Source organism: Fukomys damarensis, unplaced genomic scaffold (genome assembly GCF_012274545.1).
Source record: "Fukomys damarensis isolate Sample0158 unplaced genomic scaffold, DMR_v1.0_HiC HiC_scaffold_12, whole genome shotgun sequence".
Taxonomy (NCBI): domain Eukaryota; kingdom Metazoa; phylum Chordata; class Mammalia; order Rodentia; family Bathyergidae; genus Fukomys; species Fukomys damarensis.
In genome coordinates, this window is record NW_022900924.1 from 51,210,415 (window position 1) to 51,268,460 (window position 58,046).

Here is a 58,046-nt window from a genome sequence, read left to right on the forward strand (position 1 = left end):
TTTTTTTTTTTTTTTTTTCAGTACCAGGGATCAAACTCAGATCCTTGTGCTTCAACCCAACTCCGGAACCACTGAGCTAAATCCCCAGCTTTCTACAGAGATTTTTAAAAAATCAAAATAAAGCTTTTAATTACTCTTTTCTGTCTTAGACTGTTTTTCTTTTCATGCAACATCTTATAAGATCCATAACTCTAGGGATAAAACTCTGAGGCCTCCACACAGAGCCAAGACCTGACACCAGCCCTATGCAGATGTGTGACAAGTGACATTGACACATTAACCCTCACACAATAAAGCTGTGCTGTAGCAGGCTGGGTCCCAGAGGGTTTTTGTGACTGCTGGCTCCTGGATTTGCCCCTTCCTCTGTACTTGGCAGAGCTAATAGTAGCTGTATCTTTTGATAAGTTGCTTCACGTTTATATTTTTAAGGAATTTCATTCGTTGAGGTTCTACTCTACCAAATCTCCTACGTGAGATCTTGGGCAGGTCATGTAACTGCTCTTGGGATTGGTTTCCTTAGCAGAAAAACAGGGACAGCAAACCTGGGTGTGGTGGAGCACACCTGTGATCCCAAAACTCTGGCGGGTGGAGGCTGGAGGAGCAAAAGTTTGGGCCCAGCCTTAGGAAGACCTCCTCTCCAAGTAAAACTAAACAGGGGCCGGAGGTATAGCTCAGTGAGAAGCCCCTGGGTTCAATCCCTAGCACCACAAAAAAGGAGAGGGAGATATTAACATCTCATTGTTGTAAGGATTAAGTAAACAGGTGGGAAATGTATAGATCCTTGGCTGGGGCATAGGTGCTTACTAAATGCTGACTGTTATGTTAATGCAGGCTTTCACCACTATATTATTATGATTGCTAGGCATTATGCCTTAGGAGAATATCTCTCCAGTTTCACAGCAGTGCTATGAAGTGGGGAGTACTGTTCTCTCTCTAAAGAAGGAACCGTTGAGAAAGTGGAAGGATCTCTGAATGATTCCAGGCCAGGCTGACCCCCTGCCCCGAGGACATTGGTAGGGCCCATGTTCACACCTGATACCTCTAGGCAAGCGAGGAATAGACAGCTCTGAGGGGATGACTGGCACATGCCTGGCCCTACCTCAGGCTTCCACAGACCCACTTGTGCACCCCAACTTGCACTGCACCCTCTGCCAGGGGGCACACCCTGCTGTAAGCTGTGTTTCCGGTACATGGAAAAACTTAGCTCCTCCCACTGCCCCGGGCAGTGCCACCAGTGCCATGAGCTACCTGGAATAATGTGGCAGCTCTGGGAAGCCACAGTGAATCTGTCATTTTGTCTCTTCCCCACAATTGCTGTGCATTCTCCGGTGGCCTAAAAGAAAAGAAAGAGAAGGTCTAGCTGTACCTTTCCGTTGGAGGGATCTACCTAGTACCATTACTAAATATGACTTTCTTTAAAACAAGCTTTAGAGTGAAGATTTTTTGCAATCTAGTGATTTTTTTTTTTTTTTAACCAGCCACTGATATTCATGAGAGAGTAGAGGAGAGGCAGTGTAAACGGTGAGGCTTTAACCTTCAGTGTTTGTCTAGAGCTCCGGGAATATTTCTCTTCATCCTGATGTACACAGTATCTTAGACCCCGCCTGCTACACTCTCCACTTGATGTACTCCTCGATTCCAGCGGGTGAATTATTATTTGGATGACTTGAGTTTAACCCATCAGAAAGAGCAAACTGGCAGTGTTGTCCAGCTCCAGCTCTGCCATTTGCTGGCTGCCCCTTCTGACAAGTCCCTTTGCCTCTCAAAGACTCAGCTCTCACATTTTGTAGGAGCCACACCCCATCTAATTCACGGGGTCTTTGTGAAGAGCAAATGTGCAAATAGGCGTGAATCACCCACTGGAGGCCACCACGCCACAGACACACCCACCCCACCTCCCGTTATTGCTGAGCAGTGGTTTTTATCCCCCCCGGACTGGGAATTGCAGCCAAGGGCCTCATGCACAGTGAGCAAGCCGTCTACCACGTGTACCCCCCAGTCTGCCATGCCAGGTTCCCCAGGTTGGGCTCGAACTTGTAATTCTTCCTCAGCCTCCTGATTAGCTGCATCACTATACCTGACCGGAACAGTGGTTTGGTTTTGCATTTTCCTGACATTCTTCTGTCATCCTCATTGGATTTCTAAGGGACAGTATTTTATTGGGATAAAGCATGCTGTTCCTCACCGGCACGGCCCTGAGAGACAGGCAGTGTGGGACACAGCAGTTAATCACCCCCACCAACCCGGCAAGATCACTAAAGGGCAGAACCAGCCCCACAACCCTGCTCTCCTGACTCACAGACCCATGCTGTGTCACGACAGCAAGTGACGGTCATTTTCAAAGCCCCATCCGGTTCCGGCACAAGTTGAAAGAGGCCGGCTTCTCAGGCTGTGCCAGTCGTACGTTAGGCATCTGGCTAAGGTAGCCCTTTGTGTAACTTAACTCATTTCATCCTCCAACAACCTGCAAGGTCAGCACTATCTTCCGGTTTTGGGGGAGAGCATCCTTTCAGAGAGGTCAAGCAGATTTCTGGCCCCCACTCAGCAAGCCAGAGCCAAACACAAGATCTGTCCTCAGGCCTGTGTAGCTGGAGCACCCCTGTCCTCCCTTTGTCAGGCCTTGTGTTTAGCCCAAATTTTGTTCTGTTGTCTCTCTGGGATGTGACTCGCACATTCCGTTTGAACACTAGGACCCCTTCTCATGGAAGGGCTTTGGCCACATTTAACTGTTAGCCTTGCTATGATTTTCCTTTTTTTTTTTGGTACCCGGGATCGAACTCAGCTCCCTGAGCTTGCAAGGCAGATGGCAGAACCACTGAGCTAAATCCCCAGCCCTGATTTTTCTGTTTACACAAAAACACAGATATCAAAGCATCTGGCTTAGCTGCACACTTTAAGGTTTATATGCAGCCTTAGTAAAAAGGCTGTGATATTCATTATCCCTGCATGAGTGAAAAGAAATCCATAGCTGCTGACTGAATAAAGAAAATGTGATACACACACACAATGAAACACTATTCAGCCATAAAAAGGATAAAGTCTTGTCACTTCAGCAAACAGGAGGGAGCCTGAAAACGTGTTTAGTGAAATAAGCCAGGCACGGAAAGAGAAACACTGTAGTGCTTCACTCACACGCAGAAACTAAAAAAATTTGATCTGAGAAGCTGAAGGACAAATGGTATCTCGGAGGCCTCAGAGACTAGGGAAGGGAGGATTGGGGGAGGTCCTACAATGGGGACTGAGTCATGGATGGATAGGAACAAGAGGCTCTGGTGCGCCACCGCACGGGGCAGGGGGTGACTATCGAGAACAACTGTGTACTGCATTTTGCAAACAGCTAGAGGAACAAAGTTTGAATGTTGTCAGCCAGAAGAAGGAAGAAATGTTTGAACAGATGGGATTCTTTGACCTGATTTAGAACAACACACAGTGCACACATATATCAAAGTGTCACGTGGTGTCACGCTGACATGCACGATTCTTACAGATAAACCTGGAAAAGCTGGAGGCTCGAGAATCACCAACATACTTACGGCTTCCTCAGCGTCCTTGTACTCACAATCCTGCCAGGTTTTGTCACTTTGAACAGGGCAGTCACCCTCCTTGACTTCATACTTGATGGAATAAAATACATCACCGTGAACCTGAAAAGAGCCATCAAAGGTATTTGGGGTTTATCCGGCTGACCCGACAGCACATAAAAAATTTCAGTGGATGGTGGTATTTATTAAGTGTCAATATTTAAATTTTAATGAATATTTGGCTCTCACTGAATAAAATCTAACCAAGATCTATATTTATAACTGTATTTTCTTGGAAGAATATTCATAAAATGTTTTTTAATTTATGTTTAATTTTGAGACAATCCAAGATAGCCTTGAATTTACAATCCTCCTGCTTCAGTCTCCCATGTAGATGGAATTACAGGGGTGCACCACCCTCCTCTACAAATATGTATTTTTTAAAGGTTACAAAGTGATATCCATAGTATTAACCCATGTTTTGTAGAAACTGATTTGTAGGCACATGTATGCCTTTAAAAAGTCTGGAAAAATACACAGCAGTCTGTTAAAATGTTTATCTCTCAGTGGTGAGATTTTAAACATCTTTTATTTTCTTCTTTAAACATTTCTAAGTTGTTTGACTCTTCTTCCTAAAGAACATTCCTTTAAAAGTCCACAAAAATATATATAATGAATGTATATTTCTTTTGTAATTATAAAAGAAAAACAAGTCTCTTGTTTAAAAATGTTACCAGTTATCTCTGTGGTAAGAACCACAAAAAATACATAATGAATGTATATTTCTTTTGTAATTATAAAAGAAAAACAAGTCTCTTGTTTAAAAATGTTACCAGTTATCTCTGTGGTAAGATTAGTTATGGGTGGGTTTAGTTTATTTCCTTTATTTTCTAGGTTTTCTTTTTCCCCTTTCTTAAAACAGTTGAGGTAAAATTCACATTCCATACAATTTATCCAAAGTGCAGAATTAAATGTTTCTTAGTATTTGTAACAATGACCATCATTCCCAATAGTCCATTTTATCTCCCCCAAAGGATTCCTGAACCTGTTATCAGTTACTGGCAGTTATTTCCCACAGTGCCTTGCTTCAGCCCCTGGCAGCCAACAATGTGCTTTCTGTCTCTGTGTGTTCACCTGCGCCACATGTCTCATCAGTGGAACCACATGTGGTCCTTGTAGCTCACTTTTCACTCTATGTTTGCAAAGCTTAGCCTTGAAGGATATTGTAGAACTTGTCAGTTCTTCATTCCTTGTTTTGGTTTTCTAAAATGTCATGTATAATTCTTAAAGGTGCTGAACTTTCAGAGGCAGAATTTTGGGATGTTAGAGCAAGAAGGGACCTGGGAGGGGACATTGCCCAGCCTCTCGTTGGTAGCTAAGAGCAGGCAGCTCCTGAGCAATCTTATCCCCTTGGGAAGGCAGGACCAACCCCATGTCCTCCATCTCCAAGCTCCTTCAGAACCTGCCTGGTCACATTTTGCTAACCCAGGCCTATCAAGCAGCTGTACCCATAAGGAAAAATGAACATAAAAGAGGACCACATAGACATTTTAAAGCAGAACCAGCTTTTATCACAGATGTCAGCCAATGAAGACACCACCCGTAAAAGGCTGCTTGAAGGCACCAGGAGGCAGGAGTCCTTACAAACCACACTAAATTGTGACACAAAATGGCTCGATTTTGCTTTCTGGGAAAAACAAACAAACATGTCCACTGGGTTTTTTTTTTTTTTTCCTTTATCTTCAAAAAATTGTATTTCCCTGATAGAGAGGAAAAAAATATTAAAAACCAACTAAAACGTTGCTATTAACTTTGATGACTTCAGACTTCATGGTAAGGATTTAAAACCGGGATGAATCTCATTCCTGACTCCCCTTGAATATACTTTGTAAACAACTTCCTCCCATTTAAGGTTTGGAGCTCTTTATATTTTAGTCTAGGGCCAGACACTCAGTGACTCCTCTTGCTTCCCACTGAGTTCCTGGATTCTCCCACTCTGCTTAGCTCCTGGCAGAAGACACTGTTTTGCTGACCACCCAGGAAACCAAGCTTAGTTGCCTGAGGACTGGTCATACCCTGTCCTTTCCTCATAGCCTTCTCCAAGAGCTGTAAGCTCCTGCCTTTGGTTCTTGGGTAAGTGTTGATGGCGGTGTGTGTGTGTGTGTGTGTGTGTGTGTGTGTGTGAGAGAGAGAGAGAGAGAGAGAGAGAGAGAGAGAGAGAGAGAGAGAGAGAAGAGGGAACAAACACTGGGCTCCAACTAGCAGACATCTTAGATTATTTCAAGGTTACACAGAGCTCACTCACTGTCTGGTTGACCTCAGTTGTGCGGACCAATACGAACTGGTTGCCAGTTTGGTTCTTACTGTTGTACTTCTTCAGAGCGGCATCAACAGCCTGGAATACATCCTTGTCGTTGCAGTCAATTTCCTGGTAGTCTGGTTCCCGGGTTAAGCTTGGGAGCAGCCTGGAGCAGAGGAAAAGGATGGCAATTAGTTTCATGATTTAACCGTCTCCCTCTAGACACTGAGGGATTGTTGTGCCAAGGATCAGGCACCAACTTGAGTGCAGATTTTTAACAATCTCCAGCCTCTTATCTCCTCTATCTTCTCTCTCAGCTTCGACACTCAGGACACTGGTTAGATAGCTGCTGCCAGAGATTATTTGTCCTCTTTCAGAAGCGCAAATGACTCTGCCGGGTTACCTGGGTAGATTTCAGGCTGGAACATTACAACACTGGGATTGTTGACTTGATCTTTTGCCTTTGGAAAACATCAGGGAGCACAGAGCACATTCCAAGGGGTTGCACAACTTGGTATAGTAAATTAGAACAGAATATAACCAAGAAAGAGAAAAAACCCCCACTAACTAGCTCTGTTACCCCCTTGTGACTTTCCCAAAGCCATTAACGAAGGTCACTGCATGTGTGAACAGTGCCACAGTGAGTACAGTGTGCAGGTACAGCTCACATAATTCCTGTGCAGGACAACTGTCTGCATAGAAACCACTGCTATTAATTCTACTGCATGCCTGGGAAGTCCGAGCACCAAGTGAGTTCTGGGTGTTCCACCCATGACATGGGCACAGCTAAAAATAAACCATGGGCCTCCTACCTGGTCTCTGCCAAGCCAGCCTCTCTCTGCTCAATTGTGTTAGATCTGTAAAGGAAAATGCCCCAGTATGCAGGGGACAGAGAGGATGCACAAAAGGAGATCGCCTAAACCAGCAATGGCGAACTTTTAGAGATGAGTGCCCAAACTGCACCCCAAAACTCATTTGTTTATCAAAAAATGCCACACTGCAATAAAACTGGAAGCCTGAGGTTTTTGTTTAGGAAAAAAAAAAATATCATACACTAACATCTTTGGTCTTAAAAGAAAAACAAATAACACATGTGCCCTAGCTTCATCACCACTGGCCTAAACTATCTTTCTGATAAAGTTCAACTATTTCAGGGGACAGGCCCTAATTATAGTTACAGTTATCCGTAAATACATGCCATCAAGTCTTATAGAAGAACAGGGGAGAGGGAGTGAAAGAAAAGGTTGTTGTTGATAGGAGCTCTGGACTACCTGAGAGGCCCTGGGAAAGAGGGCTCAGGGTTGGCTAAAGGTGGTGGTGTGGCAGGAACATGTGCTTGGCAGCAAGTCTAGCCAAGATTCCAGTCCGCCTCTGCTATTCAACTTCTGTGTGACCCCAAGCAAGTCAGGCTCCCACACCTGACCCCCCACCCCGACTTTCCTCACTTGTAAAATGTGGACAGTCATGATACCTTCATGAGGCTGTTCTGAGGAGTGACAGAGAGATGCGTTACATATGTTCAGAGCCCGGTAACTGGTCATTATGAGTGGTATCTAACATTAGAAGGGAATGGCTAAGAATCCCTGACTTAATGGAGCAGTTTCAGGTGGATGGTAACAGTAGAAGGTAGATCCTAATGGGGGATAGAGGAGGGAAATTAAGGGTGGCAGAGACTTGAGTAAGATCCTGATCGAGAGGCAGGCAGAACTGGGGGAACTGAGAGGTGAGGGAGTGAAGAATGAATGATGCGCTGGGGATTTAGCACAGTGGTTCCACCACCTGCCTTGCACGTGCAAGGTCCTGAGTTTGATCCTCGGTACCAAAAAGAATGAATAGTGATGCTCCGTCCAAAAGAAGCTGTGAGGAGGTCAGAGCTGGGGTAAACCAGAAGAAATGTGCTAGAAAGGGGGTGGGGTCCATGAGGAACACAGGACCTGAGTGACCTCATGCTTAAGGCTTTTGGGTGCTGTTCACAGAAGCAATCAGGAAACTCTCCCTAGTCCTTCCTTTGAATTCAGGGCCATTCATGGGGCCAATCAGAAGGCTATTCCTAATCCTTCATTTAGATTGGGGCACAACCAATCAAAAAGCACCATTCCTCATCCTTCATTTACATCTGGCATGAGGCCAAAAATAGAGTTTTTCTAGGGCAGCCGTCCCACTACATAGTTACATGAGGTGGGGCCAGCCCAGGTATATTTTGTGTACTAAAGGCTCCTTTGCCTTTATCCTCGGGGCTACCTTGAGTTGTAATCACCAGCTGGCTCCTGTCCTGTAGGAACGTGTTTTCTTTTTTCTTTCAGTAAATCTATACCTTTGCTGTCTTTTTTTGTGGTCTTATCCAATTCTGCGTTCAGGACGCCAGGATCCTGGAAAGAAGCTCCTAGGATCCCCGTCCAGTAACAGCTGGATAGGAAAAGTCCAGGCTGATCATCAAGTGAAAATTCAGAGATGGCTTGACTGTGTATCTAGACGGTGTAACAAAGACGGAACAATGGGGCCTTGAAGGTGGCTCATCTGGGTTCTAATCACAGTCCTACAGTTTATTAACTGTGAAGTGCCAGGCAAGTAGTTGAACTTCTTTAAATCTCATCTTTCTGCTTTAAAACATGGTGGTGGCAGCCCACCTCCCTTTCCTCCCTGGAATATGTGTGGACTTCATGCCCAGTCTTCCTTGCATCAGGTGTGGCCCTATGACAGCCTGCTGGCCAATGGGACATCGACACAAAGGATGCAGGCCTGGCCTCTAGAAACCACTTTCATGGTTTCATAGTTTCATAGACTTCCTGACTATGGAGGCTAATTGAAAGAGGATCCAGGAGAAAATCCTGAGGTCCAAGAGCAGGGGAGAACCACCAGAATGAAAGAACCCAGGACACTAACTTACCCCAGGGATGGTCACCTTTTGGTGAATCACACTGAGCTATTTATTACATGAAAGATAACCAAATTCTGTACCATTTAAGATGCCGAGCTTGTTTGTTAGGGCAGCTGGACCACCTTACTACGATGATATTACTTGTACCAGAGAGTTGTTGGTAAAAATTAAATTATAAAACACAAAACTCCAGAAGTATTTATGGTGTCAATTCATTAATTGAACATTCTTGAACACTTACTACAGGGTAGGCCTTTTAATGAACAAAACAGTCAAAATATATGCTGAACTAGGTTTACTGGGGATAAAGAAATGGAAATAATAAATATTTCTGGTCGTTCAGTCTTGAAGAATGGTAGTGCCACTGACAGCAGAGGTTATGCTAGGAAGGAGAAGAAATTTTCAGAGGAAGAGTAAGGATTTGGGAACTTAGATATTTGATTAAATGTTAACATCACTTTTGAACGTTGATAAAATATTTGCAAATAAACATTCATGTACTTGTTAGCCATCATAATGTAAAAATCCTAGAAGAATAACATCAGTGGCATGTTGTATAAAATGTCTAATAGATTGAAAGCTTCCTAGGATAGGAGTGCTTTTTTTAAACTAATTTATTTACTGCAGCAATTGTATTTGCAGAAGATGAATGCATTTAAGTGAAATGAACTGCTTTCAATTATTATACTTTCCTGAATTGGATTTCTTTTTTAATTTTTTAAATTTCTTATTAGCTCATGTTTCCAGTACATAATGATTACATTCATGAAGGGGAGTTGGCACATTCACATAACACATCGTAATTCTTTTTACTTTTCCTTCCTTTTCTCACCCTCCCACCTCTTTTCATCTTTTGATCAATTCTTATGTTTGTGTTTGCCAGGTAATATTTTCATGAACTCAAGCAATATGAAAGCACTTTGTAAACTATAAAACAAACTCTTCTAAAAGAATAATACTTTGAGTTATTGATCGCTGGTGGATTTGTTTTGTTTGTTGGTCTTCCTGGGTTTCACTTTTCTCAAATCCTCATCAGCCAGCTGACCCGTGGCATGGAACCATGAAAGAACTTCATTCTGCCAGGCAGTGTTGAGCTGGTGCCCAGCAGTACGGCCACCGTTGTTGTTTATGCATGGCCACTGTTCTGATTGGTTGTTGTATCTGGTCTGACCCATCAGTGATTACATCACTGGACATCGAATATTTATAGAGTTTTCATCGCCATTGTGACTGAAAGGTAGAAAGAATCTGAAATCTTATTAACCTGTTTTTTAACACATGAACTATATTTTGGGAAGAAGGAAAAGAAAGAAGGCTAATGTCTTTGGCTCCAAGAAAATGAATAAAGCGAATCTGCATGAGACTAGAAAGAGACTTTCTAGCCTGAGGAAAAGATGGTAGGGTCTGGGATCCTCAGACAGGAGAACTCTGCCATGCTTTCGGCAAATGCAGCCTGGAAGGCAGCAAGATCCCAAGAGAAAATAACAATGGCGTGTAATCACTGTGGTCTTACAGAGACACCTTTGTTATCCCTAGTTTGATATAGGAGTAGCAGATAAACCAGCCTCAGAGTGATGAGAAGGTGGTAGTGAATATCTCTCAGCAGGGGGAACCTGGTCAGCCAATGATCAAGAATCATGTCAGGCATAGTGGTACATACTTGTAATCTCAGCACTCAGGAGGCTGAGGCAGGAGGATTGCTGCAAGTTTGAGGCCATCCTGAACTGTATAGTGAGACACTGTCTCACAAAAATAACTAGCTAAATAAAAGAATCAGATCTCCTTCTTGTGCCCACCCAAATATCTTGATACTATCCGCAAATCTGGAACTATGGCACAATTTTGTGTGGAGAGCAGTAGGGCAGAGAAGCTTCAGGAAGGACTGTGATTAAGTTTCTCATTAGCCCAGTAGGATGACAACCTGCAATAGAAACCAATTTGTCCAAAAACTAAAGGGATTTTTCTGTGCACTCGAATTTATGGTCATGATTCATATCTGCAACTTTCTTTGCAAATTGTAGCCAGATCTTTATTGTCTTGATAATTGAATTTAGAAATTATTTTTCCAAAAGGAAATTTAGATGAGTAAAAATAACCAGTAGGCAACAATTTGGGTCAAGTTTATAATGATCTCTTGAGTAATAATAATAATACATACTGTGTTGGGATGATGAGCTGGAGTATGAATAGTTAGATGCTACAATTAGAGGAATAAAGTCTAAGAAAGCAGGAAATTCTGAGGATCAGATATTTAGCTAAAATCATGCAATGACAAGTGATAGAATTGACTTCTGATTTGTAGGAGTGAGATCTTTCCTTTCCTTTTCATTTGTCTATCTCTTCTAGTACCATTTCCTTCCCAACCCACATTTTGCTGTATCCTGAGTATGGAAATAAGGTTAATATGACTACAATTTTCATTTATTATCCGTTACATTTTATTCATGGTTCTAATTCAGAACATGATTCATTTTTCTCTTTTAAGGAATCATTTCATTTTGGAGATGCGTATGCAAAAAACTTGAAAACTTGTGGGAACTCACTCTTGAACCTCCCTGGACACGATTCAGAGGGAAGGGCCGACGGAGGGAAGGGCTGAATCTCTGGCTGTAGGGGATTGTTGCAGTTTGGTAATGAGACACTGGGGAAATTGGCTTCAGGCAGAGGAAGAACTTCACCTACATTTAGTGCAGGGAGTCGGTAAACATATCCAATGTGTCTTGGATGGAAAGGGAAGTGTCTTTTACCTGGACCTCTTTCTCCTGAGTGCCTGTGTGATGAACCATGATCATGATGGTGATGTTTGGGACCTTGATCATGTGGTGGATCACAGGGTCCATAGTCATGGAAATCATGGCCATGGGGAGGGTGTCTATGGGGAGGGTGACCGTGGGGATGGTGACCATGGGGAGGGTGACCATGGGGATGGTGACCATAGGGAGGGTGACCGTGGGGAGGGGGCCCATGAGGAGGGTGACCATGGGGAGGGTGACCGTGGGGAGGGTGACCGTGGGGAGGGGGCCCATGAGGAGGGGGTCCATGGAGAGGGTGACCGTGGGGAGGGGGTCCATGGGGACAAGGTCCATGAGGACCACATCCATGTGGAGGATGCCCATGGGGATCCTGATTACTGGAACTGTGATTATGAGGAGGTCCATGGGTATGACTGCTGCCAAAAGGAGGGTGATGACATTTTGGCCCTTGAGGGGGCGGTGGTGGTCTGTCTGAATTTTTTTCTTCTGGGGCACATGGACACCCAACTTTATGTAGCTTGTGGGAATGATGATGATCTCTGGATCCATTTGAGCTAAATGGATGCTTGCCATGTATAGCATGCTTCCACCCACCGAAGTGGTGAGGATGGCCCCAACGGGGTGGCATACCACTGACATTTCTGTACTCCTGGTAAAAGACACAGAAAAGCGAAAAGTCATCACTCAGTACAAAAGGAGAAATTGGATATTTAGCTTGATTTAAGCAAATGACTCTCAGATTTCACACATCAACTATTCTACTTTTTAGAATTGGACCAAAACATTGTCTCAGACTTTTATCTGGCCAAGTTGACATAGAAAAAGCAAACAAAAAGTATCGTTTAACACCATCTCTATTTCAAAAAAGGGATAACATTTTGAAAGTGAGAAAGATAATCTCAGAGCAACGGATGGACCTTTAGATAAATACATGTTGTATCATGAAAATTTTTCTTATTTTAGCACAATGTGCTAAAATGATATTAAGGAATGGCACCCATTCATAGACCAATATTTGAAAAACTAACACCATAACTGATACTTCCAACCGAGTTCTGAGGTTTGGTGATAAACTATCCTTTACTCCTAGTGAAAGGACACTTGGCTTCTTTACTCTTCTCTTTGTTCAGGCTTTAACTTTTAAAAAAGATCTATGGAGCCATATTCATGGTGAAGAACCTACCCTTTTCTTTTTCTTTATGTTTTCTTTTTTTGTCTGATATAAAAATTACTATGAAGAATTTGTATTCACAAAGTAACATAAAAATTCCTGGGGCAGATATAAAATATTATTTTGCATCTTATTTATATACCTTTACATGATAAACATAAGACTCGTTTATTCCCCTTAGGACCTACGTCTAACAATAAGAGTTAAGAATTACTAAGTGTCATCATTGGAGTCCTGACTATAAGGACCGTTTTCAAATTGATTCAAGGTTGATGAAATTGTTCATCATTTTATATTTCTTCTAAACATTACCCATCCTCAATTCTTCATGCTTTTTTGCATCATGCAGCAGTTTTGCTCCTTTTGTCAGAGGCCATTCTGTCTGAATTTTCTCCACCTCTCTCTCTCTCTCTCTCTCTCTCTCACACACACACACACACACACACACACACACACACAGAGCTGTGCACTATATGTGTAAAAATATCCCTTATTCTGCCACTGCTTAAGACAAAACATACTCAGCTACTCACCTCAAGATTAAAGACCTCACAGTTTACAACAATATCTTTTGGGATTTCCAAGTCAGAAGGTTCTATATCATAGTACAGATCCGCTCTGCAGAATCCAAAGACCTACAAAGGAGAAAGAAGCACCTTAGTGAGTTTGTGTGCACATGTGGCATACATGCACACACACACACAGTGTAAAGGTTCTCAACCAGAGTTGTAGACTTCTAGGCCCTCAGGAAAGGAAGGAGAGCTTTAGAAAACTCAAATTAGTATTGTCAGATATCCCCACTCAGTATGCATCAATCTTTACTAGGCAACACTTGGAGAAGCACAGTTCCAAAGGCTTCTTTACAAGTTTCTGAGGTTCTTATCCATGAACAGCCACCAACACTGGGCTTCCTCAAGTGCGGTGGGGAAGAACACGTGTCACTCCTGCCTTACCTTTAGGCCAACACTTTTGCCCTGAAGACCTGATTGCCTGTGCCTAGAGAGAGTGAGAAATGGTGTAAAAGATGAATTTGTATAACTTTAACAGGCCAGAAAAGACGGCAAAACTTTGAGGCTCTGAATACAATTCTGGAATCACACAGCTCTATGTTAATCCTAGTTTTTACTATATGTGTGAGTTGAGAAAAGTTACACAAAATTTCCAAAACATGGTCTTTGTAAAATGAGTATAAAACCCTCTCCCTATAGATTGTGAGAGGTCTTTATTAAGCGAGATGTCCGTAAAGCACCCAGCACTGAGCTGGCTTTTCTCCAGCCCACAAGGTTCCTCACTGGGTTTGGGCTTCCCATACAAGGGTGTCTAAGACTTCACTGGGGAAGGCAATGTGGGGGGAAGGGAGGTGTCTTTTGTGGTGGTCACTAAACAGGAATCTAGAATTAGTTCCGGTTAGAGATGTGAACAATCTGAAAAGGAAATATTGAGTGCTTTCTTTCTTTTGGTCAAGAAGAAACCTCAGAATATGTTGTAAAACCTCAGAAAAATTCCAACTTGCAAACAGAATTCAAATCCCGTGTCCTACACTTTATAGCTAAATGCTTTTAAGTAATTGGTTAAAATTCGAGGGCCCCCTTTTCCAGGGAAACGGAGGCAGACTCTCCTTCTCAGCAGGGTTGTCAGGAGGCTCCTCCCACTTGGTAATACATGTGGAGGTATTTTGTAAGCTGTAAGTCTTCATGCAAATGTCAGGTAATACTAATAAGATTCTCCAGTAGGTATGTGAGTCAATTTGTATTTTTTGTTTTGTTTTGTTTTGTTTTTTTGAGACAGGGTCTCACTATCTAGTTGAGACTGCCCTGGAACTCACTACGTAGCCCACACTGATCTCGAACTCACAGCGATCCTTCTGCCTCAGCCTCCCGAGTGCTGGGATTACAGGCGTGTGCCACCACAGCCGGCTGTCAATTTGTAATTGCTTAGAAGGAAACTCCCACTGGACTGGTATGAGAAAAAGGATTTTAATCTCAGCTCCATTGCAAACATCTGTAAGCCCTTCCTTTTCTGAACCTCGGTTACTCCCTCCATGTTAACTGGGATCCACATGGGTGTCCATGGGATGGAATGCACAAGATACCTAGCATTTACAGGGTCTTAATAAAAGCTGTTATTAGCTAAACATTTTATCCTAATGGGTTAAAAACCTCAGCTTTAAATTCCAGTATATATCCTAAAATCATAGTCTCATGATTTGTTTAACACTTCTGCATTCAGTTTCCCCACCTGAAAATCAGGGATTTAAAAGAATATCTTTTGGTGGTGGGAGTGTTAATAAGTGAACGTGTGTGTGAAGCACTTAGTAGAGCACCTGGCTGGTAGGAAGTGCCCTTTAGATGATGCTCAGTATTTCACAGACATTTATTGTACTCACATTAGGGTCTCGAGGGAAATGGTACGCGGAGCAGTTCCTCACAGAGAAATCCACATAGTATTTGGTTCCATCCCCTCCTCTCTAAAACAGAAAGGATCAACAGGAACAGAAAAAGTAAGGGAAAAAGTAGTAGATACCTACTGTCCAAGACACTGTAAAACACTGGGAGGATTGCAACCACCAATATGTGCCATATTTCTTATGGTTTCTGCCTTTTATTTTCCGAGACATGGTCTCCCTATGTAGTTCAGGCTGGCCTTGAACTCACTGTGTAATGCAGGTTGGCCTTGGACTTGCAGCGATCCTTTTGCCTCATGAGGTTCTGACTTTCAAAAATGCATCACATTTAAAGAGCAAAATAAAAGACAAAGGAAACAAGGAGACAGATCTTTTGCAAATGGGAAGGGGACCAAGAGATGGAGGGTGAGGTAAGAGGGAGGGGAAGGGGGTGTAAAAAAATCAAGATGTGTCATGTACATGTATGAACTTCCCATAATGAATGCAATTGTAGATCATATACATGAGCTAATAAAAAATGTATTACACTGGCCAGGCAAGGGGGCCCATGTCTATAATTCCAGCACTCTGGGAAGCTGAGGCAGGAGGATTGTGAGTTGAAGCCCAGCCTGGACAATTTAATAAGTTTGCAAGACCCTATCTCAAAATTAAAAAAAAAATAAAATGAGTTAGACTTGTAGGTCAGTGTAAAGATCCTGGGCTCAAGCCCAGTGTCACAAACACAGAAATAATAGTAAAGGAAAAAAATAAAAGAAAAAAGCAAATGTCCTTTCTTTGAAAGGGTTCAGTATACAGACATAATCAAGCACAGTATAAAAAGATCATTCTTTCCACATCCCACCTGTTTGATGTGTTTCTTCTTCTAGCCTTTTCCTACTCATGTGGCCATAGGCAGCGAGATTGAAGCAGGCACATAAATGGCTTTATTGGTCACCATTGTTCTGCAACCTGCTGCCCACCTCCTTAGCATATCCTGAAACTCTTTCTGGTGTACATGTGTCTGAAACATCCTTTCTGATAACTGCACTGTGTTCACTCCACTGCTTGTATGTGCCAGCATTTATTTATTTTCAAGATGCAGGCAAACGTCAAACAGCTGCTCTACCAGGTAACTTTGGGTGGGCAGCCCTGGATCCTGGGACTGTTAAGTCGGAATCAGGTAACCCCCTGGACACACTGGGTGTGGTAAGGTTGCTTCTCTGGGCTTCAGTTTTCTTTCTTTTCCTATTTTTTTGAGGGGGTGGGGGTAGTGGGTGACCAGGCTTTTGCCATGTAGTTCGGACTGGCATTTACCCAAGCTAACCTCAAACGCATGGTGATCCTCCCACCTCGGCCTCCCGACTGCTGGGATTGTAGACATGTGGTGTCACGTCTTGCTAAAATTGCATGATTTTAAATAACTCCTATAACCCTAATACGCTCTTGTCCTTCCCTCTTTACTTTTTTTGGATTTTTTTCTCTTCTCAGCCAACTAGCCACTCCTCCCCCACCCCCACCCCAAAAAGGAAAAAAACAAAAAACAAAAAACTGCAGCGGAGTGGCTCTTTGGGACCTGCTGTCTGTCTGTCACAGTAGCTGCAAAGGCTGCGGCAGTTTAGAAGCCAGCGGATTGGTGGAGGAGGGTGCCGAGGGTGTGTCGCGCAGACCTACCGCCCTTATGACGCGCTCTACTCGGTCCACTCTGAAACCAGCAAAGGCACCGTTCACCCCTTTGTACTTGTCAAGGGCTTTGTCGGCTTGTTTTCTGTAGGGCTCGGTGTCTTCGAAGAAATCCAAGAGGACGGGGCTGTCTTTGGTGTTGCTCAGGGCTGAGGAGACTAGAGAGAAGATGCCGGGGTGTTGGTTACAAGGGAGAAGCAGTAACGCCAGCGTCAGAACTGGGGCGGTTCACCTCCGCATGGGAGCAAAAATAACAGTGATTTCCCTTAGCGGTGGGCAAACGGGTGGCAGAAGCAGGGTAACTTGTTTAAGAATTCCCGATCTTTCCCTCTGATCTGCTGAGGTCTTTATTGAGACGCCTATTCTCGACCCCCGCCCCCCCACCGCCCCCCCCGCACAAAGTGATAACATTTTCTTTGGATCTCTTAGCTTTTTTAGAAAACAGGATCTCCTTGTCACTTTTTGGCTGGCCTGGAATTTGAGGTCCTGCTCCCTCAGCCTCCTCAGTGCTGAGATTATAGGAAAGCACCACCTCGTTGGCTCTGGTGCTATTTAAATGAAATCTCTTTTTTTACGAAGAAGGGAGAGAGAACCCTGAACATTAAGTTTTGCCCAGAGAGAAAAAAATACAGCTCAACCTTGCTTTAAAGGAATCTGCAGAAATTGCTTGGCTTTTCGCTAGATTGAATCATATTGAAATTTGCGATTTTAAAAGGGATTCTGTGATAATGCTTGTTGGAAAAAGTAAATAAGAGGGGTATGGACTTCAAAGTCCAAAGTGTTGAGAAAAACTCATGTCTTCATTGCATATGGCTGTGTTCCCAAGGCCACATACCTGAACCTCTTCCAGCTTCAGTTATTTTATCCCTGAAATAGAAAATTTCAGAATCCTTCCTCCACAGCTGTGCAAGGTTAGATAATATAAACAATTTCTTCATAGACTGTGGAGTAATACATAACTTTTAAATGTGGAAGCTAATACTGAGTGCTAAGTACTTTGCATAATATGCTGCATAGACCATTTTATTTAACTCTTAACAAAAATCCTAAGAGCTATCATTATTAATTATTTTACAAATGAGTAAAAGCTGAAGGAAGTTAAATAACTTGCTCGCAAGACCGCAGAACTAGCAAGTGATAATGCTGAACTTGAAACTGAACCAAGTTGGCACCCAGAGCCTGTATCTACAGTGATGTTTACGTCTTTTTGTAAATCACTGTCTTGCTACACTGAATTTCTTTAAAGGGAGCTGTACCAGTAATAGGGGAGCTTATCTTCTTTATAGTCTCAGAAGAGTGAGTATGGTGGACACTGTGAGGACCAGGGACCTTTTCTGACATACATCATGATATTATATGACTGTTACTATCATACGATTGATTGAGTACTATATTGATCTGGAATTCATTAGCAATTTAATACCATACCAGAACTTGTGGTGCAGTTAAAGCCATTCACTGTGAGATCCTGAGATTCATTTGAATGTCTCGTAGCTATTACTTTACATTGTCCGATCACCTGTAAAAGAGAGGGTTTGACTCATGGAACACTGCCTTCCTTCATTGATGAGGTCATATAAGGGAACGTGCTCCTGCTGTCCATTTAAAAGGTATTTTGGGTTTCCTTCATCGAACCCTGTCTTGAAACCTGGACTTTCTTAGTCTGCTTCTACTCCAGGCACCAAAACCCCATCATGAGAGTGAGGGAGAAACGGGAGGAATGGATAGTGATCGTGACCATATCCTAAACATTTTCAGAAGAAAAAACACTAAGACTCCTAGGTATGTAAATCTCTCATTTTTGGGTGGAATAAAATTTTGTTTGCCTGTGCATATCAATGTTTGTGACCTCCATCAAAGGCAGAGAACCGGTATCCAGTTCCCACATCCTGCTTGTTCGGCAAGATCCTGCTCCCCACTCCAATGAATACTTTCGGCCATTCCTGCTAATAGGTTCAGCCTTCATGGGATTCATAAACCCATTGATGTTGAGGGCTGGAAAGGACCTTGCAGTTCATCTTCTCAAATCCCCTGTTCTTACAGAGGAGACTGAAGTCTAGGGATGGTGAGCTATTGGCCTAAGGACACCCAACCAGTCATGCTGTCCCAACAGACCCTGAGTCTTGCTGATGCATCCTGAACTGGGTTCCCAGGAATGGCTCTCAAGAGTGTTTTAGTCAAAGCCAACATAATAATCTTCATGAATCCCAAGGTGTGAGCTGCTCCTATTCTGAGTCAGCAGAGTAGGGGGAAAGGCACAAATGCTAAGAGGAGGGAAGTGGTACCTGGTTTACTTACTATGTCCGTTGGTCGTCTGCGATCAGGTAGCCCACAGTCATCTTGGTGTTTCCCGGCTAGGACCCAACAGTCAGATTCTTGCACGTCTAAGACTAAATAATACACAGTTGCCGGTCCCTGGGGATGTTAAGAAAGTAACAGGGAAGTAGGATGTGGAACATGCAGATTTCCCACACTTTTTTTGGGGGGGGTACCGGGGATCAAACTTGGGCTGTTGTGCTTGCGAGGCAGGCAACAGAACCACTGAGCCAAACCCCCAACCCCTCCACACTTTTTTAAAAATAAAAGCAATCTATTTCTTATGCAGAATTCCTGCTCTTGTCCAAATCTTTAAAACTTCCTACTTCTGTGTTATTTGATCTATTTATTTGAATAAATAACTTCAAATAGTTATTTTCCATGGTTCTTTTCAACTGGTCTTGATGTTTCTTCCACGCACAGGCTTTAGAAAGCAGTCACTAACTGGCAGTGTTGGTTGGGTGGAGGTGTTGGAGGTACAAGCCTAGAAATGTAAGTGGAGATAGCCCAGTCGCCATCTCAAATCTGTATTAGTAGCTGTGTCCTCTCACCCAGCTCTACTTTTGAATTTAAATTTCCTACCTTATCTCGACTTGCCAAAAGCCAATATACTTTTCTCTTACAAACCAGCTGCCTCTTCCAACTTCCCGGTCAGTGGCCATTAATTAATTAATCAGTCTTGGCTTCTGGCTTTTAACATGAAAATCAACTTGGATTTCTCCTTTGACTTGGCTCTGGCTATCTCTGAGATATGAGTGATCTTTCTTTTAAAATGTTCTCATTTTGATTCTTGGTTCCTCCTTCTCATTGCTTTAATTTCCATGACCTGAGCCTGCTCCCCATTTCCTCCTTCCTGAATATGACAGATTTCTACTTATGTCCCTGTCCCCTGCCTCCATCTCCCTAGCCATACCGTGTCCCCTCTGTCCACCCCACTAGTCTTCATGCTGCCATAAGAGGTAGCATTAGGATCATTCATTCTATGTGTGACGTACGTGGCACCAGATTGATGACGGTGAAATGGCCTGTCTAACCCTAAACTCCTCTATTCCTAGTCTCCACGTTCCGCAGCACCTTCCTCTCTAATGCTTTAGAAAGGGTGAATTGCTCAGCTTGTCCTCATAGTCCGTGGTCTGGCCTCCCTAATTTTAATTGTTCCACTACAGGGAAGGTAGAATATTATTTTTAGGGTGGAGATCTCAGTATTTCTCCACCACCTCTATCAGCCCATCACTCCAAATAAGTACGCAATCTAAGTGAAGACAGGACACTTGCTCGGCTTCCTAATTTCTCTTCCAACTTCACATTGTACTTCCAGAGCCCACACTGTACCTCTAGACCCCCCTCTGTTCATTCAGTTCCTCCATAGCACCCCACTTCCTGAGTCCCTACTCACCTAGAGGTAATGCGTGGAATTATCTGGAAAACCTTTCTCCACATGCTCTTTCTATTCAAATCTACCCACTGTTTACAACCCAACGGAAGCCTTCTCCCATTCAGACTTAATAGAGCTCCTTTCATTAAATTGTTCCAATAACTGTCCTACACATTTGATCAATGAATGTGACCTCTCTTACACTCTTTGCCTCTGCACATTAGCAGATTATTTTATCCACAGGGCAAGGCCTATGGCTGATTCTAGTGTTTCTCTCCCCACCACCATCCCATCTTACTATGTTGCCCAGTCTGGTCTTGAACTCCTAGGCTCAAGTGATTCTCCCACCAAGTGCTAGGACTATAGACCTGTGCCAACAAACCCAGTCTCTAATTTTTCTAAGTGCTTAGCATCCAACTGGGCTCAGGACAAATTAGAAGTTTTTGTTCCTAGTTAAGGGCACACCAATAATAAACACTAGTTGATCTTGGAGCAGCCAAAGAAACTAAATGGAAAGCCTGGATCAAAGCCATTGGCTGAGACAAACAACAGGCTTCAGGGCTAGAATCACATTCACCCAGGACATGGTCTCCCAACTCAGCTCTGCTAATGGCGATTTCTCACCGCTCTCTCCAAATGAGCATCAGCGACCCGCAGCAACTGGAAAAGATAGCCATTCCATCTCCCTTTATTGATCAGGTCTAGAGCTCTCTCAGCCACAGGCTCAGCAGCATTGCAGTCGGTGGGACTCAGGGCCCAGGAACACTGCAGTGTGATCAAAACCAGTGCTATAGCGATCGCCCTGCTCATACTGAGCCATTCTCTGCTATGGTCTCCCATAGCAGGGAATTTTACACAGATTTTCTGGAGCCTACACTCACACACACACTGATGGAGCAAATTCTTTATACATTTCTATTGTGTAACTGGGGATGTTCACCTTGACCCTGGGTTCAAACATCCATCAACAGGCTGTAAATGATTAGTGGATCCTGAGGCTACAAAGGTGAAGCACACACTGGTGAGTGGGTGAAACTGATAGGCACAAAGCTGGTTATTTCTAGTCCAAAGCAGATCCAAAGTGTGTCTTTGACCCTCAGAGCTGCCTATGTGTGGGGGGGGGCATTGGAGTAATTTTCTTCCATCTGCCTGTTTGACTCTCCTGGAAATCTCCAGCAGCCTCCTCTGTGGCTTATGGCATGAAAACTCAGCAGAATGCAATTGCATTATCTGAGGGAGGTCATGTGCTCAAAGGTGAACATCCTAATGGGAACTAATTAGCCATTACAGTGTCAACTCCAGCTACTCCAGAGGCCCAGGCAGGAAGCTCACAAGTTGGAAACTAGCCTGGGCAACTTAGCAAGACTCTGTCTCAAAATTGAAGATAAAAAGGGATAAGGAAATTGCTCAGTGATGGAATAATTTTGGGTTTGATTCTCAGTACCAGAAAAAGAAAAAAAAATCAAAAGAAGTTGACTTCAGGCAGAATTGATTCTTAGTTTCTTCATTCTAAATGCGAACTGGTACCTCTTGCAGGCTTGTGTGATATTAAATAAGGAAACATCCATAAAGCAACTGATAAAATTCTTGGCACAGTTCAGGCTCTGAATAAATGGTGCTATTTATTGTTCCCGGTTCGGGGAGGAATTGTGGGGTACTCCCACATCATCCCAGTACCCTGTGGCACTAAAAGCATGCCAGAAACACTTGACTGTGTGCAAGAGGATCATGGTAAGAACAGGAGTCAAGCAACTGGATGTCCATCTCCCTGGAAGTGGGGCTTAGCATGGGTATAGGGCTGGGACACAGACAACCTCCTTCCAAAAAAACCAATATTACTGGTGTGGATATTACTGCAGAAGCCAGCAGGTTCAGAAAGGACCAGAGGGAATCAGCCCAGGTTCATCCCAAAATAGGAACAAATAGCTCTTTGACAGTAGTGTCTCCTTTCTTCAAATTTTCTGTACAGTGAGGGTTTGTAGCTGTGGTTCTTGGCCTTGGCTTCATGTTAGAATGACCCAAGGGGTACCCAGGACTTTTCAGAACAATTCAATCAGAATCTCTACAGTGGAGCCAGCTACTGGTAGTTTTGAAATTCCTAGGTAATTTCAATGTGTGATCAAGATTGAGAACCACTGGGGACTCCAGAGAGAACTGTAAGGGGTGTGGGGGGGTGATTTAAGGAGAGAAAGAAGAGATAATTATATGAAAAACAGATCCCACTTCCAAGGGTCACTGGTTGGTTTAGTGACTGCTCAAAATGGAACATGTTTAAAATAATGTTTGACATTAAATTTTTAGTATCAGCAACACTGGATTTCAAATATCCAAATAGGATCACTCCAGTGTAAGTCAGAATGACAGGAACAGTAAGGAATCTGCTCAAGGTATTGTTAAGAAGCTTCAACCCAATGGTGCAGAGCAACACTACTGATTAAAACAAAAATTGTTTTATGTTTCAATAAGTTGAAATCCTCAATTATACCTTTCCGTTACTGGTATTGTTAGGCCTCACCCAATTTGCAGTACCTGGATGAACCAAGTACTGGAATAGGTGAAGGACAATGCAAGAGGTAGCACCAAAGAGGGGAATGTTCCTTGCCCACCGTACCATTGTCATGCCAAGATTTGGGGGTACCTTTGAGATCTGTGCATCCTCTTTTCCTTGCTGTACTGAGTCTTAAAGAAAGACAAGGGCTAAGGATGCCATTTCAGAAATGGAGTAGCTTCAGGTAAGAAGGTCCAGGTAGTTAGAGACAAGAGGATGGTGGTGGTAGGAAGGAAGTAGGACAGACAGTAAGTAGGAGAAATCTTCTGTCTAATGCTAAGCTGTGATATTTGGCTTTGGGGAAGATTCCTGGACATCCTGGAACCAGAGAATGCCCTCAGATGGGACATATGGAGTGGAAGCTTTTCACAAGGTGGTTTATGGGGCAGACTGGAGGAGACAGATCTTCACTTCTCCAGTCTCATCAGACACTCAGGTACTTTCTGATGTCTTGACCATGTTATCAGAAAAGCTCAGCAAAAAGAATTTTTATTCTTCAAATTTCATTTACTCACAATAGAGTACATTCTCTTTGTAAAAACTGTAGACAAATGTAAATAAAATCCTCCTCTGATTATACCACCTCGAGAAAAATTAACTAGTTTCTTCATAACTGAATATATATATCATATATGTTTTGCATCACTGGAATTATTCTATTAGATACAAGTGTTTTATTTTCTTCACTGTTATTTATTTACTTATGACTTCTATTAATAACAACCATGTAAGCTTTAAAATGTTTTTGGTTTTTTAAAGGGTTTAAAATTTTGAGTTATTTTAATCATGTAACTTTTAGTCATTCACATAAACCCTGTACAAAATAGAACAAAGAGAATATGACAGATTATTATAAAAATTGGGTCTGTCTCTGCTCACCCCCCAACCCTACTCCAAAGGAAGAGCTTTTAATAGTCCCTGTTCTATATGGCATAAACATCTTCTTTTCCCTTAAGGTTGTACTGTGAAGACTTTCCCAGATCATTAAATATTCTTCTAAGGAATGAGAATGTAGTTCAGGGGTAGAGCACTTGCTTAGCAGGCATGAAGCCCTGAATTTGATCCCCAGCACTGCTGAGAAAAAAAAATATTCTTCAGAAAGATTATTTTCAGCAGTTATGTGATATCACATGTTATATGTGTATTGATGTATTTAATGTCCATCCATTTGGAGACATGTATGTTGTTTCCAGTTATTTGTTTTTATAGGTAATACTACAGTAGATATCCTTATAAAGCACTGATTTCTGGAGGGGGGAACCACTGGATTAATTCGTAGAATTATATAGGGTTCTGGGGGTTGTTGTTATTGTTATTGTAGTTGTTGTCAGTAGTATGTTTCACTTTGGGTTTGAGTTTGTTTTTTTACAAAGAAGAATCAGTTGTTATCATTGTTTTTATTTGCACTGGGAATTGAACTTATGCTTGCCATGAGCTGCACCACTGAGCTACATCCGCAGCAGAAGAGTCAGTTTTTGTCAGGCAAGTATATCTAGTATCCAGTATATCTACTTTGATTTTTTTAAAATCAGACATTATTTTTTAAAGCAGATCAGGTTCATGGCAAAATTTAATGGAGAGGACACAGAGTTCCTCTGTCCTCCCTACTTCCTGCCCACACTTACAGCAAACATTTGAACCCAGAGAGGCAAATTTACCATGATCAAATTTATAATGATATGTTATCACAGAAAGTTCACAGTTTCAGTAGGGTCCACTTCAATCATTAGAGTACATCCTGTGGATTTTGGCAGAGGTGTAATGACATGCATGTCTCCACCATCAAAGTGTCACATGGAGTAAAGTCATCTTTGCTCCCATTGTTACCCCACCCTCCCCTCTAACCTCTGGCAACCACTGAAGTTTTCATTACCTTTATAGTTTTGTTGGCACTTAGCCTAGGGTTCTTTTATTCAATTCACATGCTTAAGGAAGTGTGAAGAGTGAGCAAGGATCAGCATTGCCTGTTGCTTGAAAGAGGCTAAGCAAACATGGACACAGGTGCTTCAGGGAGATCTTTAGGCAACACCCAGTCATGGGACTATGGGAAAGAGAACTCACTTCACAGCAAGCTGATGGATGAACAGGGGTTACAGAAGAGGCAAGCATGGCCATAACTACTTTTTCAAGAATTTAGTCAGAGGAAGAGAAAGGAGCTACTAGTTAGAGGAAGCCGGAAAGACTAGAGTCCCTCCCGACCCTTCCTTCAGGGCAGGAGGATGTTACAGAGCAACTTTGGGGAAAGCCCCTACTTAGGGCTTATAATGGTCTTTCTTTGATTGGGCCCATATTGGCCTCTGACTTTTATGCCTGGTCCTGTGTCACAAGCTGCCTTCCAGGATCAATGAACCCAGGGTCCCTCACTGGCTGGTTTTCACAGAGCCAACAGGAGGAGAAGACTGGAAGGGGTGGGGGGAGCGGGGGTGTCTTAGTTACTTTTCTCATTGCTGAGACAAAATACCCATCCAAAGTAAAAGGAGGAAAGGTTTATCTCAGATCACAGTTTGTAGAGATTTCTGCCCATAATTAGATGGCTGCAAGCAGAGGGGAAGAGAAACAGTCCATGGTGGGCAGAAGGCAGAAAGAGCAGCAAGCAGCAAGCTTCAACAGCAGCAGCCCTCTTTCTGTCCCTTATATCTTTTTCAGGCCACCCAACATTAAGGTAGGTAGCATTCACACCCAGAGTGGAGCAGCCTTAATCCTAGCATTGCACCTTGAATCAACCCCAGTATCATACACCCTAGATCCAGCCTCCTCTGAAAAGCCTCACCTATGACCATGTGAGGCTTTGAGGGATATCAAGATAGCAGCCATAAGAGGAGGAGAGGGCAGGTGGTTGTCTAGAGTTCCTTCCCACACCTTCATCCTGCCACCAAGGTGGCTCCAACACTTCTCCCCCAGCTCCAGCTCCCTCTGGACATAGGAAGCCAATGCTTCTCCACCAGCCTACCATGGAAAAGGCTCCAGGTGCTTCAGCATTACTTCCTTCCCTTCACCTGGCCTAAAGTTTTCACTAAAGGTACTCTGGATGACATCTTTCTAGTTGATTCATCTGAGTGCTGTTCTACCTCCCATCAGATGTGGACTGAAATTGGGTTTAAGAACAGACACAGTCATTTATGGGTAGTAGGTAAGAGTAATGGAATGTTGGAATTTTCTCTTCTCCCATGTAAATTATTCCAAGGCTGATGTGCTTCTCCTAAGACATGGCCAGGATGGGGCACAATCTGCAAATTCTGTCAAAACATCAAAAGCCCATGCACATGTGTGTGTGTGTGTGTGTGTGTGTGTGTGTGTGTGGTGCACAAACATGCCTGCTTGATATATACTTCATGGTTTTGGTTTTTTATTGTTGTTTGTTTGTTTGTTTTGGTACCGGGTATCCAACTCGGGTCCTTGCACTTGCAAGGCAAGCAGCAGAAACTCTGAGCTAAATCCCCAGCCCTCTCGTGGTTATTTTTTTTAAATTTTTTTCAGTGAAGTCTCTGGGTATTGAACCCAGGGCCTTCACACTGAGCTATATTCTCAGCTTCTTTCCTATTTTTAAAATTGATACAAGGTCTCCTTAAGTCCCTATGCTGACCAGCTGCAACTTTTGATCCTCCTGTCTCAGCCTCCTAGAGGACTTGGATTGCAAGCATGTGCCACCACACCTGGCTGCCCTGTTTTTTAACCAGAGGTAAAGAAGAGTGTGATCAAATGTCATGATGGATCCCCCTGTGTCTGTCCCAAGGTAGCCTGCAACACTGAGGACCCCATGGGCTGGTGTTCACACAGGGCCTGGCACAGGCCACAGGCACTCTCCACTTCCCCGTGGCCCAGAGTCCAACAGGCAGATAAAAAGGCAGGGGTGGGTGGGGTCCAGAGGACGACTCTACTGACCCTCAGTTTCTCACAGATCTTGAAAAAGGGGAAATGTCTTTAATATGAGATCCGAGCAAACATATACTCTGAAAGGATAAAGATCTTTAAAAGTGAGAAGCAGAAGACATTGAGGCATGGGAAGAGGCACTTTGGAGGGGTGCAGCCTCATGTCCACATGAAGCCTGAGAACAGTCAAATAGACTCTACGTCCCTCTGTCCTGTCCACACCACATCTCATCTTCTGCAGGACACCACCCATGGGACGTTCTCTGTGATTCTCAAGGAGGGAGGACAAGAGGGTTGGTCACCTGAGCAGGCCCTGGGCACTTCGCAGAGTGCTGTTCTTTGGGGAAAGGCAGGACAACAAGCTTCTCTTGCTGGGAGCCCAGGATATGCAGGGTGTCTCCCTGGGCATTGGTAGTTAGATCCAGCTGCACTGGGAAGGCCTCCTGAGGGTCCTTTTCTCGGGGACCTTGAAGTTTCTCATCATTCAGGTCAGGGAGGTGTTGGATGGATCTCATTGGTGTAGTTTTGATGGGGAAGCTGGAAGAGGTTGTGTTTTCCTGCAAGGGCTGTTCCACCCTGAAGAGACTCCCAGAGCTTTGGTTAACAGCAGAGTTTTCACCTCCAGGGGTCTGGACCTGAAACAAGAGTGTTTTTGAATGTAGTCTGTGTGCCCAGCAGTGAGAAAAGCAGGCACCCGTTAATCCAGATCCTCTCATTCCTTTCTCTTCAGGGATCCAAAGGTGGGTGTTGCAGTCCTGCCTCAGATGGGCAGGTAAGTGCCAAAGCCCACACAGCTCACAGGGCAGAGCAGGAATGGAGTGCAGGTGGGGGTCCAGGCTGTCTCATAGTAAGTGCTCAATAAATATTTCTGGAGAGGGATTGAATATTTTCATGGAAATGGCTTCTCTCTGAGGTTTGGGTAGGTATCTTTGGAATACTAAATTTAATACCTCAGAGGTTCCCTGGCTCTGAGCATGTCTTTGTTATTCTGTGGGACCACAATGTGACTAAAAGAAAGTATGACAAGTGTCTGACCAGCTACCATGTGTGTGTGTGTGACCTTAGAGTAGTTCTAGTAAAGTGATGGTCATGGATCTGGAGAAAATCAAAAGGGCAGGGCAGCTAAAAAGAGATAATCTTCTCTTTCCTCCAAAGGGTGACAATCAGAATGAAAAATACCTGCGACATGAAGAAGTCACAAGTTGCAAAGACAAACTTTTCTGTGCGAGCTCGAGTCAGAGAACCTTGGCAAAGACCAACAGGCTACAAAAGAAAATACAAAGTCATATGAGTAAAAAGATGATGGATCAAATGGAGATCAAGCTGCTTCCTGCTTGTGTGGATACATGGCCAGCCAAGGTTTTGATCATACCTTGTGATAGGTGGGCTTGGGGCCACTTTTCTCTAAATTACCTCTACCAAGAAATAACACAAAGTAGGCTACATTGTTTCCACTGATGGAAAACAGCATTTCCTGAAGAACAAAATTCTGATTATTGGAAAGTTCTTTGTATTGAGCAGAAAACTATATATATTTTTTGTTTGTTTGTTTATTTGTTTGTTTTTGTTTTTTTGAGACAGGGTCTCACTATGTAGTGAGACTGACCTGGAACTCACTATGTAGCTCAGGCTGGTCTCGAACTCACAGCAATCCTACTGTCCCAGCCTCCCAAGTGCTGGGATTATAGGTGTGCGCCACCACGCCTGGCCAGAAAACTATATTTATAAAATGTTTACCCCTTGGTTTAATTCTACTCTTGGGTCAATCAAAAACTTGCTTTTGTTTGTATATACCATAGCAGCTCCTAAAGTATGTTCCACCTGAGATTTTTACTTCTCAGAAAAAAAACCACCCTCGGTTCCATCAATTTTTCTTTACAATAACCTTGTTTTCTTACCACAAATGCAGAAAGTAGTCATTTAGGAAAATATAGACAAACAAAAAGAAAATAAGACTTGGAATTGCATGAAAAGTACATTACCTGCATGATTTAATTTCTTCCAGTTTTTTCTATGTATATATATTTTTTCTTTTACAAAACAGGATTATATTACACATATTACTTCTCCCCATTTTGTCACTGAATAGTATATTGCAAAAATCCTTTTATGGTACTGGACAGTATTATATAATTACCTTTATAATGGCTACTTAGTATCCCTCTGTATTATGTAACAAGCTATCTTTTGTTAGATAATTAGATTGAATCTATTCTCTTTGCTTAAAAGCTAAAGCTATATCTTTTCACATATCTCTAGTTATATCTTTAGAGTAAATTCCTACAAGAGGAAATTTAGAGCCACAGAGTATGCACATTTTCAAGTGTAAAGATAATATTATAGTAGAATATTTGCTCAATTTCTAAAGAAGTCTGAGGTAGCCACATAAATTTACTAAAATATGTCTAGGCAGATTGCCTGAACATCACTCTATTATCCATCTCCAATAGAAGACTAGAAATGAAGGGAAGACTAGAAATTTTGAAGGTGTCAAACTCCAGTGAAGTATGAAGTCCTCAAAACCTCCCCCTCCTCTTGGTCAGCAAGTCACTAAGTGAACCTTCTGGAGAGACTTCAGGTACCTGGACTGAGGACAGCCTGGCCACTCCCATTCTGGCTAGAATTCACTGGCCTATCTGGTGTCAGCTGGGGCGGAGTGCAAGAGAATCTTCAGAGCCTTAACAGGTGAACCCATACGGCCATATGTGGCAGCCGTATTGGGAAGAAAGAAGTAAAAACTGTCTCTGTTCACAGATAGCGTGACCTATCTATAAAACATAATTCGAAAACTGCTAGAGCTAATAAATGAGTTTAACACAGTTATAGGATTATGAAGTCAACATAAAAGAATCAGTTGTATGTTCTATTCTCTTGCAATGAATAATCTGCAATTTAAAAGCAGGGATGCTTATTTTGGCTCACAGCCTTCAGATTATTCAGTCCATGGTTGGTTGGCTTCAACGCATGGCAGAGAAAAGCTGCTCACCTCATAGCATCCAAAAAGCAGAACCCGAGGACAAGAGCCATGGAGTGAGACAAAGCCTCCAAGAGCACAGTATCAGGGACACGGCCTCCTCCAACCAGGCCCCACCTCCAAACAGTGCATTTAACTACGAACACATCAGTGGATCAACCCACGGATGAGTGCAGTGCCCCTCGTGGCCCAGTCACCTTCCCAAAGCCCCACCACTGAATATATGAGACTTTTAGGGGAAATTTCAGATCTAAAATGTAACAGACTTGTAGCCTTGTAGTAAGTTTTGAGATTGGGAACTGGGAGTCCTACCTGGCTCAACTTGTCCGAGACTGTGTTAGGTACTCTGGACCTCTTGCCTTTGCATATACAGAAATCCTAGACCTTGAATTAAGCGATGATTTCTTACATGTGACACTAAAGGCACATTCAAAGAAGAAAAATATATAAATAGGATATTATTCAAATTTAATGCTTTGGCACTGCCCGGAATATCATCAAGAAAGTGAATAAATAAGAGAATGAAAGACACTACTTTAAAATTGTGTGTGTGATAAGGTTATTTCATTGGAAATATATAAAGAACTCTTAGAATTCAACAATTTGAAGATAAGCAATCCAGCTGGATGTGGTGGCACAATCTGCAACCCTAGCACTTGGGAGGCTGAGATAGGAGCTCACAAGTTCAAGACCAAGGGCTGGAGATTTAGCTCAGTGGTTCTACTGTCTGCCTCGCAAGCACAAGGCCCCAAATTCCATCCCCAGCACCAAAAAACAAAAAGGTTCAAGGCCAACCTGGGCTACATAATGAGTTCCAAGCCTTCCTATACTGCATAGCAAGACTCTGTCTCAAAAGATGATAAGTAGCCTAATTTTTAAATGGGTAAAGGATATGTATAAACATTTCCTAAAGAAGATATATAAATGGCCAATAGAGTGATTATTAAGAATAATATTAAGTGATGCTCAACACTACTAGCTATTAAGAAAATGAAACTATGCCAGGCGTGGTGGTGCATGCCCGTAATCCCAGCACTCGGGAGGCTGAGGCAGGAGGATCGCTGTGAGTTTGAAACCAGCCTGGGCTACAATACATAGTGAGTTCCAGGTCAGTCTCAACTATACAGTGAGACCCTGTCCCCAAACCACCCTCCCAAAAAAAGAGAGAGAAAATGAAAATAAAAGAGATATCAATTCATTCCCAGTAGGATGACTATGAACAAGAAGAAAAAGAAAAAGAAATATTGGCAAAGATGTGGAAAACTGAAGCCCTCAAACTCTGACAATCGGATTGTGAAACTGGCATTGTCACTTTGAAAACCACTACAGCACTTAGTCAAAGGGTTAAACATAGGGTTCTCATAAGACCCAGCAGTCCCATTCCAACACACATACCCCCGAGAAAAGAAAGCCTATGTTTTTACACAGAAACTCGGACACTCGGAATGGCAGGAAGTAGCCAAAACATCTATCAGCCAGTGAGTGGACAGATAATAAGCAATGTCCATACAGTGAAATATCATTGGGCCACATGCAGATGTAGGAACCTCGAAAGCATACATACTAAGGGAAGAATCCAGACATAAAAAAGTACTGGGGGCCGGGCGTGGTGGCGCACGCCTATAATCCCAGCACTCAGGAGGCTGAAGCAGAAGAATCGCTGTGAGTTCGAGACCAGCCTGGGCTACACAGTGCGTTCCAGGTCAGTCTCAACTACGTAGTGAGACCCTGTCTCAAAAAGTCAAAAAAAAAGAAAAGAAAAAAAAAGTACTGAGTTGGGGAGAAGGTAGAAGAAGACAGACAGGCATGACCAAAGCACACAGTATGCACGCGTGGACATACCACAGCGAATCACTGATGTGCACAAATAATAAATGCAATAAGAAAAACAAACCTAAGAAGCGATTGCTGTAATCAGCGTTGATCACCACATCACCACTCACTGTTAGTACGGCGGAGCTGATTTAACCATTTCCATTTTTCACGTAAATGTAAATCTTTTCTCACACTCACGTATAAACAGACCATGCACCGAATGATTCCATTTGTGAGAAATGTCCAGACTGGACAGAGTCACAGTAACAGAAAGTATATCAGCAGCTTGCAGTGGATGGCAAGGGGCAAAAATGGGAAACGACTGTCCAGGGGCATGGGCTTTCTCTCTGGAGCTGATGAAAAGATTCTAAAATAATAAAAAAGTAGGGGTGACACAACTTTGAACATACCCAAAACCACGGAATCATACATTTTAGAAGGCTAAATTTTACTGTGCATGATTTTTTTTTTTTTTTGTACCAGGTATCGAACTCAGGTCCTTGCACTGGCGAGGCAGGCAGCAGATCCACTGAGCTAAATCCCTGGCCACGTGATGTATTTTTTTAAGACAGGGTCTAACTCCGTGGTCCAGGCTGGTCTTAGGTTCATGGTGACTCTCGTGCCTCAGCCTCCCAAGTGGAGGGATTACAGGTGTACGCCGCTACACCAAGCTCAATGTGAATTATATCTTACTAAGCTGCTGCTATAAGTAGAAGAGGAGAAAATACTCCTGATGCATTTTTTTTCCACTTGTGCTCCAGGTGTGCCATTCCGACACAGGGCATTTCCAGCGCCCTTTCCGCCATAATTGCTTTGTTTGACTTTTCTATTTGACTTAATCTTTAGTGGCCCTAAGAAAGCTGATGCTGTATTTCCAATGTAACTGAGCTTGTTCAGATCGAAACAGGGTCATTATAAACCAGTGAGGAGATTTCTTTATATTTTATAGCCCACTCTAACCACTTTTGTAATCGGAGAACATTGAGGATGAAAATCACATTTGCAGTTAATAAAGCCCCTTATTACTACACCTGGGCCTGCCTACTTTCTAACTAGTCTTTCTGAGGGCAGGAAAAGTATCTTATGTATGAGATGTGATTTTTTTAAAAGTACAATGACTATTTTTTTTTAATTGATTATGGTACGCCACCTGCTTCGCAAGTGCAAGGACCCGAGTTCGATACCTGGTACCAAAAAAATTTTTTTTGATTACAGTAAAAGACACATTGCCATTAACCCCCTTCAAAATATTCTTCCTCACTTCAGCTCGCTTCAAACACACTTATTCCACCGTCCTTTCCACTTTCTGAAGCAGTTCTGGAAGTCTTTCTTGAATGTCCTGCACTATTGTGAATGTTCTGATGTCCTGAATCAATTCAAAATGTTTACCTTTCATGGTCAGTTTGTCTCCAGGGAAGAGCTAGAAGTTGCACGGTACCAGGCCCATGAATAAGGTGTACAGGGACACACTGCAATGTTTTTACAAGGCTGCCTTTTGGTCGAGTGCACAGCATTCACTGTATTTGGGGGGGGGGGAGTCCCAGGAATCGAACTCAGGACCTTGCGCCTTCGAGGCAGGCAATGACACCACTGAGCTAAATCCCTGGTCCATCCCTGTATTTTTTATCATACCTTGCAATGACACTCACAAAAGAGAACTTCCAGAACTGCTTCAGAAAGTGGCAAGAGCCATGGTGTAAGTGGCAAGAAAGATGGCATAAGGTTGCCTGAAGCAAGAGGAAGCATTTTGGGGAGTGGAGATTAATGGCAAAGTGTTTTAAAATTTTTTTTAAACATTCACCATATATTTTTATCATACCTCATATAATTTGTGCTTACCAGACACAGTCTGTGGACACACATCTTAAATTAAGACATCCGGGAACACTCACCATGGAGTCAGAGGACCGGAGTGAGCAGCTGCTGGCCTGGGGTTTGGTACACGGTGACTCCTTGATTAAATATTCCACAAAGTAAGCAGGGCCAAACACCCACTGTTATGAGACAAGAGTGGAGACATGGAAATGAAACCCCCGGCGTAGGAAACAGACACGGGTTTAGCAGCATTATTTTCCGGAAGTGACAATCCTCAGAGGCCTTGCCAACAGCCACACCCACTGTCCCTGCAAGGCCTCACATGCATGAGTCATGTAGTGTAATTTTGTTATTTAGAAAACACAACTGCCACACCTTTCTTGTTTTCTTTTTTCTTTTTTATCTGGTAGCGGGGTTCAAACTCAGGACCTTGCCCTTGAGAGGCAGGTGTGGTGCCACTGAGCTAAATCCCCAGCCCACCTTTCTTGTTTTCTTGAGGATTTGAAGAGGCCGTAAACATTTTTCCCTTGCTGAGTTTATTTTTGCCACATGTAGATTTGTCTTTTAGATTATTTTCATATGAAATAGCAACATAATCCAAACACAAATGAGTTTCCACTTCCCCTAGTCCACACAATGCATCCTCTACCCCAGGCATTACTCTGGAGTAAAAGCTGTCTTGCTAAATGCTTCATCATTGGACAAACATGAGCATGTAGCAATAATGAACAAAATCTCCCAGTGAGATTATGAATCTCTTTCTCTCTTGCCTTAAGGCTGACAAAGTAAAATGGACTCACACAGCTCCCGTAAAGTTCTGTGGAATGAGAGAAACTGCAATATGATTGTGCGTGTCAGGTCCACCAGAACCGAGCATTAGAGAACAGCTCTCAGGTTCCCCATTTAGGAATCTACAGCAGCAGCCATGAGATGCACTGTTTGTGTCACTAACCTTTGCCTTTTAGCCTTACCTGGCTAGAAGCCCTGGTGATTTTGTCAAGAGAATACTGCTTCGAGGTGCTTTTACTGTTGTATTCCGCAAGAGATTCAGTGGCGGCTTCCAAAACCCGGGGATCTGACAAGTCAGTGGAGGTAGGACTCGGGCAGTCAGGGCACATATCATAAATCTTTCTTCTGGAAACTGTTGGTGCCAGTGAGAGCAGTTTAAAAATACTACTGATTTTCAATCCCATAAACAATCACAAATCACATGACTACAGCACAGGCAAAACTTTCATAAGATGCCTTGTAAGAGGAAGCTCCTGAGTTTGAACCCCAGTACCAAAAACAAAGCCAAACAACAACAACAACAAAAACTTTCATATGAAAGATAATAGTGTTGGCAAGAACAGAATGAGAAAAATATTTCCTGGAAAAGAAGTTAGCTGTCGAGTAAATTTTCTATAATGAGCTGTATTATTGGATAATCAAAAAATTAAAAAAGAAATCAAAGCAAGATAGTTTCTACCTCATATAAATCCATTTACTTTGGGAATTTCATTCAAAGATCTATAATATAGCATATTGACATGAGATAGCCTCGTAAAAAAGTTCAGTGTCTTTCTTATCATTGTCTCTTAAAATAAATTGAGTGCCTTTGTCTTAGTCCTGAACACCTAGCGTAATATCTAACCCAAAGTGAGTGTTTTATAAATGCTTATAGAATAAACAGATGACATAATGAAAGGTAGGTGCACGCCCTCTTTGGTTAGAAAATGTAAATGAGCTGGAAAACAAAATCGGTCAAGTCACCATGGGACTTGATAGAATGATCACATGACTCATACAAAGCACAGTTTCTATTGGAGAAAGGTGGCGGATGGCAAATCCAGGGTGAAAGTCAGGCTAGGGCATTTTTCTTGAGATTGACTTTGCAGAGAAAAATACACTGTTTTGATTAATTGTATATGTGGGGACTGAGGGAGATGACGAGGGAGTGACATCCACGGCTTGCCACTCCAACACACGTCACTTCCTGGCCCTTCTGACTCGGATAACTATGACTGCCGTGAAAGTACTGAGACTACTTACTAGTTGTTGTTCTCTAACTCATGTTAGGTAAGTCTTGTGTTCACACCAGAAACTTTAAGCTATGGCTAATACAATGCTGGTTCTGTGCTCACAGGAGCCAGCAGCTCTGCTGTCACCGGGAGCATGTGTGAAATGCGTGATCTCTGGTCCTGCCCAGGCTACGTCGTGAGAACCTACACTTTAACAAGATCCTTAAGTGGAGTCACACTTATATAGTAGTTTGGTAAGTAGTCATCTCCTGTGTGCTCACACTATGGATGCTTGCTTTCCATGAAATTTCCCTTGTTAAAAAGAGGATCAAGAATGGATACATGTGCATATTGCAAATGTCGTTAGTTTCAGTTTCATTCTCTGCCCATTTTTCTTTTATCCAACAATACTGATAAGCTCAAGCTTGGTAGGAACTAATGAGGGTGTGGCAGGGAGAAGGAGAGATAAAATATTCTACATGGCAGATGATATAAGACGCCACACCAAATTATGGCATGAACAGAAGATTTGGATAATTCCACTGAGAAAATGGGAGCTGGAATTAAAGAGCTTCGGGAGAGAATGGATCATTGGTAAAATATGGGAAAAGAACACGTGGATGTTGTAAACCAGGATACAAAAGAACTGGAAAAGATGACAAATCAACAAGGCACGTTATTGAAGAAGAAAGTATGAGAAAATTCCAGAACTTGGATCACTTCTCCAGGAAGCATTCGACACTGAGTCTCCAGCAGTTGTTTCAAAAACTTGAACAGTGTAACACGGAATTAAAGAAGTATGTTAATAAAAGGTGTTAGATCAGTTTGTGAACTTCTCTGAGCAGAGAGAAAAGTAAATAAAGCCACAAGAAGAGCTTGATAGGGGGTACAAATCGATCGTGGAACTCATGAATGTACTTGAACTTCAAAAATATGAAGCTATTCAGTTGACTTTCAAACAGGTATCCAAGGACTTTAGAGAAGTGCTCCAGAAGTCGGTACCTGGCAGCAAAGCTGCTATGATGGTGAAGACAGGAGATGTGGGGGCAGGGGGAGCAGGGAGTCAGCCTCGGGATGAAGGAGAAGGAAGTGGTGAAAGAAAGGGGGTGTTCTGGGTCACAGAGCAGTGTCCCCTCCGTTGACAAGTTCACCAGAGTCGGAGTTAGAGTGTCATTTGCAGGAGAACGAGGTGAAGGCAGAGAAATGCAACAGCTTTCAGGTGGACAGAAATCCTCCGTGGCCCTTGCTCTGATATTTGCTGTTCAGAAACGTGATCCAGTCCCTTTTTATCTGTTGGACGAGAGAGACCGAGCTCTGGATGCTCAACACAGGAAAAGCAGCATCAGATATGATTCTGGAACTTGCCGTATGCGCTCAGTTTATTACAACTACCATTAGCCCTGAACTGCTTGAGTCAGCCAATGAATTCTATGGTGCAAAGTTCAGAAATCAGGCTCGTCATATTGTGTGATCACAGCCGAGATGACCAAAAACTTTACAGAAGACAATATCACATGAGGTTAATTTAAAAATACGCCTGCTGTTTGGGAAGATTTGTACAGTAACGTGACTCTCATACCCAGGAACTGTAAACTTAAACCTAAGTATGTGGTCATCATTAATAACTGTCAGACTTTGGAGTACACAGAATCCTTTTTTATTTTTGTCTTTGTATCTTGTGTGCTGTGTAATGTTATGTTTCTACTTATAGTTTAACAATTTATTTATTTTATTTATAAAGTGTCCCACTCCTCCTTTAAATCCTTTGGAACATTCTACGTATTCTTTCCTTAATTTTTATCAGTTATACAACCTCTTTTTGTACAGCTCCAAATAAATAACAGGTTTTATGGCTTAAAAAAAAAAAGACTCCACATCAAAGCAGTGAGTGCATGGCCTGTGCTCCGTGAGTGGTTTAGCCAAAGCTTTTTTTGTACTGGAGATCGAACTCAGGACTTTGCACTTGTGAGGCAGGCAGTGGAACCACTGAGATAAATTCTTGGCTCTGGTTTAGCCAAAGTTTGTAGGAATGCATAGCAGGAGAGCATCATTCCTTTCTTGAACACACAACACTGTAGAAGAAACAATATGGTAACATCCCTTAAAGAAGAGGCACAAGATCCAAGGGTAGAGGCCATCATCATTGGAGGGAGGAGCACAAGCAAGATCCAGAGTTCAGAGAGCACAGTGTGTGTTCAAACTTTGGATGGAACAGCAGGTTAGCTAGAAAGGAGTCCAACCACCAATTGCAGAGCCTGTGCCATTTATGTAGGCCTGAGAATGTAGGATCTGATGCAGGACACACATGTAGAAGTAAGAGGGAGACTAAAAATGAATGTAAGTTAAAATTTAGTAGGAAGGCAAGTACTGGAAGTATTAAGCAACCAGTTCCAGGATGAATAAAAAGTAAGGATGTGAGAAACACTATACCCTCTTGACGAACTTCTGGTTCAATGCCTTTTTAAATCTTGTATTAACATTAACAAAATCATCACAATCTCTTACCTGGGCGAAGAGTACAGTTATAAGCAGGTAAATAGATAATTCTTTTTGGCTTGTCATAGTAAAATATTGCTTTGCATTGACCATAAACCTGTAACCAACAAATACATTTTATGACATGGGGGGTGAAAGTTGCAGATTTTGTTTTAAAGTAATGGGAAATGTAAAATCAAATTCTGTGGTCGGAGGTGGGAAGAACTGCAGCGGATCTGTTTAACCTTTCCCTGGGGCACTTCCTCATCTCCCTCACAACTATGTGTGGAGAACTGAGTTCTCACCACAGGAAGGTGAGTACAGGAAGTGATGTCTACCACTTCCGCCTTGGCATGCTGCCTATTCTCCATGTTCTTTCTCTTTCATAGCTTGATCTAAGCGAACAAACAGAATGTGACCACAGGAACCATAAGTGGAATATGGCACAGTCTGAGTCACAGCACGGGAGGAACCCGAGTCTTTCCATCAACCATGGAGTAAAATGCCCTCGCAATCAGGAACGTCTATATATTTTTTTAAACTTTTATCTTATTTTATCCCATTTCCCCCCCCTCAGGAATGTCTATTGTGAACTCTGTGTGAATGGGAAATAAGCTGCTGCCACATTTGAGTTGGTATGCACCTGTCAGTGTGTGTGTCACACTGTTCAGTGTCACCATAGCAGAGTTATAACAGCAGGGTGAGCACACTCTGCTTTCCAAAAATGACGCACAGTTGACTAACTTGGTTAAATAATTAGGAAAGATAACTCAATCACCAAGTTAACATGGAAACGCCTACATCATTATCCTGTGCTCACGATATGCAGTTCATATCAGTGAGTGGAAATCTCCCGGGACAACTGAAATCAAAAGAAAAGTGACTCTTTTCAAGTGCCTTCAGTGGCCATCTTTGAAAGGATGGCTTCTGAGGACTTTAGCTCTATAATTGTAGGAAATCCACCCCATCAGCCATCAATTTTTTAAAGCCTAAACCTCCTATTGAAACAGAGCAAAGCAAAATGAAACAAATGTAAAGTGCTCTCCTTCCATTGTTTCTGCTTTCTACCTTAATTCCACACACCCAGAATCTTCGCTTTGGGTATTTTTTTTCCCCTCACAATTTAAAGGCTGGTTCAGAGAGTGGAGGTAGAAAATAGTCTGGGGGCAACTTTTCTATTCTGGTCAGCACTACCCCGCAGGGATTTCTCAGGAACCCCTCTACTTAAACTTGATTTTGTCTACAGTTCAAAATAAGCATGTGGGCGCCCTGCCCAGGAAATTAGAAAGAGAGGCAATTAAAAGGCATCAGGCACTGAGCAATCTTTGCAGTGACCTAGCTGGTTTCTTTCCGGAGAGCCCCTGATACGAAGAATTCACCGCTTCATGAAGCATCCTTTCCCCGCAGTCCTTCCACTCCTTCCTGCTGAGCACGTGGCATCTGGTCTCTAGCACATCCAGTGTGAGGTAGAAGAGAGATCCCTGGCTATCCTGCGGGGAGGGGGAAGGAACACGCCACATTCCATTCAATACAGAACTCGATACAAAACATCTCTGCTTTATAAGAAAGCTAAAGAACGCAAGCCGTGTGACGATGCCTTGTACACTGAAGGGCCTTACAAAGGTGTCCCAGTAGGATCTGTTTCCCGTTACAACATTGAGCCTTGCAGCGCTCCTATTAGAGGAGGGCAGAGTGTTCTCAGCAGGATTTCCCATTTGGAGAGCCCCGCTCAACAGGCATCTCAGGGTTCCCACCCCTTGCCTTGTCTTTGCAGCCTGTCCCACAGGGGGAACCATCGCTTACCTGTCTGTGTTCCCAGACATCATGCACTCGGTTGGGCCCCAGCACGTAGCCATCCTTTTGGTCTCTGTTGATGATCTGCAGGGCCAAGCCTGTGACTGCTAGCACATCTGAGTCATTGCAGCCCCGGGAAAGCAGAGGTGAGGAGCTGAAAGCCTGCTGGGGTGGAGACTCAGCCCCCCAGCAAGCGGCCTGGGCCAAGATACAGAGTACCAGGGACCACAGCAGGCCCATTCTGTGGGAACAGGGCCACGGGAAGTCAGTATTTGGAGCTGCCGGAACTGGCTGTGTTGTGGGGCTCTGTAAGAGAGAGGAGAGTTTTTTAATTACAACCCAAATGACCGGCCAGGATTTAAAACACTATTTCCTAACTGAGCACCATGATTTCTAAATACAGATTTCCCTGCTCTGCATAGGACTTGCCAATACTGTACTTTAGACTCCTGTGCAATCCCACGTTCCTGTGTGCATGTCAAACACATTTAAGTTTCCTAAACTTTTTTTCCCCCAAGAAATCATAGCAAAGGTCGAGGCTCTTAGGAGGCTACGATTGGATTCTGGCTTGCATCCAGGGCTCAGTCTGAAGCAGAGTGTGGGGAGGCTGCCACTCCCTTCCCTTCTTCCTTGCAGCTTGTCTCTGTGTCCACACTCACAGTTACACAAGTCAGGAGCACGGGGTGACAGGTCCCAGAGGGGCTCGGGGAGTTCAGACTTCTCAGCCAACCTCCCGTGTTCACCAGCCTTGGTAGATTAGAAAGGTGGCTTCATCCCTCGGTCGTGGCCAGAAGCACAGGTGACATTCACTGTGCACGTTGTCTGGCCAGAAAGTGTTCTACGAACCTCACTGAGGATCTTTGAAGCCAAAGACAGTATTTGGCGGGGTAGCGGGCGCTAATGAGATATGGCAAGTTCTCCTATCATACTTCCTCCTCTGGATCTGTATGAAACTGAATTCGTCAGAGATTAAAACCCCATTGTTAAGAGAAAGATAATGATGGTTGGGTGGGCTGACTAGAACTCTGGCCTTCTTTTTTGTTTTGTTGGTACCGGGGATCGAACTCGGGTCCTTAAGCTTGCATGGCAGGCGGCGGAACCGCTGAGCTAAATTCCTGGCCCACTCTGGCCTTCTTTTACAGCTTCTGTTTGGGGGCTCAGGAAGGCAATCATGATAGCGGCCCATAATTCAACAGACAGTGAATGAGCCACTCCACAGTGGCAGGAACTGAGTCAGACTCTCCAGAATCCAGGGTTGGTAAGGCTGAGATGGTTAGCGTTTGTTTCCAACTCATGTGCTGGAAATTTAATCTCCAGCGCAGCAGGGTAGAGAGGTGGGCCTGCAAGAGGTGCCAAGGTAATGAGGACTGTGCCTTCATGAGTGAATCAGTGTCACTGCCACCAGAAAAGACTTGTTACCAGGGTGAGCTCGGTCTGCTCCAGCTGTCTCTTGCATCCTCCTCCCTCTAACATAGGATGACAGCAAAAAGAAAGGCCCTCACTAGATGCAAGCCCTTCAACCTGGGACTTCTCAGCCTCCAGAAAAAGAAGCTCTGCTTCCCTAATTGCAAATTCTCCGTTATAGCAGCACCACCTGGGCCAGTATGAATGATACTAATAAGATATATCCCTAACTGATTTCTGGAAGTAAATAACTGCTTGTTGAGGATGCATTTACAGCCCTACATCTAAAGATCTCAGTTCTCCTGAGGGTGGTCTCTAGGCATTGCTTTCAGATGGGAACAAGGTGAGGAAAATGTGAACTAAAAATAAGAAACACTAAAAGAAATTTCAAATTGGGCAGCCATCCGCCTGGGGAGGCTCTGGTACTTTAAATTCCTGTTCCAAGAAGTCAAAACTCCATGAAAATAATTCATCAGAACTAGAAACTTCACCATTCCAAAGCTGCTAACTCAACTCTAGTTAGGAACTCTCCACTCTGACCAATCCCAGTTGTTGATTTGTCTTGCTTCCGTGAATACTTTACAGAAATCTCTCCTCCCACCGTTCCTGGAGAAGTGTCAGCCCTTTTGTGGCCTGGTGATTCGAGAATTGCTGAACACTCCAATAAACTCTTTTAAATTTAAACGTGCTTTAGTTTTTCTTTTTTCATATGAAAACTAGATATTCAAATTCTGGGAAACTACAAAGATTTAGCTCCAGCCAGCAAGTGAACCAACTTTCCCCAAGCGTCTCCCTGCAGGTGGTCTGGGAATTCTAGGAAATGTCAGAGACCCACAGAGGTGCAAGCCACTAGAGAATTACAGTCAGGATCTAAAGAGCAAGTTAAAAAGAGACCAAGTATTGACCAGATGGTAGAGTAAACTTTGACTCCCCAGTTCAGCTCCTACCTGTGTGAGCCAGGATGAGCAGCACAACCTTTGGGAGCCCAGTTTCCTCATTGTGAAATAGGGTTTAGAGCCACACAATCCCTAAGAGCCCTTTGAACCCTAAAGTGAAGGTGTTCTTGCCTTTCTCTGTATCTGCCATGGTCCCGTCTCCAGGAGATACCACTCCTCAGATCCATTGAGATGGACCTTGTTCACCACCAGCCAGGGGGCTGGGTTTCAGTCTAATCTTAACCTGAGCCCAGTCTCCTTCTGGCTTGTAGGGTGTGGGAGCTCCAAAGAGGCTGCAGGGGGAAGAGGCCAATCTTTAGGGTCAGAAAGTCCTGGGTTTAAATTCCACCCTGCCACTGCATGGTAGAGGCCCCGAGTCACGGTGGGCTCCTATCCTATTAGATTTCCTTATCCATAAAACAATGGCTGTCCCAGCATTGTGCACCTCCCCCTAGGAAGAGGGGGACACATTTCCTCTTTCTCCAGAAGGCCAGGGACACAACTGTTTGGTTCCCATTATATCCGGGGACACTTTTAATACCAGCCTAGATGTAGTTTCAGCAGAGGAGTAAAGAGCAAGGCTTTGAGGACAACTTGAGTTTGATGCCCAGTTCTCTGCTTCAGTTCTCTGTCCAACTCAGCACCACCCAGTAAGGACACATGCAAATCACATATTCTACATTTTCCCATTAAACTATTCAAAGAAAAAAAAAGTTAAAAGAAACAGAGCTAAGCTTTGCGCAGTGGCAGTATCGTAGCAAATGAGGTTTATCCGAGGAGCGATTATTGCTAATTGAAACAGAGCTAACCTCAGCAATGTTTTTTGTGCTTTGCTTTTGGCTTTGGTTTTTGCTTTGTTTGTTTGTTTGGTACCAGTTAACCCAGTCTATCCAAAATACTGTTCTTTTTTTTTTTCCACTATTAAATTTATTGGTACATTTAAAGCAAGCAATATAGGTACATTTATCATTGGGATCTTGTACCTTTACATGATAGGTCTTGGTTCTTGTTGTTTCCCCATAGCCCTGCCCTCCCTTCACCCACTTTACCCTTCCCTATTCACAAAGACTTTGTTTGCACTATTTTCCTTTTTTCACATTTTTTCTTTTCCCTCATTTCCTTCTCCTCCCCTTCCCACTTCCTCTTTAGCCATTTTCTTCCTATTTCACATTCCCAATTACACCAGTTGAACCTCATTTACACCTTTCCGAAATACTGTTATAACATGTGGTTAATACAAAATATTGTGACAGCGGCAGTTTATGACCTTGTTTCATCCCACAGCTTGCCTCAGTTTAGATTAGCCACGTTTAAGGCGTTCAAGGGCCTGGTGTGGTAGCCTCGTACAAAAGCGTGGCCTCCCACGGTGGCAATGAGGAGCAGCCACTGGGGAAGGGCACATCCCCGGACCCACGACACCCAGGGACAGCACCCAGCTGCCAGCGCCACACCTGCCCCTGTGGTCTTTGCCATGTGACTCTGGAAGCGGCCTTTTCCCAGTGCAGGGATAGGGAAGGATCACGATCCCAACTGAGCCAGATTCAGAGAAATGAATGAGTGAGGAGGGACCTTGTGTGAGACTCGGGGCGGAGACTCAGGGCTGCTAGTTTTATAACAGAGAGGTGAGACAGGTGTGGCTTTGCTTGTTGCAAATCCAGGCACATGCGTAAGATCGGGTCTCAGAGGAGTTGGGGGCACAGGACTCGATCTGAGTGGGCAGAGCGTGTAGCTGGGAAAACTACACAGGACTCAGGCCGGGACAGCCCTGAGTAAAGAAGCTCTCTGTGGCCGGTCTGCGTTTCTTCTGTGCCCCTTTCTCCCTTTATTTTTTCTCCTCCCACAAACACTGAATAGGCATCTACTCCATACAGCGGCAAGGCCCAGCATGCTGTCAGTCACACAGTGGAATTTCTCAGCGTGTGCTCGGCCCTGCGCTAGACACTTTGTGTTCCTTCTCTTGTTGAAACCCCTGGCCAACCAACTCATTCCCACTGTATGGGGGAGAACGGCCCAGGCTCTCACAGACAGGCTTTGCACCCACCTCTACGGTTCATAGGAACAGGCACTATTTTTTATCTCAAAGAGTAAATGCTAGGAAAACGACAGAGGGAGAAAATTCTGCTGAGAAAATCAAGAAAGGCTTCTTAGAGGAGCTGACAGCCTGGAGCGTGAGGGAGGGCAGAGTGTCTGAAGGTCAGGGCAGAGAGAGAATGCGTTCATGCTGAGATCAAGGCAACTAGAGAAAGATATGTGAGTTGCATAGCTTACTTTTAAGTCTTTTCAACCCCGCCAGATGTCCTCTCTGTAAGGTACATGGTATCTGCTGCTCGCAAGCCATTCACTAGCTTCGGGCCACCTTTTGGTAGTCTGTGTCTGACTCTTCTTAAAGCTCTTAAATTTAACACCTCCCTTATCTTACTTTGATCAATCCTATTTAGGCAATACATGAAAAAATTCAGGATGTTTAGAGCATTGTTCTCAGCTCTTAGGGCAAATCTGCCTTGTAGCACTGAAAGTGAGATTTCCTCCAAGAATCCCTAAGGTAGGGCAGCTAAGAGCCCACATCAGGTTCAGGCAAGCTTTGGTTCAAATCCCAGCTCAGCACTTATGGGCTGGGACTGAGGATGAGTTCTCCGTCTTCTCTGAGTCCATAGCTCTCCACAGGATGGATGTGAGGCTCAGGCGGGACCTCAATGGGAAGCACTTGACACACAGTTTACCCTCAGCACTTCAGCAAGAGATTCTCAAAGATAAGAAGGGGCCAGGGAGGATCTCCAGCCCACACAGCATGCTTACCATAGTGCCAGTCTATGAAAAGAGACATCAAGGATTCTGCGATGCTGACCTCTTAGAGAAGCATCACTGCAGACAAGACCTCAGCTTTGCAGGTCCCTCAGCCAGGCTTTCCCAAGGACTGGTGTCACTTGGGCCTGAGAGCTGACTCACATGAACCTCTGCCCACAGAACTGTTGAAGAAAGCAGAAGCTTGTTTGTTGACTTACGCTGCAGAGGGAATGCTTCTCCTCCTGTCTTCCCAGCAGGGCTGGGCACATGCTGACAAGTTCTTTCTCTCAGAACATCCTTTTATATCCTGCAGAAAGGCCGCCTGGTCATTTTGGAACACCACAAAACAATGTACATGGTTAGCTGGATCCCTGGACAGGCATGCACCCTGAATCCTGAATCAGCAGGGTTCTGGCAGGACTTTAATTAGGCATAGTGTCTCTCTGAGGCACCTCCTTGCAGTTGCACAGATATGGCATTTCCCAAGTAACCTAACCAATCCCTTTGTCGGCCAACATGGAGGGTGTGGCTGCCCAGCAGATGGCTTTCTTCACACATGCTGTTCTCATGCAAGTCGCTCCTCATGGGCCACTTTATCATCAATTTCAACCAGAGCCACAATACTGCCTTCATGCTGGCCCAAGAAAGCACTGATCAAGCACCTACTGCATGCCCAGCTCTAGGCTAATGGCGAAGTATTCGTACTTAATCCTAGTTGTCTTAGTTACTTTCTCATTGCTGGGTCAAAAATACTCAACCACGAGTTAAAAGAGGAGAGGTTTATTTTGGCTCAATCTGTTGAGGTTTCAGTCTACAGCCAGCTGCTTCCAAGGCAGGGCAATGTGACACAGGAAAATGGCAAAGGAGAAACAGCTCGTGGAATGGCAGGCAGGAAGCAGGGAGCTTCGTTCTTCCTTTCCTTTTATTCCATCCAGGTGCAAGCATATTAGTTCGTAGACCCAGAGTGGGCCTTGCCTCTTGAGTAAACCCATTATCCATACCCAGAACTGAGCTAAACCAATCATGGACTACTCCAGTATCACACACCCATCACTGTCTAACTGCTCCCCAAAGCCCCACCTGTGAGCACATGAGGCTTTGAGGGATAACTTGGTGCAAGCCATAACAGCCATGAGTGAGGTTTTGTAAGGAAGCAGCTCTGACAGCTCTATTGCCCTGATGTGGGGGTGTTGGCCAGAGTTATGTAGGATGTGGATATGCAGAGATAAGAGGCTTTTGGAGCCACATGCCCAAAGTTCCAGAATGCATGGTTGGCTCTCTCCTCTCCACACTCTAATAATCACTTAGATCGGCCCTAAGGTCAATCATGGAATAGACCACCCTGACCTTCCCTGTCTGCTCATGAATTCCTGCAAAATGTCCTTTTGTCCTTTGTCCTTGCTTCTTGGTTCTAACAATAAAAAGCCACAGAGGCTTCAGTGTGGGGCTGTCTGTGAGACTTTCTCATGCTGAAGGGTCTCAGTCCTTCTGGGTCTTCTTGGAGTTTGCACTGGACACTGACTCTGAGCGATCTCTCATCCTTTGTTCATGCCATCATTGTGAACTGAGACATCCCAAAGCCTGTGTCCTTCTCTATACCTCAGACGTGGCACAGCTGTTTGCAGCACAGGTTCTCTTGGAGGCCACAGCTCTGCCACCATCTCTCTTTGTAGAAGTTCAGTGATGATTGGTTTTCTTTGCTGGGGATTTGGTCTGAATATTGAGGAATAAGAAGATCGGGATGAAGAAAGAATAAGTCACAACCATCCCAGATTCTTAAAGAGAGTAAGAATGGGAATGAAGAGGAGATTGTGAAGTTCCAGGCAAGAAGCTGCTCAGCAGGTTGAAAACATGTTTCTGAAATTTTCTGAGAACCAGTTTCCTCATCTTGAAGAAAAGAAAATCTCCTTCTGTAGTGGCTGACAGTGGGAACTTTGAGACACTAGAAATGTGTGCTCCTGTCCCCTTTCCTGTCTGAATGTGCTGTGATATATATATATAAGAATTGTATGGTTAGGAATTGAAGGTACCTTAGAAAGTCAGGAGGCCAACTCCCACTTTCTTGAAATGATGTAGGCAAAGTCCTGAGAAATTAAATCCCTAGCCTCAGACCACATGTCTAGCCAGGGATTGAAACCACGGCTCTCCAGCCTAGTACGCTTCTCAGCAAGCCCACGGTGTTTGTTGTTCCTGTTCACCGTGGATCTTGCTGGATCAATACTCAGAAAAATACATCATTATCCATTAACTACAAAGCAAACCAGCATAGCCCCCACAACTTTGATTTGCCCTCTGTTAATCCAAGGCTTCCTGGCCTCTGGTGGGTTTCTATTGGAGGACAGTGACTCCAGGGATTGGTTTGATTTCATGCTTCTCAGTGGGAGTAGTAGCCCAAGAGTGTGCACTCACATGTGGGGCCACTGGTGTGTGCTGTCATGGAAAGGGGCAGAGCTTATGATTAGGTGTACCTGAGGGATGGAATCTGTCACCAGCTGTGCGGCTTCAGTGATAGGATTCTTTATTTCCTCCAGCATTCAATTTCTCATTCATGAAAATGTAGGCAACAGGCATATTTACAGGACTAAATGAGATTATGCACATGATACATGTCTGGCCAAGAGAAAGGCATAATAATCAGTACTTGTCTTAGTTACTTTTCTCTTGCTGCTGAGACGAATACTCTTCACCCAAAGTTAGAGGGGGAAATGTTTATTGAGCTCAGTTTGTATAGGTTTCAGTCCACAATTGGCTGGCTCCAAGGCAGGGTGGCACGGCAGACAAGCAGTGCAGAAGAAGAAATAGTTAATACTTGCAGAGCAGGCAAGGGACCCGAGCAGCTTTTTCCTGCCCCCTTTATACTCTAAAGTGGACTGATGTAATAGCCACACACCTTTAATCCCAGCATCACACACCCTAGATTCAGCAGCATCTGAAAAAGCCCCAGCTTATTATGGTCACATGAGGCTTTGGGGGGGGACATCTAGACAAAACCATAACAGTAATTTTTCTTTTGATCCAAAAATATTTACACTTATTAGTGGAGCTGGATAGAGATCTTGGAGACTCACTACAAGTTTTAAAAACTTTTTCCTCATTAAAAAAAAATTAATGCCAGGGATGTAGCTCAGTGGCACCATTCCTGCCTGGCAAGGTACTGAGTTCAATTTCTGGTTCCAGAAAAAAAAATTACTAAAATAATATATGTACCTTAAAGAAAAATAAAAACAAAGCAAATAAGATCATTCTATTATACATTGTTAATAGTTATTAATAGTGTCTTCTAGATTTTCTTCTATGCATATATCACATATAAAAGTGGTATTATACTGTATATACTCTAGCACAGCTTGCTTTTAAAAATCTAATAGCCGGGGATTTAGCTCAGTGGTTCTGCCACCTGCCTCGCAAGCACAAGGTCCCGAGTTCGATCCCCAGTACCAATAAATAAATAAAAATCTAATAATAGATTATGAATAGCTGACATATAAATGCAACCACTTCTACAACTTAATTTTCAATTACAACGTAGTCACCCATTAATAGTTGATTTAATTATTCAAGCCAATCTCTTTGTAAGACAATTTTTTTCCAATTTTCTATTATAAACAATGCTGCAATTAACATTTTTTATGGTTAAATCTTCATTTAATTATCATTGTCTAATTACTTTCTCAGTTTAAATCCCTCAAAATGAAATTACTGGGTGAAAGGCAATTTCTAATATTAAAGCTTTATATAATTTGCCGCATCATCCCCAGAGGGAATCCACACTAGCAGTGTATAAACTCTGGAAAATGGTCTTCATTTGAATGTCACAAGCACAGTAAGCGGAAACCTTTCTTTCTGAAAGGGTAGGGAGAAGCTGTAAAGCTTGAATTTCTGGACTCCTCAGTGGACAGATGCACCTAGAATTTGGAAGGTAAGAAGGAAACTTCTCCACCCGAGTACTACAGTGCCTTAAGCTCCCCTCAAGTGAATAGGGTAATCCCTCTGGGAACAGGCACTATGCTAGACACTGGGATTGAAGAAGTAAAACGCATATTCTGTGAAGTGAGTACAGTTAGGAACAAAGGAGCTGAGTCACTCGCTTCCCTTTATTTAACTCTAAACAGCACCGACAGTTAGTCCTGCTTCCACTATCCTAAGAGCGGTAGAAAATAAAATAAAAGCTCAGGAGATCATCCCAAGAGACTCAGTGGGAGGGACCCGAAGTGGAAGAGTCTGGCTTTTAAATTCTAAGAGCGTGAGTTGTTGGTCCTTTTTTCCTGTTGCTGTTGCTGCCTTTCACCTGTGTGTAGTTATTTTCTGTTGCCCCAACACCTTTCTTGGTCTGTGCTATGCCTTTTTTGGCATGGACTGGCCCTGAGCACAACTTCCAGTGACCTTCAATGATCATAGTTGTTTACTACCTACTACTGGATGTAGTCTTGGCAATACTTTCCTTGTTGTGCACAAGAACCTGGGCTACTATTGGACCATTCAACTGTAGCATCCTGGGGAGCAGAAAATTAAAATACTTTTTTTTTTTTTTTTTTTTTACATCACAAAAGTAAGGCTAGGCATTAACCTCTACCTCAGACCTAGCAGACCCAGGGCACAAAGGAACTCACAAGGACTGCCCGAAGGAAATGACATCCAAGATCAGCTTTGAAGAGAGGAAAGTAGTTAGTTCCACCAAGAACCAGGGAAGAGCAGAGGGATCACCTGTTCCAGCCTGTCTCGAACGGGCGACGCAGAGCACTGTCCAGCAGTGTCTCAAACTTGAAAGAGCAGCGGGGTGGAGATGGGGCAGAGAGAAAGGAAGGACGCCAAGACAAGAGTCTGATCAAGGCGACGTTTATTGCAGGCAGGCATCAGCTTTTTAAAGGAAAAGACCGAACTATTATGGGCTAGGATTATCATAGTAACCTCAACACCTGCTCCACGGGAACAAGGGTTCACACGGGCAAGAGAAAGCAGGCTCAAGAAAAACAAATTAACAACACTTGCAACTAATAATCATGATTCCCACAATAGGTGGAGGAACTTAACAAAATGGAGTTACAACACTTGACTCCTATAAATAACATCAGATCTTTAACAGGAAGCACCTGACTCCTACAGATCTTTGACTGGCCGAGTTTCTCCAGAGCAGGGTCAAAACAAGTTTAACACGTGCAGTCCTTAAAAAGGAACAAATGTTGTCTTTCAAAAAGCCAGTGGGCCATGGCTGGCTTCCCACACCAACCTTGGAAGTGGGAGGAAATAGATTTAGTGGAATCATACCCAGGAGCCCAGGAACCCAAAATCAAGAACACAACTCAGAACTGATCTCAAAAAGTCTTTTTAAAAGAGTGTGTATATTTCAATCCACTCAATGGTTACAATGGAGGAGCGGTTTATTCCAGTGGCTGTGGAGGACCACAGACAATGCAAGGGTACAAATGATCAGTCAGTGACATAGGGAGAGTGGCTGGCTACTCCTTCTGCAAATGGCTAATACACATTGCTAGGTTCCGTGGTGCTCAAGTCTCCTTGCTGGAGTTTGTTTCCAGGTTCTCCTCATCTCAAACAAAGAACTGGATGAAACAACCAAAAATAGTAGCGAAAGTTCATTAAAAAAAGTAAAAGTGAAGAGTGAGAGAAAAACTGGCTCTGCGAGTAAGCTTGGGCTGAATAAAAGAGGGAAAAGCAAAACAAAAGTATACCTTGGAGGACAGAGGGTGGGCTATCATGAGGAAAGCCACAATAGCAAGCTCTTCTTGGACTTGGTGTCCTTTACAGTGCCCAAATTTTGAGGAAACGCAGGGAATGTCTAGTATGTGCCTGGAGAGGAAAGGTTGGGATCCCACGCCTCAGGCTGACATCAGCTATAGGCTATTTTTGTCTTTTTTTTATGTGTTGTTTTTTGTAAAAATTATGTTAAATTTAAGTTGAGAACATGGAAAGATTATGATGTTTCTTTGATGGGATATTTTACTTTTTTGGGCAAGGTCTTGTATTTCTGTTTTGTATATGCTGCATTTGGACTTACTAGTTGCTGAATTTTTTAGTGCTCCTTGCTTGACCTATTCGACTTATTTTGAGGGTTAGTTGTCTTATTTTAGACAGCAACACTAGGGAAAAATAATGTTAGAGCGTCCCCTAGTGGACCTTCGCACTAACCAAAATGTAAATTTTATGAAATGCTGTAAAATGGGTCCTTTATGAAATCTAGTTTATATTTAGGAAACATACATGCCTATTAATAAAACACTGGCCTAAAATAGCCAGTTAAAGGTGTGGGAAGCCAGCCATGGCCCACTGGGTTTTTGAAAGATAACTTCTTTCTTTATAATCAAGGCATTGACACAATGTGTGGTCAGAATGTTCCTAATTAGCATTTGTTAACATTTGTTCCTTTTTAAGGACTGCACGTGTTAAACTTGTTTTTGACCCTGCACGGGAGAAACTCGGCCAGCCAAAGATCTGTAGGAGTCAGGTGCTTCCTGTTAAAGATCTGACGTTATCTGTAGGAGTCAGGTGTTGTAACTCCATTTTGTTAAATTCCTCCACCTATTGTGGGAATCATGATTATTAGTTGCAAGTGTTGTTAATTTGTTTTTTTGAGCCTGATTTCTTTTTCCCGTGTGAACCCTCATTCCCGTGGAGCAGGTGTTGAGGTTACTATGGTAATCCTAGCCCATTAAATAGTTTGGTCTTTTCCTTTAAAAGGCTGATGCTTGCCTGCAATAAACGTCGCCTATGATCAGACTCTTGTCTTGGCGTCCTTCCTTTCTCTCTGCCCCATGTCCACCCCGCTGCTCTTTCAGGTTTGAGACACTGCTGGACAGTGCTCTGCGTCGTTGGCTCGCGACAAAAAGGCAATAGGTTGGCTGCCATTCTTAAGACTTGGAGGACAAGTCTCACTGGGACAGTCTGTCCCAATCCCCCCCACACACACACACACTCTAGCGGGGAATGGTGATCCTGTTCTGCCTCAGTTTCCTCTCTTGCTGGTGAGGGAGGCAATCTTAGTTCTTGAGGTTCCTCACTCACCTTTCCAGGCTGAGGATGACAACTCACAGGTAAATGGACTCAATAACTCACCATGAGTATGAGAAGAAAAGACTTCCTTTTTCTGATCTCTTTTCTGATCTTTTCCTCTCACATTTTTCACTCATTTTTTGGAGACATGTTTCTGCTACAGATTAGAGAAGAAGGAACCCTGAACTGTCTCAAACTCTCCCTGCTATCCAACAACTAAGAACGTGTAAGTTGAGCCCATAGAAAATGAGCGTTTACTGATGGTGAAGACAGGGAGGTCATCTTAGAGGAGCATTTACCTCATCTCTGGGTCTGATGAGACATCAGAGTTTTGCCTGTGCAGAAGAAAATGAGCGTTTACTGATGGTGAAGACAGGGAGGTCATCTTAGAGGAGCATTTACCTCATCTCTGGGTCTGATGAGACATCAGAGTTTTGCCTGTGCAGAAGAACACACATGAAAGTGATGTCCCCATTTAGAGTTCTGGGCAACAGTCTCCCAAGTACGGGGAACTGAACCTCAGACCCTATGGAAAGAACCAACTTCTGGGTGAGACCAGAAGGAGCTATTGCCTAAAGCACAATGTTTAAGGGACCAAAACATTCAGTTTAATGGAGAATCCCCAACTTCCTGGCTTTCTCTGCCCTCCTGGGCTTGCTTCTCACCACTTATGTGTGTAGGGAGGGAAGTTCTTTTGCTAATCTGTGCGTTGTGGTTGCTAGATGATGAGTACAGGTTTTAACCTGTGAGTCTCATAAGAGTGTTGCAAATATAGAGATACCAAAATTTTAGAGTGGATTTTGAGTAAAACTTAGCCTTGTCTTGCTGCTAAGGTAGATTGCTTAGGAGATTAGGTAGACAACACAAATGTCTTGGGAACTTCTTTTCCCCAGGACCCAAGGTGGGATTTTTCCGAGTGATTGCATGACCCACCCCTGTCTATCTCCAGAGGTGATCTCTTTCGCAGGCTGGGAAGCGCTCCAACCACTTCCAATTTTCCCTTTGATTCCACCCCCGCCCCCAGACCCCACCATTCTGCTTCAAAGAATTGGAAAGCAGTTGTTCAGGTCTCTGAATTACTGTTTTAATTTTGCTAGCACTGTTTCCTTCTTTAAACACGACTGTTAGAGCTGGAATCAATTGTAGCTTGTGCTTTTGGAAGCATGCTGGAGTAAGGAGTGTGAGTCTCGGGGGAAGGTAGAGGCTCGAGTCAGTAAGGGTGGCTACTCTGACTGACCCCTGTTGTGGCCACTGTCCAGATAGCAGCCACCTGCTCTGGAGCAGGTCATTTTAGGGGATGCCTTGGGAGAATACAGAAACCAAGTAGGGATTAAAAGTGATTTCTAGTTTCCCCTTGTTGCTTTGCAGATGGGAAACTCTCAATGTCAAATTTTCTTACTCCTTTGGAATGTATTCCTAAGCACTGGAAATTGTTGGATCCTCAAGTAATGAGAAAGAGCTATTTAATATTTTTTGTACCTACTCATGGCCGGCCTACACCCTAGAGGCAAAATGGAATGCAGAGGAAAGGTATTGATTATGATACTGCTTCACAACTAAAATTATACAGTAAGAAAGAGGGAAAATGGTCAGAATTACCTTCTGTTCAGACTTTTTTTGCATTAAGGGATAATCCTTACTTGCATTCAAAATGTAAATGTAGGCCACAGGAAAACCATACACCTCTTGCCTGTAAGACCCTATTAGGTGCATCTAGTATTATGGAGCCTGAGGTTCCCCTCCTTGCCTTTTGGACCCTAAGGCTGAGGTTTCCAAGGCAACTTTAATCAAAGCCTCATCCACTATTACTGAGCCTAAGGTTCCCCTCAGTTGCCCTCAACCTCCCCTAATGTTGCCTTCCCCACTCTAAGGGTGAGGCTTCTAAACCAACCTTAATTGAAGCCTCTACTGGGCTATATCCATCCCTATCTGATTTGTTCAAGCTACTCAAGGACAGTGTCACTTACAGAAGGTGAGTGGAGAATTTGGCCCCTACTCGGGTCCATGCAGCCTTTTCTCAGTGATCTCGAACAGATTAAACAAGATCTGGGAAAGTTTTCAGACAACCCTGATAAGTTCATTGAGGTCTTTAGCAGACTTACTCAGACCTATAAGCTAGGCTGAAAACATGTTACTCTTTTTCTTTTTTTTTTTTTTCCTTCTTTTCTTTCTTGTTTTTTTTTTTTTCTTTTTGGTACCAGGGATTGAAGTCAGGACCTTGGGCTCTTCTTTGTTTTTTTGTTGTTGTTGTTTGTTTGTTTGTTTGTTTGAGATATGTTCTTGCTATGTAGTTCAGGCCAGCCTTGAACTCACTATGTAACCCAGGGTGGCCTCGAATTTGCAGTGATCCTCCTGCCTCAGCCTAGGGCTGGGATTACAGGTGTGTGCCACCACACCTGGCTGTAATGTTACTCTTAAATCAATTATTGACTTCTAGTGATCGACAAGCAGCATTGCAAGGTGCTGTTACACTTGGAGATGAGTATCATACTGTTAATTTTAGAAGGCCAGAGATGGGTTCCTACTGGAGCACCAGCAGTCCCTACACAAGATCCTTACTGGCCTACCAACCAGATGGAAGGCTAGAATAAGATACACCTTCAGACATGTATTCTTGAATTGTACAGTTCTAGAATTGTACAGTAAGAAGGTCAAGAAGGACCTTCTTAGGTCTAAGAAGGACAAGAACTAAGCCCTTCATTTATTTTAAATTGTGAACTGTTCATCAGAAGAAAGATGAGACCCCCCCTCTGGCTCTTAGATCATCTGCAAGAGGCATTGATGAAACATATCACTGGCTCCTGACTCAGTAGAAGGACAGATTACTCTTAAGACAAGTTTCTCAGTCAGCCTCAGATACTAGGAAAAAGCTACAAAAGATGGACTTTGCTTCGGTTAGCTCATTTGATACATTAGTGAGAATTGCCTCCTCAGTATTTTATAAACAGGACCAGGAAGAGGCCAAGGGGAGAGATCAAAGAGACCAAGAAAAAGCAGCTGATTTGGTTGTGGCCATAGAAGGAAAGAAGTCAAGTCTGTTTCTTGGGGCTCCAAGAACAGCTTGATGACTAAACTCACCTTCTATTACTACGGAAACCCAGGCCACCTTAGCAGGGACTGTGATAAGAACTGTCACAACAAGAGGCCCCCAGAGCCATGACCTGATTGCAAAGGTGATCATAGGAAGTCGGACTGTCCCCCAAGACAGAGGTCCCAGGGATCAGACCCATCTTACCAGCTGATCCACCAAGACTAGAGGGCCCCAGGGCACTCTCTACCTTCTCCCTCTGGCCAGACTGTCATCTCCACAGCGGAGCCCTGGGTAATTATGACTGCAGAGGGCAAAGAATCCAGCCTATTGCCAGACAATGGTGCATGTCTAAGTCTCTCTTTCAACCCTGGCCTAGCCATCATACTTCAGTGAAAGGAGTCACTGGAGAGGAGGTAACTTGCTGTTTCTCAAAGCCCTTAGGCTATAACTAGGATGGATTTTCCTCCTCCCATTACTTTTTTTTTTTGTACCAGGGATCAAACTCAGGACCTTGCACTCAGAAGTCAGATTTGGTACCACTGAGCTAAATCCTGCCCCCTCCCCACTTCCTTTTTTATTATGCCTGAAAGTCCAGTTCCCCTCCTGCAGAGTTACCTTATCTTGTTTGAACACTGTAATATGCCTGCACCCAGGTCAGGTACACTGCCTCCCCTTCATGGAGACAGAACTAAATCCTGAAGTATGGGCAGTAAGGAAGAGCAATAAGAGCTGCCCTGGTGCAAACACATCTCAAAGATCCTACCATTTTTCCTCACCAGAGACAATATCCTCTAAGGCCTGAAGTTAAAAAAGGACCATTGCCCATAACCGACAACTTAAATATACAAGGTTTACTTACACTCTGTAATAGACTTAGCAATACACCAGTCTTGGGAGTTCTAACTCCCAGGGGAGAGTGGAGGTTAGTTCAGGATCTTAGATTGGTAAATGATGCAGTAGAGTCAGTCTATCCAGTGGTACCTAACCTATACACTCTCCTTTCTCAGATCCTGGAAGATGCTGGTTGGTTTTCAGTGTTAGATTAAAAAGATGCCTTCTTTTGTATTCTTTTACATACAGACTCCCAGTTTTATTTTGCCTTTAAAAAGCCTTACCACCAGGCCTCTTGACTGACTTGGACTGTGCTTCCTCAATGTTTCATCATTTTGGGCAAGTGCTTTCCCACAATTTGGCACATTTTAAATTTTCTCTGGTCACAGTCCTGCAATATGCAGATGATATACTGTCATGTGCACCCTCAGAAGAGCTCTGTAGACAAGGTACCTGTGCTCTGCTGAGTTTTCTAGCAGATGGAGGTTATAAGGTCTTAAGGTATAAGCACAACTTTGCAGGTGTGAGGCAAAATAGGTGGGTCTTATCATACCTAAGAGAACCTGAAGGCTGGGGGAGGAGAGAGTTAAACCAATACTTTCCATCCCACAGCCCAAGACCATAAAAGTGCTAAGGGAATTCCTAGGAATTATGGGCTTTTGTCACCTTTGGATAGGAGGATATGGTGACATCATATGACTCCTCTATCAGCTTATAGGTAGATACTTATATTTTAACCTGGGAACCCAATTTCCAAACTGCATTCTAGAAGCTTAAACAAGCACTTCTAGATGCCCCAGCACTGAGGCTACTGATAGGACACCATTTCAATTTCTATGTTGATAGAAGGTGGGACATGGCTTTGGGAGTACTTACCCAGCACGCAGGATCTGCTCAACAGCCCATAAGTATTTGAGTTATGAATTAGGCATGGCAGCGAAGGTATGGCCTGCATGCCTTGGAGCTGTGGCTGCTTTATCTCTCCTGGGGCCAGAGGCATCCAAGCTGACTTTAGGCAAAGATCTCACTGTATATACACCTGCTTCACAATTGGGCAGAACTTTTTTCTCCCAAAGGGAGCCTATGGCTGCCAAACGACTGACTTCTTAAATACCAGGCTCTATTTCTAGAAGGACCAGCCATTCAAATAAAGGCATGTTCTTCCTTAAACCCTGCCACCTTTCTAGCAGAAAAGGAGGAAGTTGAGGCCAAAAGATGACTGCAAACAGGTAATTCTTCATATGTATGCAGCCAGAAAAGGCTTGTTAGACACACCTCTTACTGATCCTGATTTGACCCTCTTCTGTTGTGTTAGTTACTTTTCTCTCTTTGCTGAGAGAAAATACCCAACACCCAAAGTTAAAAGGGAAGGGGTTTATCTGGCCTACAGTTCATAGAAGATTCAGTCCATAATCAGCTGACTCCAAGGCAGGATAACAAACAGGCACAGCATAGCAGAAGCAAGAAAAGTCTGAAGGGGAAGGAGAAAGGGAAGGGGAAAGGGTTGGGGAAAGGAAAAAATATGAGAAAAAGAAAAAACAGAATTGAATTATTTGTAAATAGGGAGGAGTGGAGGGGTTAAAGGAAGGGCAGGGGATGGGAAAAATAAGAACCAAGATATATCATGTAAAGGTACAAATTCCCAGTGATGAATGCCATCATATTGTATATGTAAAATGTACCAATAAACTTAATGAAAAAAATTTATACTGATTCAAAGTATGCTTTCTTAGTGCTGCATGCTCATTCATAGATATGGAAAGGAAGGAACTGTCTAACAGCCAGTGAGTGTCCCATAAAGTATCATAAGGTGAGAGATGAACTTTATCATCTGTCTATATGCCAGAGTGGCAGTAATTCACTGTAGAGCAAAAAGGGTTTAATGAAGTGTCACAAAGTAGTCAGTTGGCTAATACAGCTGCAAAAGAAGCTGCTCGAGAGGTTTCCCCTCAGGCTCCCCTTATCTGGGAAGGGCCCCTTGATCGTATTGAACCCAAAACTTCTCAGTCAGAAATCAAATGGGCTCTCTCCCATGGGTGTCAGTTCCTTCCATCAGGATGGTTACAATCAGATGATGGTAAATTGTTCCTTCCTGGTGCTAGTCAACAGAAAATTATGAAGTTTTTACATGAAACTTTTCACTTTGGGAGAGGCAAGACCCACCAGATGGCCTCAAAGTTATTCAGAGGGAAGGGACTTTTTCAGACAAGGCATCAGCTGTCTCAGCTAAACTTCCTAGTCTGGAAGACTCATGAGAGACCAAGTTTTCCATTTCTCCAGGACAGTGAGTCTGCCCTTCCTCTTGTGGTTAAGGGCATAGGATCAGTTCATGAGTGTTCTCTAAATAAGTACTCTCTCCTCCCCTCTCCTCCCCTCTCCTCCCCTCCCC

General features: G+C 43.4%; 3 protein-coding genes and 1 pseudogene across 4 annotated transcripts in view; 1 reads left to right on the top strand and 3 right to left on the bottom strand.

Annotated features, from left to right (window-relative positions):
• Kng1 (kininogen 1) overlaps positions 1-6,208 on the bottom strand; it is a 26,468-nt gene extending 20,260 nt beyond the window's left edge. The window contains exons 1-3 of one of the 2 annotated variants that reach the window (XM_010624177.2): positions 5,827-6,207; positions 3,534-3,644; positions 1,249-1,333 (exon numbers count right to left, since the gene is read on the bottom strand). In XM_010624177.2, the coding sequence (XP_010622479.1) occupies positions 1,249-1,333; positions 3,534-3,644; positions 5,827-6,021 (391 nt within the window). In that variant the 5' untranslated portion in view covers positions 6,022-6,207. Of the gene's footprint in view, positions 1-1,248; positions 1,334-3,533; positions 3,645-5,826 lie in introns of both variants that reach the window. The other variant, XM_010624176.2, reaches the window with a different exon arrangement.
• A 4,904-nt stretch (positions 6,209-11,112) lies between these two features.
• On the bottom strand, positions 11,113-21,280 carry Hrg (histidine rich glycoprotein). The gene is made up of 7 exons (XM_010624178.2): positions 21,001-21,280; positions 18,984-19,100; positions 18,114-18,204; positions 16,677-16,843; positions 15,009-15,089; positions 13,156-13,257; positions 11,113-12,100 (listed from the first exon to the last, which is right to left on the bottom strand). Exons 1-7 carry the CDS (start codon positions 21,214-21,216, stop codon positions 11,192-11,194), a joined length of 1,683 nt encoding a protein of 560 aa, XP_010622480.1. The 5' UTR covers positions 21,217-21,280; the 3' UTR covers positions 11,113-11,191.
• A 5,154-nt stretch (positions 21,281-26,434) lies between these two features.
• Positions 26,435-40,054, bottom strand: Fetub (fetuin B). The gene is made up of 7 exons (XM_010624179.3): positions 39,677-40,054; positions 39,253-39,363; positions 37,904-37,991; positions 34,370-34,539; positions 33,476-33,577; positions 27,974-28,057; positions 26,435-27,429 (listed from the first exon to the last, which is right to left on the bottom strand). The coding sequence occupies exons 1-7, from the start codon at positions 39,905-39,907 to the stop codon at positions 27,067-27,069; spliced, it is 1,149 nt and encodes a 382-aa protein (XP_010622481.1). The 5' UTR covers positions 39,908-40,054; the 3' UTR covers positions 26,435-27,066.
• A 2,684-nt stretch (positions 40,055-42,738) lies between these two features.
• Positions 42,739-42,861, top strand: LOC117285811 (annotated as a pseudogene).
• The last annotated feature ends 15,185 nt before the right edge of the window (positions 42,862-58,046 follow it).

Coding starts and splice junctions, on each gene's coding strand:
- Hrg (XM_010624178.2), bottom strand. CDS start 21,216: ATGGGAGACCATAGCAGAGAATGGCTCAGTATGAGCAGGGCGATCGCT. Junction 15,090..16,676: donor TAGAGCGCGTCATAAGGGCG/GTAGGTCTGCGC, acceptor TTTCTGTTTTAG/AGAGGAGGGGATGGAACCAA. Junction 12,101..13,155: donor GTGAGGTCTTTAATCTTGAG/GTGAGTAGCTGA, acceptor GTCTTTTACCAG/GAGTACAGAAATGTCAGTGG.
- Fetub (XM_010624179.3), bottom strand. CDS start 39,907: ATGGGCCTGCTGTGGTCCCTGGTACTCTGTATCTTGGCCCAGGCCGCT. Junction 39,364..39,676: donor ATGTCTGGGAACACAGACAG/GTAAGCGATGGT, acceptor CCCTCCCCGCAG/GATAGCCAGGGATCTCTCTT. Junction 37,992..39,252: donor AAAGGATGCTTCATGAAGCG/GTGAATTCTTCG, acceptor TGTTGGTTACAG/GTTTATGGTCAATGCAAAGC.